This window comes from Malus domestica, chromosome 01, assembly GCF_042453785.1.
Source record: "Malus domestica chromosome 01, GDT2T_hap1".
Classification (NCBI taxonomy): Eukaryota; Viridiplantae; Streptophyta; class Magnoliopsida; order Rosales; family Rosaceae; genus Malus; species Malus domestica.
In genome coordinates, this window is record NC_091661.1 from 11,400,010 (window position 1) to 11,472,098 (window position 72,089).

The 72,089-nt window shown below is 38.3% G+C and overlaps 2 protein-coding genes, 1 long non-coding RNA gene and 1 pseudogene across 3 annotated transcripts; 3 read left to right on the forward strand and 1 right to left on the reverse strand.

The window, feature by feature from the left end:
• Nucleotides 1-1,219, forward strand: part of LOC114826577 (tubulin-folding cofactor C-like) — a 1,647-nt pseudogene extending 428 nt beyond the window's left edge.
• Nucleotides 1,220-20,192: 18,973 nt separating this feature from the next.
• On the forward strand, nt 20,193-25,008 carry LOC103408682 (uncharacterized). The gene is made up of 3 exons (XR_525012.4): nt 20,193-21,080; nt 21,196-21,266; nt 24,626-25,008. It is a non-coding gene; the product is annotated as an uncharacterized lncRNA (long non-coding RNA).
• A 6,468-nt stretch (nt 25,009-31,476) lies between these two features.
• LOC139195832 (uncharacterized) lies at nt 31,477-32,058 on the reverse strand. The gene is made up of 2 exons (XM_070821544.1): nt 31,921-32,058; nt 31,477-31,849 (listed from the first exon to the last, which is right to left on the reverse strand). Exons 1-2 carry the CDS (start codon nt 32,014-32,016, stop codon nt 31,565-31,567), a joined length of 381 nt encoding a protein of 126 aa, XP_070677645.1. The 5' UTR covers nt 32,017-32,058; the 3' UTR covers nt 31,477-31,564.
• Nucleotides 32,059-51,154: 19,096 nt separating this feature from the next.
• Nucleotides 51,155-52,730, forward strand: LOC103408672 (transcription factor MYB93-like). The gene is made up of 3 exons (XM_008347508.4): nt 51,155-51,361; nt 51,486-51,615; nt 51,824-52,730. Exons 1-3 carry the CDS (start codon nt 51,229-51,231, stop codon nt 52,584-52,586), a joined length of 1,026 nt encoding a protein of 341 aa, XP_008345730.2. The 5' UTR covers nt 51,155-51,228; the 3' UTR covers nt 52,587-52,730.
• Nucleotides 52,731-72,089: the final 19,359 nt, after the last annotated feature.

Genomic DNA, 72,089 nt, shown 5'->3' on the forward strand with positions numbered 1-72,089 from the left:
TCGACCAAATCTCCTCCTCCATCTCCGATCTCTAGAAGCTTGTCGCCGAGAACTCGTACTTCTTACCCTTCTATGAAGTTCGGTCCTTGCTCAAGACGACGTCGGATTTGAGGCAGAGTCTCAAGGTTTTGAGCCCCGAGTTGTTACCCTTCTCTTTCAGAAAGAAACCCACCATAAAAGACCCAATCACCGAACCCAAAGAGGAGGAGAAAGTGCAGGAACCTGAGAAGAAATCGGGTTTTCGCGTTCCAGACTCCCCGGGTTTCTGGAACAAGAAATGAGAGATTTTGGTGCATAATTTTAAGGGATCAGAAGTGGGAGAGTCTTCGATTTTGAACCTTGATTCCTGTGAGGTGAGGCTAATGGGCTCCGTGAGAGCACTTTTTGTTCACAGATTAAGGAATTGCAGGGTTTATACTGGCCGTGTGATAGGTTCAGTTTCGGTTGATGGTGTTGAAAGGTGTGTTTTTGTGATGGCCTCGCATCAAATTCGGATTCACAATGCAAAAACGAGTGATTTTTATCTGAGGGTGAAGAGCTGGCCAATAATTAAGGATAGTTGTGGGGTGAGGTTTGCGCCGTATTATTTGACCTATAAAGGAATTGAGAAAGAGCTTAGGGAGGCCAGTCTTGACGAAGAGACAGAGAAATGGAGCAACGTGGATGATTTCCTATGGTTGCGGGCAATTCAGTCACCCAATTGGTTTGTTTTGCCGGAGAATGAGAGCCTTGGTTTGATTGATATTTCAAAGTCCTAGGAGAGTTAGTCTGCTATCCATTTTGTTTGTCACTAGGGTGTGCTTGGAGTACAAAGGTAACATTCATTTGTTGTATTTGGTGTTAATTTATATATGGATTGCGGAAATGTTAAGTCTATTGGTTTCTCTAGCTTTCTGATTACTGATTAGTGTCCTGTTACTTAAGCCTATAGTTATATGAATTTACATTCTTAGTCAGTTTCCAGGTTATCTGCCAAGATGATTATGATGTTGCAATGTGAAATTGTGGGAACTTGGAACTAGCTCATGTTGGATGAGATTGGTTCTGGAAAGGGTAGTGGAAAAGATATGGCAATCTCATTGCTCATACCCAATAAAGAAGTCAATACACCTTTAGTTTGAGATTTTTATTTGAAATGTCTTGTTTAAATACATTATTTTGTTCTGGAGACGCGGGGCCTGGATTTATAAAATATTTTCCTTGGCTGTGAGTTTGATGATCTGCGGTGTCTGTTGTGTGGGTTGTTAACGGTTGAAATTATAGACATGTAAAAGTGAAGTCTCAAGTTATATAAACTTTTGTTTTTTTGACATAGTAAGCTGATAACTATAGGTATGTTGTAGTTTGAATCCCAAAATGACAAATAGATGTTTAGCAATGGGGAAAGAATTCAGATGATTCGTTTAACATTTTCAATTATATTACAGGCACCTTGGGATTAATTCCTGTCTCTATATTTTGTTCTCATTGAAATGGTGCTACTTATATGACAAAGATTTTTACATACTTGATGTGCATGTAGCTTGATCTACAGTTTATGTTTGGTTGTTAGCATTGACTACTTATTTGCTCCCCCTTATGAGCTTTAGTGTATATTTTGTATTCTCCCTTTATTTGAGATTAAAGTTTAATAGAGTGTAAGTAGATCTAGTGGAAAGGAAAGCATATTCTTAGATTGCTAGGGATTAAATTTAGAATTAACCCTAGCATCAAACAATATTTTCTTTTAATATGAACAATTTCAGAAGTATTCATGTTTAATAAACAACCCTTTCTTTCGTTTTGTTTTTAAAAATTTATCAATTGATTGACCACTTTCAGTTGGTTTTCATGAGTAGGAAGTGAAGTACTTGGGTTATGATTCTGTAAGGTTCTCGTTTAGGAAAATAATTCATTGTTTTCAATTGAGATTTGTATGTTTCCCCCTGTCACAACCCTTTCTCTGGGAACTTGCTTTGGCACTCTTAAGATGGTGAAAAGGACTTGATGGTAGTCCGCATCTTGTGAGTTCCTGTTTGAGTCAGTTAACTTCCTTTCTGTAAATGTCTGCTGGTTTCAGGAACATATCGCATCTGTTTGCAAATATGAAGTCTCTTGCTGTTGGATTGAGATTTAGATAGTACACTTGTTATTCTTTTGGTGCTCAAATTTCTTGCTAAATATTCCAGGATTTAAGTTTAGACTGTTCTACCTAATAAATATCATCTTTGTCTCGTGTTCGAGACAATAATTGAAGACTAGCAATCGGAGCATCATCAATATGGGAATTACATAAAAGTTCCTATTAACTTAATTATGTCATGACTAAGAATGTAGGTATTTTTCAGTTGCAATACTCCTTGGATCGAATGCTTTGTGATTATAATATCGTTTGCCTCTTCTTGTACTAGGATTAGGACTACATAAACAGTGCTCAAGTGATATGTTCTTTTTTTATTATTTTCATTTAAACATTGCCAGTCTTTCGGCATATACTTATTCAAATTGCTGTTTAGTTTCTAGTTTCTACAACTAGCTTATTATTTCGGCATTGGTGGCAGCCCATAGAACAGTCCCTGATCTATTTCGTTCTAAGATGACGAACTTAGGATCAGATCTTTCTGATAAAGTACAGACATTCCTGAGATTTTGCAGTCAACATAGAACTCATACGTCTCCATTTCATCATGTTCACAACTCTTTAGATCTAGGAGGTTAGTGTTAGTCTAATGGAATGTCGGTGTTAGTACACAAAATCTCAAGTAGGTTAAGGTAATCTACTCTATATTTCGTTTTATCGTAATAAAATCCTGTATTTGTCTTTGGTTACCATTATCTAGACCCGAATCAAGTTGAAATTCCACTTCTTTTGTTGACTTTAAACTTGTCTTGTCGACTTTGAAATCATATAATCCAAATGTTAAGTCATGTTGCTTAGTAGGTAAGGATTCTATTGATATGTGAAAGCGAGCTGCCAGCCTTGGTGTCTTAATTATGCTTCAAGCATGATTTCCAGCAAATGTTTATAATATATATATGTGTAGGCCTTTAATGGAAGGGGTGGGATTAGTTATGGTGTCCACACCACATCAAACTTCAATGATTCAAACCGTCTATTTTTCAAGTTGGACCTCATAGATCATCCTTGCAAAATATTAACCAAATCGGAAACAATTGAGATATCTAATTAAGTTCAAAGAAATTGACGAACATTTTGTTTTACAAGAAACAATAAAATTTTGTCGTGATAATTAAATAGGCAAATAATTTCGGATTAAATTGAATTTTTGCAAGGATGATTTATGAATCGAGACTTATAAAATAGAAGTTCGGCTCGTTAAAGTTCAAGGTGGAGTGGGCTCTACAACTAATCCTCATTTTTACTCAAAAATGGGGATCCCTTTGGATAAAATGCTTGTGTGTGTGTGTGTCTCTATATATATATATGTATGCTCATATATATAGGTGTAGAATTTGGGGATACACGTTTTGACACACCTTTTGTGAAGCCCACTTTGGGAGACTTTTAGGTTCGGCTGGACTTAAGCTTTGGTGGGTACCCTTTTGCTTCTCCTGGTTTGTTTGTGTACCAAGTCTCGGGATACCTTGAAAGAATTAGCATGGCTTAGGAAGTATCTCGGTTAGATCAATGACTCAAAGATAGCATGATTAGGCAATAAAAACTTGCCCAAGCAAGGCGTGGTGTGGAAGCTAGGAGTTTATCAGTTTAACTTGAGAAAAATTTGCATGGGTGCATGGTTATGGAGGGTGGATAATCTAGGTTTCTTGAAAATCTAAGGATGCTTTTATTGACTGAGGAAACTCAGAAGAAATCTAAAGGAACCTTTAACATCCTAGAAGGATGATTGCCCTAAGGATTCAAGATTGTATGCACTTGGAGAAAGACTTCCTTGCTTGGTGCGATACAATCTTGAGTCCTTCCCTTTCTCTCCCTATTTTTGCGTTTCGTTGTCTCCCTATGTTGTGTCGTTTCTTCCTTTTACAGGTGGAGGGTATCTTTCCTAGGTTTCCCCGTTTCCTCTTGTTTTGGCTACTATCTTTTCCGTAGAGCAGTTCCACCGCTACTCTTAACACGACACCCAAGCCAAAAAATGGACCGGCATCTATGAAATTTGCTCCAATCCAGCCCTTTAGGTTGGCACGCAGCCCAAGCCAGGCCATAGGCTAGCCCAGGATCAACAGAGGAAGGAGACGGCCCATCTGACGCCATGTTGATGCCAGCGTGGCGTCAGAGGCCATTTGAATTTTTTTTTGCACTAGGCGGGTGGCAAGCACACTCGACTGGGCATGCGTCGCCGACAGGAATTTAAACAAGGGGCCCCGCATGCGCAGGCGCACTCAGCCAACATATCAGGAGGTCATGTGGCCCATCCTGGGCCGTTGGATTTCCAATGGCTAATTTTCTGGACCGTTGGATTTCCAACTGTCAAAAAAATTTGAATTTGAATTTTGATCTGGACCGTCCGATCACAAATCAACGGTCCACGTCCCCCCCCCCCCAAAAAAGGCACAACAGTCAGAATTATGACCGTTGGCCACGTGGCACCTTATAGGCTGTTGGATTTAAATATCTTTCAAATCCAATGGTCCAGATTAATTAACTAAATTAAAATTTATTAACACTTCTGAAAAATTGTTAAAAAATACAAAAAAAAAAATTATTTATGTTTTCTATAAATACTTAACCCTCATCTTCCACCTTTAACCTCACCAAATAAACTTAAAAAAAATAAAAAAAACAACATTCTACAATTACATAACCTCACCATATAAACTTAAAAAAAAAACACATTAAATAAGATTACATATTGTAAACTTACCAAATAAACGTAAAAATAAAAAACACCAATTAAATTTACATAACCTCACCAAATAAATTTAAAAAAAAAAACACACAAATAAAATTACATAAACTTAAAAAAAAATACACTTTATTCTTCAACCATCCCATATTTTAATTATCTTCACCTTCTTGCAATCCCCACTGGTGCTCAATCAAGTCATTCTGGCGGGTTATGTATGGCTTTTGCACTGAAGTGTACCACTGAACGATCAATTCATTGTAATGTCCATCTCATTCCAACAGCTCGTGTTTCCGGTCATGAGCATAGTAGATACGTGTTCTTGAATTGTTCATTGGATCCGGCTCGTATTCATCGATGGCATCATAATCATACTCATCTTCCACAATCATGTTGTGGAGAATAATACACGTCATCTTGATGGATCGAAGAGCCTCGACATCAAACATTCTAGCAGCAACCTTGACAATTGCCCAATAAGCTTGCAGGATACCAAAACAGCGCTCGAAATCCTTCCTACACTCCTCTTGACATTTTGCGAAGTGTTTTTCTTTCACTTTGTGGATGTGGCACGATTTTGACAAATGTTGACCACCTTGGGTAAATGCCGTCTGCAAGGTAGTATGGTCCCTCATATTTATGACCATTAACCCAATATGTGCATCACGGCGATTTTCCTTGCAGCAGTTTGTTGAACATTGGAGATTGGGCAAACACATTTAGGTCATTCTGAGCTCTTGGAACACCAAAAAAAAGCATGTCAAATCCATGTATCAAATGAAGCCACTGATAGGAGCATATTTATGCGACTTAGTATGTTTGTTTTCGTGCATTTATGTTCTTAGTTCTTAGTTATGTTAGTAGTTTAAGCCATTTTCGTGTGTTTATAGGTTCTATGGGCCAAGGATGCAAGAAGATGCATTTTGGAGCATTTTGGAGCATTTTTGGGCCAAGATTGGATGGTGCAAACATGGAGACATGAGGATGGACGAATTTGATGATTCAAAGGGCTAGAAATCTGCATGTGTGTGTGCAAAGTGTTGGCCTACAACTTCAAACATCATAGATGCCATGTGATGGCAGAAAATGTGTTTATTGCTAGCTAAATGGATGAAGAACATGTATGTGCAAGTATAAACACCACATGGGCAGCAAGAAGGAAAGAAAACAGCAACACACACACCACATGGGCAGCAAGGAATCATAAATTAAAGCATGGAAGAGTGGGAAGTGATGAGGACAACACAAACACACACACACATGCACACTCACGGCAAGAAGAATGGAATCAGCAAAGGGGAGTGAATGGACAGTAGAAAAAGCAAAGAAATTAGACCACTATGAAGTGGATTTCTTGTTGGTCTCCCACTTATAGCTTTGGGTGGCTTTGGCATGATTATTTCTAGGTGGAAAGAGCACAAAAACAGCACGCACACATGCAAAACAAAGCTGGCAGCATCCTTCCCTTCCCTTGCCGTGAGATTCTTGTGTCCATTACCTTGCAATTCTTTTCATTTCCAACCTCTATATAAGCACCATTCAGCCTTCAAGGAAGACACACAGAAATTCATACACATTTACATTAGTTCCAAGGCTTGCAAAGAAGGAGGAGTGCTTGGAGTTGTGCTAGCTATTCCATTGGAGTTGTTGGAGCATTCTAGGTGTATTCTACTTTGTTTTTCTATGTTTAATATCAATTGTTTTTGTTTAATTGCAAGTATGAGGAACTAAACCCCCCTTGGCTAGGGGGGGATTCAAAACCATGTTTATGCTTGCTATATGATTTGATTACTTCCAATTGCGTTTCTTGAATTGTGAATTCAATTTACTTATCCGTTCGTATAAAAACTAATTTGTGTATGTTGGTTGAGAGTGCACGCTTAATTTTCATGCATGAATTTGACGCTAGAATATAAGGGAGTTTCACCTAATCGTTATGAACTTATATTCACAAGTAGTGAAGGTTGCTAGTCACAATCACGTTAAGTAAATTCTTGGCATAAGTTTCATGCAAATCATAGTAACGAGTGCCTCGTCAATGCTTATGTTTTTCATAGAACTTAATGATTCTTGCTTGTATCTCTATTATGCAATTCATGTAGGGAACTTGTAGGGAATGTTTTGGGTTGTCGTATGCAATCATCCAATCTAATAACTTGTTGAAAAACTGAGAGTTAATTAGTGCAATTCACGGTTAATTTGGGGCGTTGAGTATTCATAACTTATCGAAAAGCAATTGGAAATCATTTTGTATGCAAGTGTGACATGTGTGAAGAAGAACCTCCTAGCTAGCCTTCCATCCATAAGTTTTAAACCAAAGTCGTTTTAAAACCTGTTTTGTTTTACAAAGTTCTTATTTTATTTTAAATTCGTCAAAACCAATTCCCCCTGTAGTTTCAAGTGTCATTTTAGTTAGAAATCAATTTAGTTTGTGTTTCTAAGTGTATTGAGTCAAGTTATAACATATTTTCGTTCAATTTCTTCCTTAGTATTCAAAACTGCCCAGATTGTGTTTTTATGGCAGTTTTGAGTGTTAGGTGCTGTTTTGAGTCTGTTTATACCATATTTAGGGCCTCGTATATTTGGGCCTTGGGCCTTGTATTTGGGCCTCACACTAAAGCCCATACTTTGTAAAAGAGGAGGAGCCCCTTATTCTATAAAAGGGGACTCCTCCCCTCATTCTGGCAGAGGCTCATTCTCACCCTCAGAGGCTCTCCTTCCTTCTCCCCCACCCTCCTTTCTCCGGGGGACTTCCCCCAAACACTTGTATCCATACACATACAGAGAAACAATATCAACTACAGTGTGGACGTAGCCCAAACATTGGGGTGAACCACGATAAAATCCTTGTGTTCTTTGTGTTCTTCGTGTTCTTGAGCGTTTGTGCAGATTCACGGTTGGATTTACGTTGTTCCAAGACTACTCCGGTTTTGTGCATCAACATTTGGCGCCGTCTGTGGGAATCGATACAAAAAGTTATGTCGGTTCTTTCTTAATTTTTCACCTTCACCGTGAATCTGCAAAAATTTGCAAAAACCCAGAAACAGAAAAGATCCAGATCTCAAAATCACTCATCTCTCTCTCTCTCTCCATCACTCAGTTTTGGTCCTCTGTAAACATCAAGGGCCAGATCTCTCTCTGTGATTTATGTAGAGATCAAGATCTCTCAGTAGGCATCAAGGCCATGTCTTTCTCTTTCTTTCTCTCAGAGTGAAACTCAGTCCCTCACTGGCCAATGGAGTGAACAGCTACGCCTATTCGCCCTAATTGCGATTCAAGGCTCCGGAGCTCTGCCTCAGCATCTCGTTCGAAAAGGTCTCCTCGACCCAGCTCGCCGACGACTCGCCCGAGTCAACCCAGTTACTCGTCGTCAGCAACCCTCTGACTCAACAGTTCCGAGTTCTTTCTCAGCTCGGCTCAGTTTGGTCGCGCCACGGCTCGGTCCCCGTTGACTCCCAAACCCGAGTCATGGTCCTCACTGAGCTCTACTTCTCCAGTTCAAACCAAGAGTCCAAAACCTCACTTTTGGATTTTTTCCAGAAAACCCAACGGCTCCTTCACTCCCTCTCTCTCTCTCTCTCTTGGTCCGCAGTTGTTGCAAGCACAAAGACACAACAAAAAAAGCATTGTCTTTCTAAGATAATAAGGATTAAGGAGGAGATGAGGAAGAGATGGTGACTGGTGGTGGTAGTCAGGTGGTGAAAGTGAAGAGGGTGACAATCGAGGCATGTTTGAAGTGCGGTCTTTGTAATAAGGTGTCGGAGGAGGCTATAACCATTCCACTTTGCCTCCATACGTTTTGCATGCAGTGTATATTCCAAAAACTGTCGGATGATGAGTATGACCAATGTCCCGTTTGCGATACTCATCTCGGTAATTTGCCTGTGACAACACTCAGGCTTCCGCCCTCGTCAACTATGTTACCCACATTGACTGGTCCCTACTCGATCAACTCCCCGGCGAGCGCGGTGGCTCCATTCTTGTTGAAATTGAAACTTACGATGTTGAAGCAGATGAGAAGCTCACAGGATGCATCAAGACCAGATCTTTCTCTCCCTTTCTCTACAAGCTCACAGGAGTGAGAAGCAGCTGAGAAACCAAATCTCTCTCTCTCGGTCTCTGCTCAGCTGGTTCACCCATCACACGCCGCCACAACATGCAGATTTAGATAAACGGCCTAGATTGTCCGACGACGATGATGATCGTGCTGATGGCGAGGGCGGAGAAAGATTGCGTTATTCGATGGAAGATCTGCAGTTTGGTGCACCACCACCATATGGTGGCACTAGCATTTACATGGGTGCCCACAAGGATGACTGGATCATCACACTCGCCCAGTTTGCAGTAGACCAGCGCAATCACAAAGAACATGAAACACGGGGTCTACTCTACGGAAAGCAGGCATGTTTAGTACCTTATTCTTCAAAAGCTTCATCTTTAATCACCGGGATAATGCACAAGACTTCGGCTATTCGACGACTCGACGATCCCTTCGATTTTGGCGTCGGAGAGGTGATCTGCTCGGAGCTTCGGGACTGGAATCCTGGTTGTGTAGTTTGAAGCATGATTTGTGGCTGAGGAACCTGCATGATTTGATTTTGGGCATCATCAATTCTCCTATACATTCACGACACACACACAAAGGCGTGGAGCAGCTCCAAAAGCTTCAAGATCCGATGGGTAGTGCAATGAAGAAGAAGAAAATAATGCTGATGATGGGATTGTTTGTGCTGAGCCCAGATAGAGATCCATCAGATCCAATTATCTTCTGTGATGGGTGTAATCTGATGGTTCATGGCAATCTACTCGTAAAGTGCAAAGTTCAAACGGAGGGAGCACTGAGCAGATCGAGAAAATAAAAAGAAAAGAGAAAAGTGAGAAACAGAAACAAAAGCAAAAGATAAAAGAGAAAGGAAAGGATTATACTTTTGGTTTTGTCGACGGATGCATGTTCCTATTTTTTGAAAGCCAAAGAAAAGCAAATGGGCGATGTCAGAAAAGCTGTCCATAACAGCTGTCATTTTAAAGAAAAGAAGAAAGCAAAAGCAAAAAAGAAAGACAAAAGCAAAAGAGGTGCAAGCTGTCACCAATGAGTCATATTTGTCGGTTCAAGCAAGTCAAAATCAACAAAGGTGCGGAGATCAAGAAAAGCAGAAAAGCAATGGGGAACAAAGCAGAAAAGAGAAAGCAAAAAGAAAGTAAAAGGGGGAATAAACATCCCATCAAAATAATGTGATTTACTTTTGTTATTTCAGAATGATGTAATTTATTTTTCGAAGACATCTGTAAAAACCCGATCAGAGGGTCAAAAAAAAAAAAAACAAAAAAAAAAACAAAAAAAAAAGGGAAAAGCCCAAAACAAATAGGCTGACATGTTGTGGAGGGCAAAGGCCCATAGGCCTGAAATGGCACCAACCAGGTCATCAAAAGTACGCCCAGTACTCCACAATTATTCGGCAACTCGCCGCTATTACCACCAACCAGGTGATCAAAAGTACGCCAAGTACTCCAAATTATACATAAGCATTACTCATGTCATTCATACATAAACATTCATGAGCATCACTCATGACAACATCCATGAGCATCACTCATGACAATCATACATAAACATTCATGAGCATCACTCATGTCATTCATACATAAACATTCATGAGCATCACTCATGACAACATCCATGAGCATCACTCATGACAATCATACATAAACATTCATGAGCATCACTCATGTCAATCAACATAAACATTCATGAGCATCACTCATGTCAATCAGCTTCAAAAACATCATTTACAAGAGCTCCAGCTTCAAAGCTTCACTTGCAAAGCTTCACCTACAAAGCTTCAGTGCATGGTCTACAAAGACCGCCTCCGAACAACCGCCATTTCAGCCCATACATGGATTGAATTTGAAGTCTCCAGCCAACAGCGTCTATTGACCGAAGACTTGGGGGACTACATTATGTACCATATATTAGGCCTCAACTGGGCCTCATGAAAAATACTTGGGGGACTTAGCCCATTATTTATGTATTGAGGAGCGAGCCCTTATTCTATAAAAGGGACTCCATCACCTTCATTAGAGAGCAACGCCGCCAGTTGAGCAACCGTCTCGCCGTAAGCATCACTCCGAACCCATATTTATGTATTGAGGAGCAAACCCTTATTCTACAAATGAGACTCCCCTCACCACTATTAGAGAGCATCAACTCTAGCCCATCATCCATGTATTGAGGAGTGAGCCCTTATTCTATAAAAGGGACTCCCTCACCTTCAAACGCCACAAGTCGAGCCAAACAAGGCAACATAAGCTACAAGCAAAGCGGCCTCACAACATGTGCTACTTCTAGTTGAACATCATTTCAGATTGGGCACCGCCTCATATCGAGCATCAGTTCTAGACGACATTTAGTTACTTCGGCCCACACATGGACTGAATTTCAAGTCTCCAGCCAAAAGACTCTCTTGACTGAAGACTTGGGGGACTACTGTTTATACCATATTTAGGGCCTCGTATATTTGGGCCTTGGGCCTTGTATTTAGGCCTCACACTAAAGCCCATACTTTGTAAAAGAGGAGGAGCCCCTTATTCTATAAAAGGGGACTCCTCCCCTCATTCTAAGGGAGGAAAAAGAGCCAAGCCTAAGAAGGCTAAGAGAAGCTATCATTACATTCAGGAGAGACCTCACACCACCGAGGCTCTCCTCTCCCTTCTCTTCTTTCTCCTCCGGGGGACTTCCCCACAAACACTTGTATCCATACAATTACAGAGAAACAGAATCAACTACAGTGTGGACGTAGCCCAAACATTGGGGTGAACCACGATAACTCTTGTGTCATTTACATTTCATGCAGATTCACGGTCGGATTTACTTTGTACCAAGACCATCCGGTTTTGTGCATCAACATTTTACATTATGTACCATATATTGGGCCTCAACTGGGCCTCATGAAAAATACTTGGGGGACTCTAGCCCATTATTTATGTATTGAGGAGCGAGCCCTTATTCTATAAAAGGGACTCCCTCACCTTCAAACGCCACAAGCCAAGCCAACCAAGGCAACATAAGCTACAAGCAAAGCGGCCTCGCAACATGTGCTACTTCTAGTTGAGCATCATTTCAGATTGGGCACCGCCTCATATCGAGCATCAGTTACTTCGGCCCACACATGGACTGAATTTCAAGTCTCCAGCCAAAAGACTCTCTTGACTGAAGACTTGGGGGACTACTGTTTATACCATATTTAGGGCCTCGTATATTTGGGCCTTGGGCCTTGTATTTGGGCCTCACACTAAAGCCCATACTTTGTAAAAGAGGAGGAGCCCCTTATTCTATAAAAGGGGACTCCTCCCCTCATTCTGGCAGAGGCTCATTCTCACCCTCAGAGGCTCTCCTTCCTTCTCCCCCACCCTCCTTTCTCCGGGGGACTTCCCCCAAACACTTGTATCCATACACATACAGAGAAACAATATCAACTACAGTGTGGACGTAGCCCAAACATTGGGGTGAACCACGATAAAATCCTTGTGTTCTTTGTGTTCTTCGTGTTCTTGAGCGTTTGTGCAGATTCACGGTCGGATTTACGTTGTTCCAAGACCACTCCGGTTTTGTGCATCAACAGTTGGCGCCGTCTGTGGGAAACGACACAAAAAGTTATGTCGGTTCTCTCTTAATTTTTCACCTCCGCCATGAATATGCAAAAACCCAAAAACCAAACACATAAACAGTCACTGCAAAACCCGTACTGCTACACCACTGCAGCAAAATGTGGCACAGCCATTTGGAAGCATACACGTTTGGGTCTCGGTCTCAGCTTGAATTTTCCTCACACCCATAACAATCAAAGCAGCAGCCGCTTTCAGCTAAATATGAGATCTAAATTCTAACTCGAAGAGGTGCCGAGGTGGGCCCCGATCGTTCCTGCGGGGCATCGACGTGAACCAGCTACCACCAACGGGCGATTGCGAAGAAGAAGCGGGGGTGTCCACCCCCAGTTGCGAAAATATGGGTCGAAGAAATGCTCCCGCTCTGCTGCATCATGCTCGAAGGTCTCGGTGACTAATCGTCGGAGATTTCGTTGTCCCAGACCCGGAGCATCCCGGCGAGTCTGGCGCAGGTCAGATCTGAAGCTAATACCGCCGACCGAGCATCGGGATCTGAGGCCACCGTCGCCGGAGTCCTCCACAAGTGGACCAATTACAGCAGCGGCGGATCGCAGATAGGAAACTGACATAAATGACGTCGCCGCAAACGTCACCTTCTTCGCCAGCGATGTCAATTTTCGAGCTTCTCTCGCCGATGCCACCTTCGCCGCCGAACCCAGCTTAAACGGCCTGGTCCTCGTCGTAGAGAAACCCGGCTCCTTCATCGTCGATTGCAACGTCCCCAAACAGGACTTGAGTTTTCAGTTCATGAACTCGGTTAGGGTTGTGGGAAAGTCCTCGTTAAATTTGAATTACATTCACATGAGGAGAGACAACCGAACGTCTGAACCCGAAGTCGGGATTAGTTTGGATATTTCCCATTCAGTGCTTGATGTGGCATTGGAAAATGAGGTTGATGATGACCTTCTGCTTAGGGACATGGGTCAGAGTTTAGGATTTCGTTCAGGAGTTATTGATGGAGCGATAAGCATCTCAGCCGCAGCTTGCTCAGATCCTGATTACCCGCCGCAGCCTGCTCCTCCCAAGGTTCCGCACCCCTCACCGATCTCACATTCGATTACCCACCACAGCCTTGCTCATCATAAACACACTCATTGCGACTTGACGAAGATAAACTTTTCCTTAATAATAAGTCTATTATCATTCTCCTTGTCTGCCATCAGCCAAAAGAGAAAAGAAAAAGTGACAGCAATAAAGGAGGTGATAGCTGTGATGCCTATCAGAAACTACGAAGGCTAATTCAAATAATATATGAAGAAAGGATTGTTTTCTCGGCACCAAGTCCACCAACAATTTAAGGCTATTAAAGAAAGCACAAAGTGTAGTGTGAAGCTTTGGTGGTGGACTCGTGGACCATGCAACAAAAGAAGAAAGCAGAAAATGAAAAGAAAAAGTAAAGCAAGTCTGCAAAAGCAATCAGCAAGTAAGCTCGATTAGGGGAAACAACTTGGCACGATGACAATGCAGAAGATGCCCACCAACTTTCATCATCAACAACCGCCGAAGCAGCTGCAGCAGCAGCAGCCGCCGTCACAAAAACAGGGGCCCAACGATGAGATCAGACCATCTGGGTTGGCGACCTTCAATACGTAGAACTTCAGGTCCTCTGTCTCTCCAGCAAGGTGATCTCCGGCGACCTGCCAGATCAGTTGGTCTCCGGCCTCGAGGGCCTCCAATTTCTCAACGTCATGCGTTGGCCGAAATAGCTGCACTATGATTGGTGATTCTTTATGTCTACCAAGTTAGGAAGAGAAAAAGTCTCAAGTCAAAAGGTGGTAGTACCAAAGACCTGGAAAAGTTCCCTTTACTCAGTTTTTCTTTGTTGATGGGCACGAGGAGTGGGAATGGATGGGCACAACCTGTCCAAGAAAAGCAAGTGGTTTGGCAAACAAAATGATTACCTGCAGTGATGATTTTACTTTAGGGATTTGAAGATTATCAAAAAATTGCTCCTAAAGGATCCCATCAGACAGGGATGAGGAACATGGATGGGCAAAGAAATGGAGTGGAGAAAAAGAAAAAATAAAAGTGATGGGCACGACCTTGCTGTCCAAGAAAAGCAAGGAGAGGTAGCCCTCTAGTTTCGCCAAGAGACAGAGATGCAGGAGGTGCAAAAGAAAAAGAAAAAGAAAATGGAGGCTCTCCTCGAGAGCACATGGGGACAACGCAAAAGAAAAAGAAAAAATGAGATCTTACTAAAGCCAAAGAAGATGCTCACACTTTCATCATGCATGTTCCTATTTTCTGAGAAAGCTACGGAAAGACCTAGAAGGAAGATAAAGGTTTCCTTACATTAAAGTGATGTAATTTATTTTTCTTATCTTTCGAATACATCTGTATGAACCCCATCAGAGGGTTAAAAAAAAAAAAAAAAAAAAAAAAAAAAGAAAAGCCCAAAATAAATGGGCTGGCATGTTGTGGAGAGCGAAGGCCCATAAGCCCAAAATAGCACCAACCAAGTGATCAAAAGTACGCCTAGTACTCCAAATTATACATGAGCACTACTCATGTCATTCATACATAAACATTCATGAGCATCACTCATGACAATCATACATAAACATTCATGACCATCATTCATGTCAACATTCATGAGCATCACTCATGTTAACATTCATGAGCATCACTCATGACAACATCCATGAGCATCACTCATGTCACTCAACATAAACATTCATGAGCATCACTCATGTCAATCAGCTTCAAAAGCTTCATTTACAAAAACTCTAGCTTCAAAAGCTTCATTTACAAGAACTCTAGCTTCAAAGACTTCATTTACGGAGCTCTAGCTTCAAAGCTTCACTTGCAAAGCTTCACTTACAAAGCTTCAGTGCAGGGTATACAAATACCACATCCGAACAACCGCCACTTCGGCCCATACATGGATTCAATTTGAAGTCTTCAGCCAACAGACTCTATTGACCGAAGACTTGGGGGACTACATTATGTACCATATATTGGGCCTCAACTGGGCCTCATGAAAAATACTTGGGGGACTCTAGCCCATTATTTATGTATTGAGGAGCGAGCCCTTATTCTATAAAAGGGACTCCCTCACCTTCAAACGCCACAAGCCAAGCCAACCAAGGCAACATAAGCTACAAGCAAAGCGGCCTCGCAACATGTGCTACTTCTAGTTGAGCATCATTTCAGATTGGGCACCGCCTCATATCGAGCATCAGTTACTTCGGCCCACACATGGACTGAATTTCAAGTCTCCAGCCAAAAGACTCTCTTGACTGAAGACTTGGGGGACTACTGTTTATACCATATTTAGGGCCTCGTATATTTGGGCCTTGGGCCTTGTATTTGGGCCTCACACTAAAGCCCATACTTTGTAAAAGAGGAGGAGCCCCTTATTCTATAAAAGGGGACTCCTCCCCTCATTCTGGCAGAGGCTCATTCTCACCCTCAGAGGCTCTCCTTCCTTCTCCCCCACCCTCCTTTCTCCGGGGGACTTCCCCCAAACACTTGTATCCATACACATACAGAGAAACAATATCAACTACAGTGTGGACGTAGCCCAAACATTGGGGTGAACCACGATAAAATCCTTGTGTTCTTTGTGTTCTTCGTGTTCTTGAGCGTTTGTACAGATTCACGGTCGGATTTACGTTGTTCCAAGACCACTCCGGTTTTGTGCATCAACAGAGTCTTTTGGTTTGTTTTAGTGTTTTAAAGTATAGTTTTGCATTCTTTGAGTCTAGTTTAGTGTTTTAAATTTTGTTTTTATGTTTTTAAGTCAGTTTTCAAGTGTTTAGCAATCCCTCCTAATCCCCGGCGTAGAACGATCCCTACTTACATACTTTACTACATTTGATAAAAAGAGGGTTTAATTTTGTGTGTTTAGTTATTTTACGCATCAGCCACTGCTTCCAAAATGATACTTTTGGCTCATTTTATGTCGCCATAAGCTCATTGCCATGCACTTGGACAATTTTTCCAAGTCCAGTGCATGCAGTTGATGCTTCCAATCATGCCAAGGAAGCCTCGCATCTCACCCTTCCTCAGAAGCCTTTGCATGTCCCTTGGTGTGGGTTTCTAGAGGTACTCATTGGTGTAGAGAGCTTCAATTGCAGAGCAAAACAACATCAGGGACTCCAGAACAATTGTTTTTCCCATCCTCATGATCTCATCCACTTGATATGCAGTTGTTCCATATGCAAGCATTCGCAAGGTAGTTGTAATTCTTTGCTTAGGAAGAAGACTTAGAACATGAAAAGCATCATCTTTTTGCACAAAGTATGGATCATGGTTGCAAATAACACTCATGATTTTGCTGAACAAACTTTGTTGCATTCTAAAACGATGTCTAAAAACATGATTAGGGAATACGTTGTTGGGAATAAAATAATCTTCCAAGAGATTTTTACATGGTCTTTCCCTTTTTCTATTGAAGTTTGCGGCCCGTCTGGGTTTGGCTATTTGACCCACAGCTTCCATGACACGGCGGGAATATGAGGCCCTCTGCCTTCTATGGTCATCATCCTCCATTGCAAAAGCCTCATCTCCACCTCCACCTTCCTCGAGATTGACCAATTATTCCTGTTGAGCCAACAATCTTTTATGTTGCTCCTCAAACTATTTATACACTCTCCTTGAAGAAGACATTGTAAGAACTCAAGATTTGAAAACAATGAAGAAGGATTCGAAGCTAAAAAGAAGGATTGATTTTGGTGTGAGGATGGATGTAGGGCTGTAGGGTTTATATGGACAAAAAAAGAAAGGATGAGGTTCTACACAATGCCATCTGGCATTACGTGATTGGTTAAAAATCTTATCAAAATCTTGGCTAAATTATTGTAAACAGGAAGTGACATGTGGCGCGTCGAGATTGGTTGAAAATCTTATCAGAAATCTATCCACAAAATAGTACGTTCGGATAATGACACGTGGCGTGACAAGATTGGTTGAAAATATTATCATAATATTGGCTAAATTATTGTAAATAGATAGTGACACATGGCGCGTTGGGATTGGTTGAAAATCTTAGCAGAAATCTATTCACAAAATAATACGTTCGGATAATGACATGTGGCATGACAATATTGATTAAAAATCCTATTCGAAATTAAAACTATTTTATTTATTTATTCTTTTATAAAAAAATTAATTTTTTTTAAATGGGTTGGGTGCTAGTGCATTTTGCAGGGGTGCAGATCGTTTGTGCCAACATATTTTTTAGATTGGGTGCCAGCGCAATTTTTTTTGGGGTGGAGATGTATTTGGCTTATTACTGTTCATTGGGGTCTATCACTGTTACTGAGTGGATTAAATGGGCTGGGTGCTAGAGCATTTTTTTAGGGGTGGAACTGCTCTTAGCGCAACTACGACTTTCCTTTTAGTGTAACATTGATGAATGTCGTTGCTTCAGTGAAGATTGCATCGCTCTTTCCAAAGCACCTTTTTCCCTGGTTAGCTTTTCATATGCGCTAGTTCTGGTAATGTGCCTCTTTGTTTCCTTCATCAATGTTTTGTCTAGTTTCTTCCTAACTGGGTTAGTTGGTTTGCTAAGTAAAAGGGAAATTAAGTTTGTTCTCCCTCAAACTTACCTACGTGGAATTCAAGGATTGTGGGCCTGGATCTTTGGTGTTCCCAAGAAGCCAAGGATCGTGGGCCTAAGTCTTTGGTGCTCCTAAGCAGCTCAATGTCTTCCATAATCTTGATTTCACGTACACCCGATAAAATTCCGTAACTGTCCACACCACGATCCACTTGGTAACCTTCGACATGTGGCTTGGGCTTACGTGAGCATGTACCGTAATCAACATAATTTGTACAAGACAACAACGTCGTATCAAAGCTTGACATGGGGATTATGCATGGGCTTGACGTGATTATACAAACGCTTATACCATAATTTACTATTTTATTAGCGTGGTGTGATTGTAAATATTCTGGATTTCGCACCTTTGCATGTGTTTAAGTTTGGCTTGGGGTATTGTGCAACAATTGATCTTTGACACGTAATTGGGCTTGCATGTGCACTTTTTGGGCCTTAACAACGTTCATTTGTAGTGAAGAAAATAGACAAATGCAGTTTTACAAAGAAACATTAAATTTAACCCAACGATCATATTGTTTTGAATTTGAGTGATTTTTGGTAGACTTGATATTTGACGGAAGATCTAAAAGATAGACAGTACGGATCATTGAAATACATAACGGAGTGGCCTCATAAACACGTGTGTCCCCGATCATAACCCATATATATTAATGTAGATAGCGAAATGGATTGGATATAAAGTCGAAGGGCACAAACTCTACAAGCAAGAATAAACCTTTGCATATTTGGGCTCTAGTGTCCACTTTGAGTTCATGACCCGTTGATTCAAAGAGAACTACAATGCGTGTCAAACTTACTACTTCGCCATGACATGTTGGCTTTTGGCCGAATTCCATAGTTTACAATGTATTATTAGGTATTTAAGTTTATAAGGACTTTTTGGTAATTTACTTTTTGTTTAATTCTTTTCTTATTTGGATTCTTAGAGCATCTCAAACCTTTGGGTTAAACCTAAAATTTTTAACCTAGAGTATTCAAATTTTAACTTAGAAACAGTTTTTCTCCTCCAACCATATTTTTAGCCCTCACATTAGTAAAGAATGAATTTAGCATAAATTTTTTCTTAAAGTAACTTAAAAGAAATAAAAAAATAAAAAATTTAGACTATCCTAATTTAATTTTATGAACATTTTAACCGAAAAATATTTAAATTCCAGTAAATGAAAAATCATTAAACCAACACCATGAAACTCGTAGAACACCATGAAAGAATATGAAACACAATTTTTATTTTAATTACTTTAGCCATTGGACTAAAATTTGGATTGTTAGATCTTTTTTTTTTTTTACCGTTGGATTTAGTCATATTAGATTTTAACAGTTGGATTCAATGAATTTATAAATATAAAACTAAAAAAACACACATACATGATGGGTTAGCCCCACTAAACCAAGAAAAATCCGGGCCTAAATTTGCCCCCAGAAATGAGTTTTGGGTTAAAACTCATATTTACCCAAAGGATTGGAGTAAGTTGGGGTAAGTTTAGAACCTAAATTTTGAGTTTTACTCCAAGGGTTGGAGCTTTTAGGGCTTTTAGGAAGAGGCATCATACAAAAGACGTTTAGACGTTAGGTTTGTTTTCTATCTTATTTTACTCAAATTTTGAGGCTTTCTCATACTTGCTAGCGGATTCTAATTTTCTTGTCTTTTAATTAAGGATCTCGTTTGATGTCATTTTCTTTGTCATGCCTCATCAGTTTCATGAAAATGGGAGATGCTTCCTCCAAATTTTGGGTTTGCAAAGGAGGACACCTAAAACGTTATCTGTCAACTTAAGAAAGTTAAAAAAATTCAATTTGTGGATTAATTCTACCGTGTAACCGGTGATTTCTTTCCCTTGTTTCTCTTGCATCACATGACCGATCACCTCAATTTGTGGATTAATTCTACCGTGTAACGGGTAATTTGCAACCCTTTTTACCCATTTGGTCTCTCGGTCCTTGGCAAGTAGGCTGTAGATAGCATGACAATTATTAAAGTTGTTTGGAAGATTATGTCCATCACAATGGACATTGGCATTAACTCGATCGTTGGCCTTATATACAAGATGGGAATCTTGTTAGTTACAGCCTAATCATTGTAATTAAGAATTGATTGTATGAGAACGAATAGTAGTTTGTCCTCCATTTCTGACCAAACATTGTATTTGTTTAGAGACAAATCAAAGATTCCTTTTCCTTTGAAGGATTGATCACCGTCTTGGATATTATATAGAGACAGAAAAGTGAAATCTGGATTTGATTTAATTGTTTAATTATTCTTTTCTCAGAACTGTCAAAGTTGGGGTTGGCACCATTAACTTCCTCTTCCATTTGCCCACGCATAACAAAGACAATCTGGAATCCTACAAAGCTTTCCAGCCTATGGATGGTTTGTCTCTTAGCAGAAAGCACAACCATGTGTACATTTTAAGACCTCTAAATTAGTTTAGTTTATGCATGGAAGTATTATTACCAAGTGTTCTGAGTAAACTTGTGTACCCTCGTTATATGAATTGACGCGACAAGAAAATCAGACAATAACAAGTAACATTAGTTGTACCATAAATAAATTTGACAAAGGTTGTCAATGGCTTTACCTCTTATAATCAAACAACTTAAATTACTAAGCACCTATAAGTTTGTTTTTCTATTTTATCTTGCGCGAGTAATGTTAGTGTATATTTGTCAATTTTTTAAGCAGTGACATTTGTAATTATAGACATTGATCTATGCCATCATTGGAAGGAGATGACAAGGCAAAGCATGTGGGGATGCTCTCATGGAAGCCTACCTGTTAATGACTTCTTTTCAATCTTACCCACTCCATCCATGTGATTATCAACTTTGCATAAAAAATTTTAGAGCTTTGACTGGATTCTCTCCTATTATATATATGCATATCCAATTAATTGGTATATATATATATATATAGGATACATATATATAGGTTATATATATCATGTGACTTAAAGCTTTCCATGCAGAAAGCGTTTCAATCATTGACCAAGTTCTCTTGAACTTTAACCGATCAACCGAGATATATTCATAACCCGGTTGATGACTTGATGGTGATCTCTCTCTCTCTCTCTCTCTCTCTCTCTCTCTCTCTCTCTCTCTCTCTCTCTCTCTCTCATACTGTTATATCATGTTCTGATCGAAGGTTCTTTGATGATCATCTCCTAGCTCGATGTTCGTTTCTCTTAGGAAGTGCTGACAGGATCAAGATGTTTCTCTGGATTAATGACATGTATAAGGTAAGTATATCTCCAATAATCTTTTGAAGTCTGATCCATAGATGTATAATAAAATATAAGTTATCTTGATCCCAATGCTTCTAAACCGAAAAGCTTAGAATGTTAGGAGTTTGTTTTCATATCTATCTTTCTGGTTTTTTTCACGTTACACTTGCTTGGTGAATTTAGGGCATGTTTTGTAGGCTATGTAGGAAGAGCATAAGCGCCTCTATAAGAAGCATTTACGAAGAATGCTTCTATAACCTAGAAACACTTGTAATTATATTTGTCAAATACTGTTAGAAACGGTATTGATATTTGAAAGCTTCTCATCCCTTTCATAAAGCACGAGAAAACATGCATTTAGAACTTCAAGCAAATGCCACATACATGCAAAACATATGATGATAGTAAGTTTAGTACAAACGAAACGACAATAAATGATAGAAAATTAGTTCTATTTATTCTAACTAACCGACATAACGTATGGTGCTGCTTCTGAATTTGTTCTATTTATTTGTTCTGGCCTCTGGTTTGTGCTTCAATCATAGTAATAATGGGCCGTAAACACTAAAAACCTGACATTTCCTTGGTGGTTTCAATCTGTCTATGCATACAATTCATTGATTGACTTGGCTACTCTAACATGGAATGATATGGACCATTAAATTGACGGCAGTATAGGTCGGATTAGGGTTAAGAACTTAAGATACGTCCACGACTCTGCAGGCTGACTAGTCATCCAAGTGGAATTTACAGACATCGTCTATTAGTTGGATGCTAATACATTCGGCGCCTTAGCATTTCTAGTAGCTCAGCTAGTGACCTAGGGTTTAGTTTTCGGTCATGTTACCTCGGGGTTTATATGTTTCCTAAAGGGCTATAAATGAACTCTTTAACGAACTTTTCTGCTTTGGTTTTTTTTTTTTGAACAAACAATATTATCTACACTAAAGAGGAGGGGAGCGGGCTTAGCCTCACAATAAGCTAGCAATAATGTGGTTCAAATTCGTTTTGACGAGAACTGAACCTAACACCTCACTTACAAATAAAGAAGAATACTACTAAATCATAGTCAAGGACGGATCCACGTAGGGACCTGGGAGGTCCCAGGACCCGTCGGCAATCCTAAATCGCTGCTAGAAATTTTTCGGGGACCCCTCGTACTCGAGCATGAGGTCTGTGCAGGTTGTAGGTTGCAAGTTGCAGTGGCTGTTTTCTTCTCGGAGAAGATCACCGCGCACGGAGAAGAAAGAAAATAAGGACCCTTCCAGCCTCTCTCCTCCTTGCTTCTACCATTGTCTCATCCATCAGTGCCACCCACTTCTCCTCCAACCTTTCTCTGTCGTCTAGCGGGGCAGTACATAAGCGAAATTTCCCCAAATTATTTCAACCACCTTAGTAATTTTTCTTATGGATGAAATTTCCTACATAAGGTTAGTAAGATGGATATGATTTGTCATGTCATGGGTTGGTGAAATTTGGGGGTGGAGCTACCATGGCTTTGGGAGAATGGGGAGGGAGGCGGTTGGTGGAGGTATGGCAGCTGTGTTCTTAGTGAGAGAGAAAGTGGATGCTTGGAAACTAGTAAAAGAGAAAAATGGTGTGTTTGGTTAGAAAGATAGAGGGAGTTTGGGGAGAGTTTTATTTGACCGGTGTTTTAAATTTAGTGGTCCATATTAGATAATTAATAACTTAGGTACTCCCTAGTAACTTATGAAACCTCGTAATGGACGCTTGAATTATGATTTTATAATTTGTAATATTGTTTTGCATATGATTTTTGAATGAAATGTATTATATTTAAATTTTCAATGTTGTTTTTGTCTATAATTTTTTTACCTTTATTATTAGGACCCCTTAAGTTTAAAATCCTGGATCCGCCACTGATCATAGTACTAAGTGATTTTTCTGCTTTGGTCTTTAACTTTGCATAATAAAATTGAAATTTTACTTTAACACTTGGTCTTAAACCTTGGTTTTATTCAAAATAAGAAAGATATGGAACTCATCATTCTAGTCTTCTTGGCCCTGGGATCGTTTCACCTGTTAGGCTATCTCTAAGAAGGGGTTGGGGTTTTCGGGGTGGGGAGAAACAAAAATAACCAAAATTTAGGCCCAAAACCACTCCAAGGGGCGTATTTGGGGTGGAAAAAATGGGATTTTGGGTTTGTTGGTGGAAATTTGGGACTGGTTCCCCCCCCCCCCCCCCCAACAGGTGGATAAGGAAGCAAGTGGGCCGAGGGCCCCAGCTTGCAGCAGAAGACGGGCCATGGCATCAGCAGGAACATGGAAGAAAGATCTAGTATGGGCGAGCACATTGCAAGCACCCTTCCTATGGCCTAGATGCTCGTGTTATTCAGATATAAGGGTGGCGCGTTCTGCTACATTTATTTTTAAATTTAACGGTTCAAATTCAATTTAATCAATTTTAGTGGTAATAAACAATGTCTAACCGCCCACATTTAAATTTAACGGTCAAAATAATATAATTAATTAACCCACATAAGATCCAACACCAAAAATCTATAAATACACATCTATTTGTTCATTAATCCATAAAAAAAAAAATTCAATTTTATCAACAATTTATTTTCGGATTTGAATTTTTTTTACATCAAAATGTTCGTAAAGATAAAACAAGATCGATTATACAAAAACTAATTTCAGAATTACTAGCAAAAATAAAAAATTCATTGAAATACAAAAGTTTAGCAAATTATAAAGTGGGGGGGGGGGTGAGAATTATAAGTTTCTAACTGTTGAAGGAAAAAATTATCTAACCTCATACTTATCAGTGAATAGTTGAAAATACATGGCTGATCTGAAATATTAGCCCCTTGCATTAGAGATAGCCTTAAGCGCTGGCATTGAGCGGTGCAGAGTTGAATTATCATTATCATTCTTTGGTTTCTGGGCTCTAGTATAAAATACACCAACTTACAAATAAGAAGCTTATAAGATGGAGTTCATTTGAATTTTCCGAGCCTACTATGATTGCTCGTACGTGCACATATGACAATATGTGGAGTTGCTCAACCTCTTATAAGAGGTTGCAAAGTTTTCTTTCTTTGATGTTAGACTCTTTTATCTTTATATCCTCACACTTCCCCATAGGTGATGAATTTTCAAGCCATATATGCGGACATCACTATTTGGTGATGTGGAGCGCCTATGGTCATTGGGCTTCACATATGAGCTAACTTGCTCTGACAGCATGAAGAATGTTGGAGTTCTACCATAAAACTAATTGACGATAATAGGAGTAGCTCAACGTCTAGTAAATCCTTACAAGGTTTTAATCTTTTACTAATGTGGAACTCTTTTACCTTCACATTCTCACATCTATCTCTCCATTGTTCTTGGTGGCACATTCGTAGTGCAAGAAGCGAGCTTCATCTTGGTAACATAAAGACGCTGAGAGTAGGCTACTATACGAAGAGGGTGGCATAATAAGGCATGAGTCTCGTGGGTTGGGCATTGATCATGTATGGTATGCCAGGGGGGATAAGGCTCTATCCACCATCAAACTTGCTGCTGCTTCCGCTCTATTGTCTACCCACTTGTTATTCTCTTGCTTTTTTTTATAACCCATATCCACGTATGGATTGAGATATGAGTACGAATTCATATTCAAAATTCTTTGTAATCGATTCACAAAATTTCGTGCTTATTGTCACACATAAAGTTGTTTAGTCAATTATCTGTAGCAAATAAACAATTCATAGAGTGAATCAACTATAGTATTTTGCACCAACCTCTATTGATAACAGATGTCTCCTGCCAATAGTTAAGTTTTTGGGAGTTTTAACAAAACACTCCCGGTACTGTTCATTTTTAACGAAAAACCACATTTTTACCTTTAACTAACACTATTCACTATACCTTTAAAAAGGGCTTTTCGTTAAAAGAGAAGTTTTTTTGGACTTTTCGTTAGTTTTCCTTAAGTTTTTATGTGGTAAAGGCATATTGGCTTTTCACCGTTGCCGATGACCAAAATTTGGATAGTGCAACTTCAAAAGTAAAAATTAATTCTAGATTGATTTATTCAGATTATCTCACCTAACAACCGGATGAGGTTGGGCTTATGTTTTTCTCTTCGTGCACGAGACATGATTATATCATTGAATTGGGTTCCTATTGCCATAAAGATGTCATCAACTCTGGTACTAAAGCTCCTTGATCTAAGTATCTACGTAGATCTTTTTACCCTTCTCATCAACTAGCCTCCATCCCATCCTTGCCTCTAGGAGTTGTATTTGTTCTTTTCCATATCAATAAAGAAACACATTCCTATTTAATACGGAGCAAACCATTCCTTTGCGCTCTCCCTAATTCTTGTTTCATGATCTAAGTTGTTTAGTCTTTTAAGTCCCTCTTCGAATATCATTCGTGTCAAAAATTAACTAAATAAAAATACTTTAGTCATATATTACAGCATAGTGGTATTGCTCTTCACTTGTAAATGAGAAGTTTTAGGTTTGATTCTTGCCAAATGAAAACTCGAACCAAATTATTATGGCTTGCCCATTATGAGGTTTATGCAACTCTTCCACCCGAATGACTTAAAAATATACATTAGCCATATATAAATGGGGATCTAATCATTAAGTCCCTCTTCAAATTCATCTTAGCGATCATGTGAGTTTTTGAAAATTAAAAACAATATGTTCAACTTATATATTTCATGCAGTAAGATGAGTAAATGTTATCGGCACTATATAAAAAATTATTTTGCACTCCTTCAAGTGTATTTCACCCTTTTTACATGTTTGGAGTTTATGATTAATTTTTTGGAGTGCTAATAACAACTCTCATAAATATATGTTTAGCATTAAGCTCTTGTTAGATTTCTTTTTTCATCAAAGTGAGACTCTTTTACTTTCACATCCTCACACGCCCCTTCACTTGTGACAATTTTTTTTTTCAAACCAAACAAGTGGACAACATGAATTGGGTGATGTGAAGCACGTGTGGTCGTTGGGCTTCGCACGTGGACCAACCTGCTTTTGAGAAATTTTTTATTGTGACAGTAACACGGGTGGTACACCACATGTTTTTATATATATAAGTGGTGAGAAATTTTATTTTTGAAGTTATTAACTTTTTAACACACATATCCCACCATTTGTATAGTGACACGTGGAGTACAACCCCGTGTACCGGTCACACTGAAAATTCTCTTCCTGCTTTGATACCATGAAGAAAAGGTTAAGATCAATTGGCAATATAAAGAACAACACAATCTCTTATAAGCCCATACTAATCTCTTATAAGCCCATACTAAATTTCTCTTTCACCGATGTGAGACTCGTTTACCTTCAAATCCTCATAAATTCTCCATCCATATTCCCCATGGACACTACAAGTCTACAATCATTTGGAAAGTTAAAGGATTAAAAATTAGTGAGGAAATTTGGTTACATAAGATACTCATATAAATTTCTTATATTAGTAAGTCCCCAAATTCTATGAGTTTGTCATTTTCAGAGTTATCATCCCTAAAGAATTAACTGTCACTACCCTAGTTTTGAAAACAAAATAAACAAAAACCAGAAACAAACAACGTGCATGAGAACGGTGTAGACTGATTTTAATTCTACTCTTTGAAAAATCCCTACAAAACCTTCTTCACAAAGCAAAAAATAAGCCCATATGTATGGTGTTTGGATTAAAACTTAAATTTTTGGCCCAAGGATGGAGTCGGCCCAAAAGGAGGCCTGGAAGAATAGAAGATCAAGGCCTGGCCGAAACTTGGGAAAGCAGGAAAGGGCCTTTTCTGACTTGATACAATTCATAAGGGCCACTTGCCTATCTACCCAAGGACCAAGTGGTGTAGACTGATCAGACTGCATAGCCCATAAAGTACTTTATGGTGGCATTACATGTAATAAAACTGATGAGTCATCACCCTCAGACCGCATTCGGGCAAAGCTGTCGCTACAGGAGCCAAACCGAGTCGTCTATAAAATGAGGAAGAGAAGACAGGAACAAGGACACTCAATCAAACAAACAAAAGCACAAACTCTGCTAAAAAAGCCAGATTTGCCTTTCAAAACGAAGCTGTAGTCAGCCCAAGCCTTCATCCCCCGCTGGATAATCTTTTCTCCCAACCTCTGTAATAGCTCTGCTACCTTGTTCGAACTTGTTGTAGTATCGATTCACCTTTTGTATTCTCCTCTCCCCTCTCCCCTCTCCCCTCTCCCCCTCTAAGCTTTCAGACCTTTGACAGAACTACAAAGATAGGGACCTGCAAGACGATCAGCCTTAATTGATAAGGTTTAATCTTGCCCGACCTGCTTTGCTCTGTCTTTGTCTTCTCTTTCTTTAAAGTCTAGCAATATGTTGTATATTTCCAGTTATATGCAAGTTGTTTCTAGCAAAATCACGATGACAAAGCTTTCTCAGTACTTGGATCCGATTTGAATATATCTTCAGTGTTTAAATCAGATCCAAGTCCTAAGCCCTCAGACATATAAATCTGATTAGTTTAAAAGTCCTTGGCCTCAAGGCATAAAAAAGAACTTTATGTGGACTTAACCCATCCACGACAATCCTTAATAAACGAGAAGTCCGAAGTTACTTGGGGCGCAAGTAATCGACCTACCTCTTGGTTTTATTTCTATTATATCATGATTATCATAGAACGCTTAAGTATGGAATGGATTCTGATAGGAAGCCTCAAGGCCTACACCTAAGGCCCCACAAAGGCATTTATTTGGATTCATTCTATTATGCGGTCTAGATGGTTTGAGTATAAGAACGGACTCTAATGGGAAGCCTCAAGGCCTACACCTAAGGCCCCACAAAGGCACCTATTTGGGTTCGCTCTACCTCTCAGACTCGGATAATCAGAAATATAATAGTTATAAGACTCCGACAACCATAAAGACCAAATATAATATGCTCAAGTACTGGTTTAGTTTGACAGGAAGCCTCAAGGCCTACACCTAAGGCCCCACAAAGGCACCTGTTATACCTAACACGGTTCCTCGGGCATATGCATATTCACAACTAAAACTTGACATCCATTCGACATCTGCCATGCTGAAGATGGCAGTGGCACACCTGAGCACTAAAATGTTAACCTTGACTGTGAGCCTCAAGGCCTACACCTAAGGCCCCACAAAGGCACCTCTCAAAGTTAACGATGTCCTTCTCTTTCAGCCTTGCCCGAAGAGTCTTACCCGACGAGACTTGCCCGACAAAGCCCGACAGGAAAGCAGAAGCCCGACAGCAGCCCTCAACCGGCGCCAATCTCCCAGGGGAGCTGTGTGCTCGTCGGCTAGGAAGTCATCCCCGACGGAAATTCCTACCACGAACATAGTTTTGGCACACCCGGTGGGATCCAAACTTCCAGATCTTGCATGTCCAAAGAGAAGAACCATAAACTTGGTAAAAAGAATCCAAAGGAAGGTCCTCTCCAAATGGCAAAACAATCAGAAAATCCTTCTTCCCCGTCCGGACAGGTGGTTTCAGATAGCCCGACTGCATCTGAAAAATCACAAGGAAAGGGAAGCAATGAAGAGCTACAAGCTACAATGATCTAAGTGTTAAAAAGCATGGAAATGATCTCCCTGGAAACAAAGGGAGAAGTAAGCAGACTCTGTATGCTCATAGGGAATCTACAGAGAAGGCTTGATTTGGAGTTCTCTACTCCAAAGGGTGCTCAAGGAAGTGGAATGAGCCAGGATATCATGAGAGATGACCCAATCATTCCCTTATTCCCGCTACTAGAAGAAGCAGGAGACAGGGGAAAGAAAAAGGTAATTCCTGAAGGAAGTCAACCAGTGATGGAGCCGATTCCGGAGAAAGGTTTTCCCAGTTTCCCATTATTATCATTTAATAATAAGGGGCAGAACGAACAAGGAGAGAAGCAAATACAGGCAATGACCGGAGCCCGAAGATTGAATCAGCTATCCTCGGTCATAATGATAATTTAGCCACTCAGCAACTAAGGGAGGAATTGGCTGAGTTAAGAATAACGGTAACTCAAAATGCCCAGCCGCGGGCTCGCCCAGTATTCAGGATTACTTACCAGAAGTCGTATCCTGAATATATCGACGAACTAAATCCATTCCCTCTCAACTTCAAGATGCCCGCATTCCCTGCCTTCACATGAGAAGACAGCAGTGTGTCTTCCAGAGACCATATTTTCAAATTCTCCAATCACTGTATGGCGTATGAGGACAATCCAAACTACAAATTGAGGTTGTTTGGAAATTCATTGGCAGGATTGGCGTCTCAATGGTATTCTCTATTACCCCCCAACTCTATTGCCAACTGGGGGCAAATGGAGATGGCTTTCCATGAACAGTTCTACAGAATAGAGCCAGAATTGACCATCAATGATCTAGTGCAGGTAAAACAATACGATCATGAGTCCACGGAAGACTTCATGATGAGGTTCAGGAGGACAAAGATGAGATGCCAATTCCCTGTCAATCAAGCGTAGCTCATATCCATTGCTCAAAGGGCTTTAAAATTACCTTTGAGAAAAAGGTTTTATGATGCACAGTTTAATGAGCTGCAAGAACTCGCGATTGCTGCCACAAAGTACGAGAGGTTGTTGCAAGAGGAACAGCAAGTGAAGCACACTTCCAAAGTCCATCATTTCTACAAAAGCAAAGCTACTATTCACCATGTGGAGGTGGGAGAAACCAGGCCCGAACACGAGGATGGTCATAAGGAAGAAAATATAGATGTATGTGCTGCTGAGATGACCACACCCTTTAAACCATTGACGATAAAAGGATTAGTCCAACCTGTTAAGGATCAGAAGATCGTGATGAATGATGGTGGTTTCGTCCCCATGAAACCCCCAAAGTATCAGAGCTATTCGTTCGATTTAACCAAGGCACCGGAGATCTATGAAGAGTTGGTGCGGGCGAGAGTAATTTTGCCCGACAGTGCCAAAAAGATGCCCAAGCCCGAGGAACTCAGGGGGAAAAAGTATCGCAAGCTGCATTATACCTTCAACCATTCTATAGTTAATTGTGTCCAGTTTAGAGATTGGGTACAAGATCTTATAGTGAAGGGGAAGTTATTGCTTGACTCACCCCAAGCCAGTATGATGGTGGACACTAACCCTTTTCCGGAGGCTCCTATCAATATGATCAACCTCATTTTTAAGGAGCCGGGGGTATTGGCTGAATAGAGGTGCCATGAGGAGACCAGAGGACCAGGGGCAGATTATAAGGTTGTCAACAGGGAAGATGGAGGAGAAAAGTGTGCAGACAGAGGGGGCAAAGAGTTGCCCAAAGTCAATTCAGATATGGTAGAGCAAGAAGCAAATTACATGTTCATTTTAATACAAAAAGGAGTTACAAATCATTCTATCCTAAAAACTTTACATCTTCACATAGAGTGATTATTCTAGAATGATATGTTTGCATGATGGTAAAAATCCTATTGGGTTTGGCCAAGATAGTATGGTGGTTTACAAGTTGGGACTTGGCTTGCTCTAATTCCGAAGTTGCTTTCTCTACCCCTTCGACTTGGTGTTCAAGGGTGTCCAGAAGAGTAGCTTGTTCTTCCTTAAGGGCAACCAGTTGCTCTTCCAGCTTCTGGATTTCAGAGGAAGCCACTTTAACCCTTTCTTTAGTCTGCATGCTTTCTTTCATCAGTCGATTAACTTGGGTAGAAGAGTTTGATTCTTTTTCCATAAAGCATTTTGCCCGGTTAGCCTGTCTATCTGCTCTCTGGTATTGTTCCCTTAGAGCCCTCAGGTTCTCGAAGAAAGAGAGAAAAGAATCGTGCTGAGGCTTGGACAAACGACCGGTTTTGAAAAATTCAATTGTGACCTTTTCAAGATCACAAAGAGCCTTGAGACTAAATGACGCGGTGAATTCTTTCTTTGCCCATTCCTGAAAGATTCGCTGTTGCTCCGAGGACATGGAGGTTGCTGAAGGTTGCGTTGAGGATTTCAACCGCGTCTCAAGTCGCCCGAGTGCTTCCAAGAGTTTGGGCAACTTGGCAGGATCAGAGGATAGGAAAGAAGGAGGGCCCGGCGTGACTGTTCCCTCCGATGAGACAATGCCTATTGAGGGGGCAATCTCTGCCTGTTTAGTCTGCTCAACTCCAGAGGGGGAAGTACCAATACCTCCAGAAGATGAATGAGGATGGGAGCGCTTTGATTTACGAGCCAATGGAGGAGGGGAAGCTTCTTTTGAAGCTTGCTACAAAAACCAAAAGACTCGGTCAAGATAATCTGAATACAGGTTGAAGCAAAAAGAGGTTCTGGAGAGAAGAAATTTACCTGACTCAGCCCCGGAGTTTCACCAGAGAATGTACTAACTCTTGGTTGGGGTGAAGATTCTTCACCACCAGCAGGAGGGGAAAAAGTTGCGCCTGAACCTGTGCCTGCATCCTGGATATATCCAAAGAAAGCAGTAACTGTCAGCAAAAAGGTCACCAGAGGAAGAGGCAAGAAGAAAATATTCCAGTACCTGAGTCTGATCTTGGGGAGGAGAAGAAGGTTCATCAACTATCGGGCGAGCAAGCGCCTGCGAAATTGCTGCATCTGAAGCTACAGGGATCTCAGGAACTATGGGTTCCTTATCCGAGACCACTAGTGAAAGAGGTGGCTCATATACTGGAGATGGCTGCAGGAAACATAAAAAGGAGTTAATTGGGTGGCAATGTGCAGAATTTCAATGAGAAAATAATAACTTACCAAGGGATCATCCTCATCCACGAAGTGCAATATAACTCCTGTGGACGGATCAAATTGAGAGGAAGGGGTCGCATCCAAAGCAGTAGAAGAAGTCATAGATCTCAGAGGAGGTCCATGACTAGGCAAAGAGGCAGATGCACCAGCCTAGGAAAACAAAAACAGGAGGAAAGAAAAGTCCTTAGCCATTAGATCCATAAAATTGGAGAGTTAGCCAAAAAGTAGAAAGGTAGGAGAGAAAGTACCTCAGCAGGATTGGTCTGGGAGGGGGAAAGATTTTTCTCTCGGGCAGGTTGTGAAGAAGCCTCGGGCGAAGAGAGCATTTCATTTCTCGCAGCCTAATCAGAGTAATCAATTCAGGGTTGTATGAAAGTAAGAAAATATACAATAATATCAGCCATACCTCGAGTTCGCGAAGGGCGGTGTTTCGCAATTCTTCGGCCTTTTTAAGCATAGCAGCCCGTAGTGGTTCCTCCTTAGAAGCAAGGATTGGCCTTTTAGATGCTTGAGGTCCTGCTGATTGATAAAAGGGACAATTAGATAAAGGGGAAAGGTAGCAGTTTGATATAGAAAAAAAAAAAAAAAACTCACTTGAAGATTGTTGCTTCTTTCTGCCTGCCTCAGGAACTGGAGCAGATGGGACTCCTGATTTATGAGGAATAGTAATCCTTGCCCGCTTACTCTTTCGAGTGAGAATTGGTCTTGTGGTTGTCGGAAGAGGTGCAGGATCAGGGTCGGAATCTTTAGCCATGACCACTTTCTTTCGCTTAAGGGTTTTAGTGATTGCCTTGGGTGTTCCTTCAGCCCCTGAATCCCCAATGGATTCTAAGATGTCCGTCCCCTCCCCGGCTTCTCGTCTCTCAGCCTCCGCGGCAGCACCATGAAGAACTGCAGCATCAGCGGAGTCATTCTCTGATTCAATGGCTTCAGATTCAATATCCACTGGAGCTGCAGAATCAAACAAAAGTAAGGGAAGATGGACATCATAGGAGAAACAGAATCAGATAGAAAGAGAAGTACCTATCAGAAGTGACCGGTTTTTCTCCTGAATCATCTCCTTCCAATTTGCAAGCTCGCCCGAGCCAGGATATGATTTAAGAGAAAGCTGGTTGAAGATACGATCGTGATTCACCTTCAAATCTCCTCCATACTTTTTAGTCCATTTGTCCTCCCACCAAGAGGAAAACAGCGAGGTACATTCAAAATTAAGAACAACGGAATTTCGGGCTGCTTGACTCATTACATCCAGGCTGCGTCGGGTGGCTCGGAATGTCACTTCAGGTGGAGTTTGTAACCGGAATGAGGTGCCACAATGGACAAAGTCAAAGAATGGGACAAGTATGGCTTGCCTAAATCCTAACTGCCTGCTGCAGAAGTTAGGATGGTACACTTCCAAGCCTCGATCATATCTATTGCCCCGAACCCCCCAGGCCAAGTCTCTCGGTTGAATGCAGCTAATAAATTTTTCCCTGCAAAAGTGGGTAGCATCCTCACCAGGGGCATCTTGGAAGGCTTGGTCAGAGAACCAAGGATATCTCCTTAAGACTGACGCACCCCATTCCAAGTCTGATCGAGTCTTGCAGACTTTGAAAAAGTAAAAGCAGGCAAAGGTAGAATGGTCTACAGGGGCAGCTTCAGCCAGGATTCGGGCAGGAGCCACACCTTCTGGGAACTCCAGATTAGCAGCCCGAAATTCTGGAAAATACCATTGCAGCCAGATTTGTATCATCCAGATAGGTCCATTCAAGTTGGTCTCGAATGGCTCGTCTCGAGTCATTTCAAAAAGAAGGTGATAGAGATGAGAAAGAAGGAATGGACCTGTGGCTACATCATCAAAATTGTGAAGAATCTCTACCAAGGGGATCCATTCTACCCTCACTCCTTTAGATTTGTTGGGGAAGATGTGCTTGTTGAGCCAGTATAAAAGAAAATACATATGCTCTTGATCTTTGTCAGCCCGAGGGGAGCCTGCCCCAAAATTTGCCTTTACAAAGGGAATGAATCCTTTAAAGGAGGTCCCATAACTCTTGAAAGTGGCGGAGTTATAGCTCAGAGGAAGGAAGGGGATAGATGAACTCGAGCTCCTGGTGGTAGGAGACGGAACCCAGTCTTGAGTGACGTCCACTATCCTGCCCGATGGCCTTAAACCGAAGACCTGGGCCATGTCAAGGATGGTGGGAGACATGGGGCCCATACGGAAATCAAAAGTATTTGTGCCCGTATTCCAAAAGAGGAGGGCAGAAGTAACTAATTCAGGCTTAGAGATAACGGAAGTCTTCGAAAGCATGATCAGTTCATAAATACCGTTACTCATCCATTTCTGCTTAAAGGAAGGCTCTAATTCGTCAACCTACTGGGCCCAGGTAGGATCATTCATCAAAGGAAAGCCTCGACGATATGATGACCATTTCGAAGAGGAGATGCTCGAACTAGCCGAATAGGGATTTGGGGTAAACCAGTTCTCCCTAGGCATGTTGTTTTCCACCACTGAGGGGACCCTACAAATCCAGGCGGGGCCCAATGACTGTACTCCATGTGTCTCAAAGAATAGCTCAGAATGTAAACCTGCCCGCGGACGATGCAGCCCGTTGAGTAGACGGCGTAGAGTGGCGATTCCGTCGTCGGATTCGTAAGATGGTGAGGTTTGGCTGGATCCTGAAGCCATTTGATAAAGGTCGAGAGAGAAAACAAGGAAGATGATAAGGATGCAACCTTGTCGGGCAACATAGAAGGTTGAGAAGTTCAATCGCGAGGGTTTCGTGGGTATAATGAGGAGCTTCTTTCAATTAATATTGGCGCCTGGAATTCCAGGTTTAATATCAATTGAATGGGGCACTGTTTGGATTAAAACTTAAATTTTTGGCCCAAGGATGGAGTCGGCCCAAAAGGAGGCCTGGAAGAATAGAAGATCAAGGCCCGGCCGAAACTTGGGAAAGCAGGAAAGGGCCTTTTCTGACTTGATACAATTCATAAGGGCCACTTGCCTACCTACCCAAGGACCAAGTGGTGTAGACTGATCAAACTGCACAGCCCATAAAGTACTTTATGGTGGCATTACATGTAATAAAACTGATGAGTCATCACCCTCAGACCGCATTCGGGCAAAGCTGTCGCTACAGGAGCCAAACCGAGTCGTCTATAAAAGGAGGAAGAGAAGACAGGAACAAGGACACTCAATCAAACAAACAAAAGCACAAACTCTGCTAAAAAAGCCAGATTTGCCTTTCAAAACGAAGCTGTAGTCAGCCCAAGCCTTCATCCCCCGCGGGATAATCTTTTCTCCCAACCTCTGTAATAGCTCTGCTACCTTGTTCGAACTTGTTGTAGTATCGATTCACCTTTTGTATTCTCCTCTCCCCTCTCCCCCTCTAAGCTTTCAGACCTTTGACAGAACTACAAAGATAGGGACCTGCAAGACGATCAGCCTTAATTGATAAGGTTTAATCTTGCCCGACCTGCTTTGCTCTGTCTTTGTCTTCTCTTTCTTTAAAGTCTAGCAATATGTTGTATATTTCCAGTTATATGCAAGTTGTTTCTAGCAAAATCACGATGACAAAGCTTTCTCAGTACTTGGATCCGATTTGAATATATCTTCAGTGTTTAAATCAGATCCAAGTCCTAAGCCCTCAGGCATGTAAATCTGATTAGTTTAAAAGTCCTTGGCCTCAAGGCATAAAAAAGAACTTTATGTGGACTTAACCCATCCACGACAATCCTTAATAAACGAGAAGTCCGAAGTTACTTGGGGCGCAAGTAATCGACCTACCTCTTGGTTTTATTTCTATTATATCATGATTATCATAGAACGCTTAAGTATGGAATGGATTCTGATAGGAAGCCTCAAGGCCTACACCTAAGGCCCCACAAAGGCACTTATTTGGATTCATTCTATTATGTGGTATAGATGGTTTGAGTATAAGAACGGACTCTAATGGGAAGCCTCAAGGCCTACACCTAAGGCCCCACAAAGGCACCTATTTGGGTTCACTCTACCTCTCAGACTCGAATAATTAGAAATATAATAGTTATAAGACTCCGACAACCATAAAGACCAAATATAATATGCTCAAGTACTTGTTTAGTTTGACAGGAAGCCTCAAGGCCTACACCTAAGGCCCCACAAAGGCACTTGTTATACCTAACACGGTTCCTCGGGCATATGCATATTCACAACTAAAACTTGACATCCATTCGACATCTGCCATGCTGAAGATGGCAGTGGCACACCTGAGCACTAAAATGTTAACCTTGACTGTGAGCCTCAAGGCCTACACCTAAGGCCCCACAAAGGCACCTCTCAAAGTTAACGCTGTCCTTCTCTTTCAGCCTTGCCCGAAGAGTCTTGCCCGACGAGACTTGCCCGACAAAGCCCGACAGGAAAGCAGAAGCCCGACAGCAGCCCTCAACTGGCGCCAATCTCCCAGGGGAGCTGTGTGCTCGTCGGCCAGGAAGTCATCCCCGACGGAAATTCATGCCACGAACATATGGTAGTCGATCAATAATCATCATCACTTTACCCTTCAAAGCCCATTTCAAGTGACATATACAGTATACTGCATTATCATATATCATGATGCCCTCGGTATATCTAGCAGCACTTCTTTAATGATGGAGATCAGATGGCGGAATAGATAGAAAATGACATTGAAAGGGTACAAATTTGGCAATAAAATGAATCATTTCCTTACTTAGACCCAATTAGGGCCCACAAGCTGCTCTTTTGTAGGAAACGGCGACACTAGTCCAACTCTTGCCTTAATACAAGGGATTTTTCGATCGAATTCTATCATTTCTTTTCCAATTTAAGGCGTCATGTGGGCAAGTTTAGTGGGAATATAATGCTTTACTGGTAAGAGTGATTAACCTTTTGAATGGAGTAGAAATTATATATCATTTTATAGAGGCAAAGTTGAAGAAGATTTCTTGACTTGGACAATGTGGGATGAAATGCACTTAATGTAGTATTGCCACTTGTCACATTGTAATTGACCTTCAAGTTGGAGATAAGTCTCCCATTAATTATAAGAGTCTCCACGCTGAGGTCCTCACTTTTTGAGAGGTTATTTTGTGTGCTTTGGTAAGGCTGTTGAAGTAGAGACTTTTTAGAGGATACCTGAGACTTTCTAGTTGGCTGATACTCGATGGTTTTAGTGCTGATATAATATGGTACAAACAATCTATATTTTAACATATCATGCATATTGTTAAATTGTTAATCAAACTTGCACATTTAGATGTATTTTGCCCACTTAATAGTCATGATTAATAGTTTGATAGCATAACACTATCCTATTTGCATGAATAGGGAAAATTTATGTTATACATAGAGCATTAAGATCCGAAGACACTTTTTTGACACACTTTTTTGTGGGACCCACTTTTTAATGTACTTTAACGATTTAACTGTCTATCTTTTATGTCTTATCTCTAATATCATGTCTATAAAAATAAATTACCCAAATTCAAAACCATATGACCGTTGGATTAACTTTAGTGATTCTTTGTAGAACTGTATTCATCCATTTTCTTCTTTACAAATAGATGTCTTAATGATTTTGGATTTATCTAACTTTTTGCAAAGTTGATCTATGAATGATGTACTAAGATATAGATGATTCAGATTATTAAAATACATTAAGAAGTGCACCCTACAAAATAAAATATGTATTAAATGCGTGTGCCCATGATCCTAAACCCTGTATTCATCCACACCTCCAGTTGGATTAATTCTTCGTATTGTTATATATAGTATGGCAACATATATACCATATCAAGTACAATAATATTTTCACACATACACATACATTTTCAATTGAGGCCATTGAGTATATGGAAACCCTGGCTAGATAACTATATTTTATCAACAGTGATAATAAATAAGAAAATGCTAGAGATATCATATTTTTGTGTAGTACATTGTGATTGTAGAGCTCTAATAGAAGTTATCCTACTTGTATTATTGGTAAACCTGACAATTTCTTACACGACCTGTTAACACAACATGAAAATAATGAGTTTCAAGTCAACACGATAACTAATTGGGTTGTTATCGAGTCACCGATTAGGAACTCATTAATAACGGGTCCTTAACGAGTTTAAGAAAAAATTATTTTGATAATTTAAAGTTAAACTATTAAAAAGCTTACTTTAAAATACAAAAGCCATATTGTATATTAAATATGTATTATGGTATTGGAACTGCGAATTTAGTCCCTGTAATATTTTTTTTAGAAAAATTAGTCTCTGAATTATAAAAACCTGCCAATTACATCATTAATATTATATTCGAAGCTACTATATTCAATTTTTCCTCAATTTAAGTCATGTTACTTGCATGTGATACACATTGAAGGGTAAATTGATAATTTTTTATAAAGAAATATTATATAGAGTTAATTTTGGAGGGTAAATTAGATGTTAGATTTGCAACCTATATGAAATGTTAAGGGCTTATACGCCAAAAAATGACAGTATTACAGTCTAATGTGTGTCAAGTAACTTAAGTTAACGAAAAATTGAATAAAATAACTTTGAATATAATAGTAGGGATGAAATTAACAATTTTTATTGAATTTAGGGACTTATTTTACCAAAAAAATGATTCAGGTGAAGGAAATTTTTTTGTCCTAGCTAAGAACAAGTATGAACATTTGAATACATAGGCAAGCTATTAACACTTTAAAGTAGACATGCATTCAAAAACAATTCATAAAACCCATGACTTTCAAAGCCTAGTATATGGTGAACCAATAAACTCTTTAACAACAGTAAAGATAAGTAAAGATTTAGAGTTTCTTTACCCTTGAAGCTCATCCTTGTTTACACAAGGGATTCACCCAAGTGGAGGGCCTTCAAGTCACCTCCAAGCTCCTTGAATCCTCCTGGTGTTTTCCTCCCTTTAGTGCTCCTTTGAAGATTTGAGGAAATGAGGATAAGTTCTCCAAAACACCAAAAGTTTGATGTCTCTAAGTCTCTTCACCAAGGATGTATCTTGTGAAGATGATATGGATGACTTAGGGAAGAAGAGATTACTAGATGTCCCTTCCCTTAGTGGCCGGCCTCTTGGAAGAAAATGGAGAGAAAATGTTTCACCCAATTTCAACTAGAAAACCCCAAATGAAAATAAAGCTATAAAGTTGAATTTATACTTCATTACAAGTGAGTGGCAAACTTGTAATTAATCCAAGTTTGCCCATCCACCCTAATGGCCGGCCTCTTTGATGTTATTGGGCTATTTGCCCATTTTGTTTTAGTTGTCATACAACTTAAACATAATGGGCCTTTTGGACCAAAACGCTTTTGGGCCCCGAAACCCAAAACCAACATATAAGCCCAACACGAACCTTTCGTAAAATTAATTAACTAATTAATTAATCTTGACCATTCTTCAATTAAACCATTTAATTGCTTATCCATTTCATTTGATTTCTTCACATACATCCTTACTCGGTGTACGATCCATTAGGTTCCAATTAACGAGGCAGTGGGCGATTGTTACTCTTAACGATCGATTGTGAATTGAAACCACATTTCAATTCTCCCTTTATTGATTAGTGTTTGCTAACCATTAGGGCTTCCACAAACCATGAGTGACGCCTAGCAGAATATCATGGTTACCCAAGCTAAGTAGAATTGGTTGGAGAACCTATCCAGTTACAACTACAATGCAATACGGTCATTCTCTAATACAATACTCTTAATCACATTGTTTAAGTGATAGTTTGTTTCATGTCTACTATCCAATGTGATACTTTCCTATATGATTCCCTTGAATATGATTTGGAACAAACTTCCTAAGTCATATTCATTTGCTTTGGCCAAAGACTTTAGAATCATATCTTAGAGTATTCTCCTTCCACCATGGAAGGTTAGAGATCCCTTGTTGTGCATTCATATGTCTACATGACTAGATAGCTTGACCCCAACAATGCCGTGGACACTCCGATGGAATGCCGTTTGACATGATCAAAGATCAAGGATCTAACCATTAGACATCTATGATGCCTCAGGTCAAAGGACTACTTTGCATATTGCAACTTTAGAGTTCATACATGACATGTATGTTCGAACTCTCTTTTGATCGTAGTTCAGTGTACTCGATTACTCTTTCGAGCACCAATGTGTTTGTCTTAGTGTCCAACACCAAATGACTTGAGACTAGTCATACTCACGCTTGAGTCAACATAACACATACTAACCTCAGCGGATTGTCAATGCCCAATTGGCAATCTTATGGCTAGGAACGTTTTAGGAATGAACATAAGAGAATGGTCTCAATAATGTAACTCACTTAGATCACTTGTCTCTTAGATCAAATACATCCCTTGGATTCCCTTATTGCTTAAACACATGATACAATAAATAGTGATTAACAATAAGCTTTGCCCTTCATTAAACATATAAAAGTTTAATACATTAAGTATTCCAAAAAGCTATTACATCAAATGAGTGGCTTTGTGGGCATACTTCCAACATCAGGGACCTAATTTTCATTGAGATGATAATTCAAGGACTAAATCGGCACTATTAATTTTTTTTTAAGTTTTATTTTTATATTTATTTTTATTATGAGCGTGTTTTAATATTATTACTGGGGTAATTTTACTTGATCTGTTAATCAAAATTCAAATCAACTAGATAATATCAGTACAGGCAAAAAGATAGACTTTCAATTTTAGAGTCAATGACCTAACAAAGTTCTCTCATACAGTCACTCATAAATGTTTTATCCTCTTAAAAGTGAGATTAAAACATTATAAAACACATTAAAAATATATATAATCACTTATAATGATAAGTTTTACAACTTTCGTGAAGGGAACAACTTTGAAATTCGACACCAAAATCCATAAACTTTAGGTTTATATTTAACCATCGATTATCGATTACGTTTTTTTCTCTCACCGAGTTTCGTTTTTCAGATTTTGTTTTTTGAAGACAGATCTTTTAACAGATATAGACTATTTAGATCGTTGATATTATGTTTCGATATTTATGGTTAACTAAAATATGAGTTGATGTTTTATAGTTACTAGAGACATTATAAACTCCGAGCAATATTTTTACTAACGATAAAACTCTGAACGTAATATCAACGATTAGAACTGTTAATCTTTCTACATCCTCTAAAAGATCATGTTTTAAAAAAATATCTGAAAAAAAAAAAAAAAAATTGTGAGAAGAATGGAGGATAAATATAAACAACAATGAACGGTCAAATTTCGATATATAGTTTATGTGATTATAGTAGCGAATTTCGAAATTGAGCCCTTCACGAAAGTGGTAAAGCTTGTCATTACGAGCGTTTATATATATATATACATATAAATATACACATATATGTAATTTATATTTTTCAGACTTATACATTAATTAATATTTATGTGATACTTGAAAGACAAATGTGTCTTTATATTTTGAAGTAATATTTATGTGACAATGTGGTATGCATATAATAATTTAGTATTATGTTTTTCAATTAATTATTTATTGGTTTAAAATATATTTTCTTTAAGGGGTAACGAGTCGGGTCATATTACCCGTTAATATTAACGGGTCGAGTTCGGTTTGGTTCATATTACTCCTTCATTTTAATTGTGTTACATGACACGACCTGTTAAGATATGGGGTATGTCACGAAAACGACACGAATATGGAAACACAACACAAATGACAAGTCAATTATTGGTTAATGTTACTTATATTGAAGAAGTGGTACAATGTGGACACGAATATGTATCGTACCAGTACTTGATAATATGGAAACATATATCTCTCATGTTTATTTAGTAAATATGTATATAATATATATTCCACAATGTTAGGCATAATGGTTGAGAAAATTGGATGCCTTGGTACGTAGTATGTTAGTAAGGAGTGATCAAGAAGGCTTGAGCAATGGTTGATCGATGGTGATTATAAATTTGAATGCACGATTTGGAGTCCTAGTCTGAGACTAGCTATCAGTTAGGAAGAAACTATATTCTATGTTGAGTCTCTTATTAAAGTAATGCAAGCATCTTATAATTAAAAAGGTGATATACCCTCTCTCCGTGCTTGAGTCAAAACCAATAGAGTTATAAGGTATACGAGAACAATAATGAAGTAGGGGGTGTATTCAATTGAGATTTTGAGGGATTTTAATTCTTTTAATGAATCTAGGGGTATTCAATCAGGATTTTAAGCGATTCTCTGAAATTCAAGGTGTATTCAATTCGAATTTTAAGATAGTTTATTAAAATTCTTAGAAATCCAGGTGTATTCAATTAGGATTTTAAATAAGTTTATAACATTCCAGGTGTATTCAATTAGAAATTAATTTTAAAGAATTTGAGAAAGTTGAGGAATTAGAGGGAATTGGAGAGATTTCGTAGTGTATTTTAAGCATCCACAAATCTCACCTCTCCCCATGAGATTTCGAGAGAATTAAATCAAAATTTTATATGAAATCTCTACAATCAATTAAATTCTATAAAAACCCATGGATTTATAAGTCCATTAAAATCTTTCAAATTCTCAATTGAATACACCACCTGTAAGAAATGCTTTCGATTGACACGCAAACTTTCATTCAAACGGTAAAAGATATATGATGAAATTAGCATAGATTTCTGAGACCCCACAACTTTTTTGCTTTGTATTAGGGTTGTTGGGGTATGAATGGTTTAAAAGAGTGAAGTTGTTGTTCGATGAATGCTCAATTACCATTCACGTGTACTGGACGAAATGGAGGTTGCTCTCATATATAAACCAATCTCGGTTGCTTCTCTGCTGCAGTCTCTATTTGTTAATTCAAGCGCTCAACAAAACATATTCAAACTGTCATTGTCGCTAGTAGAGAGAGAGAGAGAGAGAGAGAGAGAGATCAAAACCCCACCTAGGTCAGGTGGCCAATGTCAGTTTGTTTTGAAAAAGATTTCATACACCATAGGAAGGAGATCAACCACAACTAATACAATTAGATGACGTTATATATTTAAATATACTGAAATCCTACTAATAATGGTAAGTGTTCGATAAAGCTGTGCCCAGCGCAAGCAGCTACGGTTTCCAGAGCCGATGGTTATCGCAGAAATAAAATCAGATTTGAGTCTATCTGAAACAGCTGAGTTGAGTCGTCTTGCAGTCAAGTTTTTTTCCTATCTTAATTCACCATTGACATGAACAAATAAAATTAATAGAACCAAATGCATGCTTGATACGTTCTTGAAACAGAAGTACGTAATTTGTAATTTCAGCAGTTTGCCTCTGTTTATTTGTTTATTATTCTAATTAAGTACGTAACTATTAGATGGACTGTCACTATTATATTGCAAGATGTGTTCAACAGATCTGTTTCATAATCTAATTTTCATTGGTTTTAAAAAAACCTATATAACTATACTATATATGGGCGAAAGGGAAAGGAAATACATATGAAAACTAACCAATTGTTTCAAGTAGCTAGGTCAATTGCTCTTCTTTTCTGGATCTTTCGAAAAATCAAACAAACAATCGTCAATGTTTCATAATAATATCTTGCATGCGACTTGAAATTACTATTAATTGCTTGTGATTTTTAAATGGGAGGTGTTTTCTGATTATGTTGTGTGGTCCTTGGAGATGGAGTAGTGATGAAGAGACAGATGAAACATAATATACGTGGCCTGAGAGAGGGCATAGAAAGTCCGAGTTTAGATGTATCGGGTAGAAACTTGAGGGAGCAAGCAATTCAGTTGTTTAGCTGACATTACAGCTATATGATCTTTTCTAATGACAATTACTCCCAGTAGTCTGTTTTAGTGACATCATTAGAGACCTATGTATACATTATTATTTATTAAATTAATTAACTAAACCAGCTGCCTCGTTTCTAATTACTTTCTTTTGATGTGAGATACATGATGGTCCACCCGACAAGGAACCTTAGTTGAACTCAAGAAGCAATCGTTTTATTATCTATGTAAAAAATTGCATTAATTCATTGCTAACGAGGTATCCTGTTCAATATATTGCTTGATCTCATAAGATTAATTAATATATAGGGTTATTAATTTTCTCTCTAAATTCAACTTTGAGAACACTTTAAGGAGTTAAACCTGTATCGACAGCAAAATGAGGTCAGAGGGGAAGAAAAACAAAGGAAATGAATGACACTCTCTCACTTCTAGCGCGTCCTATTGCTTTGACCTATGTACGTGGTCATGGTATATATGTATGCATGTACATATATGTATACTGTAAGTTAGGTTTAACATAGCTCGTTCGCTTTAGTAATAAGACAATATAATATAATATCCTTTTGCAATCGAAAAATACTTGAAGGGTATCAATTGCCATCGATTCCTAGATACATGCATATTTATAGAACTTATTGCCCGTTCTCAAGTGTAGTTTTTGATAAAATAGGATAAATGCCGGCCATATTATTATGTATATTGTACTGGGTTGGTTATGTTTTCTTCCTTTAGAAATTCTATATGCATATTATGATCAGTAGCGCTTGGATAAATTGAATCATTTAATGGACACAGGACATTCCAAATGAATTCCTCTCCGAAATTCAACTAAAAATCGTCGGCTCCTATTGAAATAACTTGTATATTGCAATTTTATTGAGGCAGAGAATCATAATCTTCTCATGCATGCATGTTTCTCCGTGTTGGGTGAAAATTAAATGAAATCTCTTTGTTTTCCTAAAAGGATAAACGGACGAAGGCATTAAGAAATGCCCGTTGACGCATTCTCGAGGTTAATTGTAAAAGAAGGATGTCTTTGGCGTTTCAAAGTGGTGGAATTTAGGGCAGTTGCCGCACCAACTTCTTGGCTAACCAACTCAATGGTCAAATGGGTCCCTATCTTTGTGTAAGTACTGAAAACAAAGATTATTTTTACAGCATATGTAGATATTGCTAATATTACTTTACATCAAGAGATCGCTTTATGATTATTCATCCTTGTCTAGGGTTAGGGAAAATATGCTTAAATGCTTCATGGTTGCGTCCTTGTTTTTTCGTTAAGTGTCTTTTTTTTTTGGTCAAACCGCTTTTATTTCCCCTTTAGATCACTAGAAATTTGGGAAGTTTCTCTAGGGTTGTCAAAGACAAAGATATTTGTGAATTATTCATTTTAAACTCCTCAGAAACCCGTGTTTTCCCCTTAAGTTCGATAAGGTTTAAACTTTTGTGTTTTTTTTTTGAAATACAAGCTGCCATCGTTTTGTGGCGGGCTGAAGCTCATATATTAGTTTTTATTTTTTTTATTTCTGTTTATTTTTTAATCAATGAAGCTCATATATTATAAGAACAATTGAAAGAAACTACGTAGTTTGAAATTCTCCCTGTAATATAAGCAAAGCTTTTTCTTTATATGTGTAATATGAAAAAAGAAATTGGTATACATATTCTTTAAACATATTTATGCTTCATCCACTGGATTACGATATCTTCTGTTGCATCAGAGCTTGGAGATCCTAAAATGAACTAGTTATCCATTTTTGGCAATTTTCTTTTCATTATCCCATCTTGGGCATATTATAGTAGCTCAAACATAGGAAAATAATTAAGCATTCTTATTATCTACTTATTGGAATTTTCTTCTTGTTACCACATACCATATATAGGACATTGGTTGGTCGTATGGGAATACCATTGTTGGACTCTAACCACTAAGTAGTTTCTCCATCTTTGTAAAATATATTAGCTAGAATACATTATGGAATGCAACATAATGATGATGTACGTATATACCATAATGTTATATTGTAAGGAATGACCTTAATTTTACCAGATATCGTATATGTCACAAGACAGATACAACATATACATTTCCAAAAAAAAAAACAAAGAAAAAAAAAAGGAACCACCACTTAGCCAGTTATCGAAAATGAAAATATTAAATTTAACTAACCATCACAAATAAAATAAAAAGTATTTAAAAAAAAAGAATAATGTTTACAAAGAAGATCCTCGACGAATCTTTAAACCATACATATTAAAATGTAACTTATATATGAATCATAATAAAAGGACAACTACTAAACCAAATACAAGCATGATCATACTGATATTCCAAGTTTTTTTTGTTTTTTAACAAACGATATTATCTACACTAAGGGGGAGGGGTCGGCTTAGTCTCACAATGGGCTGAGCAATAATGTGGTTCAAATTCTCCTTTAGTGAGAGTGGAACCTAAGACCTCTCTGTGACGACCCGTCCCAATTGTCATTATAATTTTCTCCCCAAGTATGTGAGATGACGATTATGCCCTCGGTGGCTTAGTGACGTGGATGTACATATGTAGTTTTAAATAATCTCCCTCGCTATCGTAATTAAATTGTACTCGACGTCACGAGTGCGTCGATGCGAGTTAGGGTTGAATCGGATTCCTAATGAAAATGTTATGGTGATTAAATAACGAGTTAGGGTAAAAATATATTGTTGGGTTGACTATATTTTATTCACCAATCAACTAGTTCCTGTCATGTCTAGCCCAATCAGATTTTAGGTTGAATTGTTATTTTCCTTGGCTAATTGGACCCTAAAACTCTCTCTCTCTTTCTTTTTTTCACAGCAACCCAATTAAGGCCTTACTTCTTTTCTTTCAGGCCAATCCGTGAACACACACACACATGTACACATACACACGCGTATCCCTCACCCTCTCCTTCTTTCTCGATTCTTCTTCCCGTTTGTACAATCGTGATACCACCACACTCAAACCATACTACAACATCACGGATCGAGTTGTTGGACACTACCATCATCTTCCTCACAACCTCACGAACTCATTCACACCTGTGTTTCATCAAATGGTCATGGGAAACATAAGAACCCAAAAGCTCTGACACGGTGGGTTTTTAGGACGTCGTGATCGTGGGTGATTTGCAAGATTTTAAGGCTCGAGATAGACTCTAAACAACTCCTTTAACATCTTGGAGTGAAATTGGAGTGGTTTGGACATCGGAATACACAGGTTTGTGAAGTTACCGAGTTGGCCAGAGGTATCGAAGGAAATTCCGACCATTTTCTATTGGTTTTAGGACCTCCAATAGGTATGGATGTGTTCTACTCTTCAAGATCTTCAAATCCATATAAATTTCATGGATTTTGGTTGAGAATTGAAGAAGATATTGAACTTTGAAAATTTTCCAGAAACTGGCGACCCAGATGGCGGCCGGCGGCGGACTCTGGCGAGTCACTGAAGAAGAAGGAGCATATTCTGTTAACTTTAACGGAATATTCTAACGGCATCAGGTAATTTTAACGGGATATTCTACTAATTTGACGGAATATTCCCTAATGCCGTTAGGGGTTCCGTCAGCGTGCTAGGCATGTGCCTGCTCGTGGCCGGTGCGTCGAACGTCCAAAAGTTTTTCTAAAACTATAGGGGTCTTCATGTTGTCGAGTAGATCATCTTGGTATATTCAAACACCCCATTTGAGCAATGTATGAGAAGTTATTCCTAGGGTTTGTGTATGTACTTTAAAATTAATGTAAAATTAGTTTTTTCGCATATAGGTGAAACGTACCTCGATGACAAGCGTGGACAAGCGAGATTGGGGGGCTATGATCCTACCACTTATCAGTGAGTGGGCATTTGCTTTATATATATCGTGGTTTCTAGAACATTTTAAAAATGATTTATGCTTTAGATGCCATGTCGAAAATGAGTTGCATTTTAAGTATTGCATTATTATAAATTGTGAATTATATCGTTTGATGCTGCAGAGGCTCAGGTAAGCTTCAGGTGAGTATATATTGTGATGGTATTGGTTGCATGTCATATTGTTATGCATAAATGCATTTAGAGCTCATCATTGATGCACACCGGTGTTAGTGCTCTCGCACGAGGCCAGGGCACAGTCCTTCACGTGATGTTCACCTCCCACATTGCATGCTCACCTTGGATCCAAGTTTGGTGCCAACCCTGTCGTACAGACTATAATAGGTGGTTCCGACTCGTAGGTGATCTGCGATTATTCACACAACCTTCACGTAATTGTAGCACTTGAGCATACATATTTACACCCAGCCCTATAATATAGACCAGAATAGGTGGTTCCGACTTGTGTGCTAGCATATATTGATGAGTTATAGGTCCAGTCGTACATGTCACATTAGGTGACTTCGACTGACATATTATTTTATATTGATTTCACCTGGCTTACATCTTTTAGTGCGGAAACGTTATGGCATGGCATACTTCAGTTTTTAATGGCATTGTGCATTGATATTCATATGTATATACGTAATATTATTTTTTGGAACTATACGAGTTTTACAGTGAGGGGTTATTATGTTCAGAAAAGATAAATGTGTTTTCAAACGTTTTGTTTTTGCCCACTCACCTTTCTGTTTTGCACCCCTCCAAGTCCTAGGTCGCTGTACATCTTGGTGGTTCATGAGGACTTCTCAATGGTTCTGACGATCTTCTAAATAACTGTAGGGATCTTCTCCCTGTTTGTACTTGATCACTTTCACTTTCTCGACTGCACTTTCGTTTACCTATGCTCTGATATGTGTGTATCTTATACTTGATCACTTTCACGCACTTACATATTATCTCTAGTTTAAGTAAGTTTAGTTTTGGTTTTTACTTAGTCTAGTTTTGGTATTTACTTAGTCTCATTTTCTTATTATTATCATCACTTTTGTTGCGCACTTGGCTACGTCACTCTCATGTGATGGCCAACACGTCTCGATTTTGGTCGGGGTATGTCATCTCACTTACAAGTAAAGAAGAATATCATTAGACCGTAGTATTGACTAAGCTATTTGATACTATGTTTGCTTTTATGTTGGAATATAAGACTGGCAATTTGTTGGGAATGATGCCAAATATCTTGGAATAATTGTTTGTGTGCAAGTTACTGTTGAATGCAATTCTAAGATTTTAAGTGATATTTTATAAAATATAACTTAGGGATTTAATTACATCTATAGAAAGTCTTTATTTTATTTATTGTAAAAGGAAATGATTTTTTGCATGCTAATTTCAGCGTTTAATACACATCTCTTTATTTTTAACCATTAAATTAAATAAATTAAACGAAATCAACAATTATGATTAAATAGAAGTATGTGATATATTAAAAAAACTGTGTGTTTATCATTTCTTGCTTACAAATTATATCTAGTGTTTTTTCTTTTGTGCATTCTATTATCCATCTTACTTCGTTCTCTGACCATTAATAGGCCAACATTAATTTTATCTCATAAACACACTTTCGCTTTTTTTTAATCCAGATTTAGCGATTGTCATCACTGTATCGTGTGCATGCACTGCACAACCTAGCTAGAGCTTCCAAGCCATAATTCTTGGAGAAATAAAAATGGACGGGATTAATGACACAAATATGTAAATTCGTAATATGGGCCAATGTGATCGAAGTGGGACTAGGTAGTACTAAAACCTATTTCTTAATTAGCTTTGGTTTTTTCTTCTTTTCCAGAGAGAAAGTGAGAAAGGTGCAATGGTGAAGGCAAATTGAGACGAGAATAGTGGGTATTTATATTGAGTTGATGCGTAAGCTGGCCAAATATTTCAGAAATTAGAGGACCCATTCCTTCATTTTTATACGTGACTAATATTATGAGAACCATGCAATCAATGACGAAATAAGGGCCTTCGTTGCGTGCATGGAACGTGCTCCTCCAACCACCGATGACGTGCCACCTGTTCCTGTTTGCTGACTTCTAGCCACTAATCTATTTATATATATTCACAATTTTTTTGGTTGGTTTTTTTGGCGATGATATAGAGATTAAATTTGTAAATTAAATTTTTTAAATTAAATAACATGAAAGTTTACAATTGGATTATTACTTGTTGATTAACGTACGTATTTCTTATTAGTAACACATAATTTAGTTTGTAAATTTAGTCTATAAATTTACTACCTAGTATTACTCTTCAGAATTTTCTTGCTTTGTTTTTTGGATGATTTTTTTCTTTCCTCCTTCCACACTTTATTTCAGGGCAGTTTGAAACTGCTTTTAGTTGTGTTTCAAGAGTTTCATAACCGGAAAAAAGCAATTAGACTACCGTTTAAAAGAATTTTTTTTAAAGAAATTTGTAGGCGTATTTTCATAAGAAGCACTTGAAATTTTTGATAAAATTTTGGATGAGTTTCATCTGTTGGCTAGTCAATTTATTTTATTATTGTGTAAGATTAGTTTAGTATTTTAATGAGTTTTCTTGTGGGCTTAAGTTTGCATCCCTTACCCATTAGAATTAGGGTTTTGCTTATTTGCCTATTAGGAATTAGGGTTAGCTCTTTATATACGGTCTTTTGGTATTCCGTACAAGTCAATCAAGATGTAGCCCTCAGTTTATAACTATCTTGGCAATCTCATTTATTTGGTTACCATTTGATAAAATGCTTATGAGCAGAAATACTTACTATAACTTACAAAGAAAGATTATAACTCTTCACAGATAAGGAGGCCAATAATGTTGTTAACATTGTAGTCAAATAATGAACATTTTGCCACTTTTCGGCATATGGCTAATGTCATAACAATAAAAGAGGCAATAATGACTAAATAATTTATGCAAAATATCTGATCAAATGGTAGAAAAGTGTGTATACATGAGAAACTGCTGCATTGCCTTTTCTTAATGCTGATCTATAGACTAATACATACATGCTGATCTATAGACTAATACATACATACATACATATATATATATATATATTACTTGATGGGATATGATTTATGTGCTTTTTTTTTCTTTTGGAAAGTACAGTTCAATCAAAGAAAGGGAGAGCCGCCGCACTTACACTTGATCAAAATATTGCAAGATTACTGGAGCTAATTAAAGCTATAACCTGCTCGTGTGACATTTTCCAATTTGTCGTAGCCCAAACACTATCACAGCAAAGCTTTGGTGAGTTGAGCACACTAGCTATGAAGTTAGGAATTATAAAATCCCTTGATCGGGACGAGTAAGATTTTTGAGGCAACTCAATCACACTGTTTTAGTCGCTATATATGTCTGCAGAGTGGGCCATTTATTCACTACCCAAAAAACCATGGTCCACTTATGATTAATAATCAAGACACACATTGTCAAAACCAACATAATCATATATCTAATGTTTAGAACTGGAGAATGCAAACAGCGTAGTCATAGGAATAGAGGGTGTATTTGTCATTTCCCGAAGAAAAGGGTTGTAGTTGTTTAGCTAGCAAATAGGAGAGTAGCACGTCAGTCAGCCCTCGATGTGATTGGAGGCGACAAGAACATGGTGTATATAAATAGAGGGGTGTGTGAATTATTGATGGTAGGATTGGAGGAGGCAAACCAAATCTTCTTAGGTAAAGAAAAATGGGAAGATCTCCTTGTTGTGATGAGAGTGGCCTCAAGAAAGGCCCTTGGACTCCTGAAGAAGATCAGAAACTTATGAAATACATTCAGAAAAATGGCCATGGAAGCTGGAGAGCCCTTCCAAAACTTGCAGGTACGTACTAAATCACATAAAAATATAAGCACTTCACTCTCTCTCTCTCTCTCTCTCTTTCTCTCTCTCTCTCTCAAGGAGTCAAGTGGTTGGTGTTCTTTTTTTTCTGTTAATGTATGTGCAGGGTTGAATAGATGCGGCAAGAGTTGCAGGTTAAGATGGACAAACTATCTTAGGCCGGATATAAAGAGAGGGAAGTTTTCTCAAGAAGAAGAACAAACAATTCTGAATCTCCATTCCATTCTCGGCAACAAGTAATTTCCATATTTTTTTTACAAATTTAATTAATTATTCTATATAGGAAAAATATCCTAATGTCACACTGTTAGTCAATCAAGATCACTATTAGGTAGATTATTGTTTTAGTATATATCTAGCAAGATAATTTTCAAATTTATACATATGTTTTCTTGATGTATACACCAGAAACTTACCCTTTTATTTCTTTTGGTTCTTGACAAGATGGTCAGCAATTGCAGGCCACCTACCCGGTCGGACGGACAATGAAATCAAAAATTTCTGGAATACCCATTTGAAGAAAAAGCTGATTCAGATGGGTTTTGATCCGATGACTCACCGGCCCCGGACTGATATCTTCTCTAGCTTGCCTCATCTTCTAGCTCTTGTCAATTTGAAAGAGCTTTTAGACCATGGAAGCAGTCACCAGTCCTGCTGGGATGAACAAGCTTTGAGATTACAAGCAGAAGCTTCTCAAATGGCTAGGCTTCAATATCTACAATGTCTCCTCCAACCTAATAACAATTCCTTTGGAGCTGCTACCCCAAACAACCTAAATGACTTCATTGACATGGAGACATTTAATCTTTTGAATTCACTCGGTTCATCTCAGCTGGATATTCAAGACCCTACTGCACAATACCCTGTTGGTGATTTTCAACCAGTAGTCCAAGATAATTCAGTCCCTTTCTCTCATTTGCCTGACTTGCAAACATACCCAACACCACCAAACAAGGACATGGTTAATGATCAAGCTCCAGATCAATTTACTGCTTTGAGCCAAGGTGAAAACTCTCCAAATAATCCATGGAATATTCCTTCGTCTTCAAATACTACTCTATCTCCTACTTCTGTGGCTCCTCCCATGACAGTGACAGAGACTTCAGTAAGCAACAACTTGGGTGATGCTTGCAGCACTTCAAGCTATGCAGGAGTGGCTACTTCAGCTTGGTCTGACCTTCTTTTTGAGGACCCCTTTTTTCAGTGAGATCGCTTAATTAGGTGTATGTGTGCTAAACGCTTCGAATTGCATGATCATCAGACCTTTTTTTATTTCTTCTTTTGGGTTACAATATTATCACCACTTTACTCTGTACTTTCTGATCATATATATACTCCAGTTTATGTATAATTGTAAGAGGAGTTTCATTTTAGCTAGTAGCTAATTAAATAATTAGTTAACTAAAGTAGTTACATGTTTACATGCAAGATCCCTTGAGATTCATCTAAAAATATGCATGAGTACGCAGAAATATTCGTTGGATCCTTTTCTAATTGGAGAAAGAAACTTCTTCAGCAAGAATATAATATACGATAACCGAACCATACCAACATTCCTACACATTGAAATACACTACATTGATCATTAAGACCATATATAGAATGATGTTCCTGTGCTACATAAACAAATTATTATTACTATACTATATCATCATCAACATCATTGCTCGCTACTATTTTTATCATTATTTGCATTACTATTATCATTATTATCGTCAGCTTTATTATTACCTAATACTTTGAAATCTGCGTGATACCCACTGAGCCATTGCATGCATATACATGGCACATATATATACATATAAATACATACATATATATATATATATATGTATATATGTATATATATAACTGGGGATCATGTGCAGGCATAATAAGTGAAGATGGATTAGTTTTTTTTAAATTTTTTTTTATTTATTAAGATCGATGCTATTTAGAGACAAACCATGATATACTTATTGATACAATTTTTAAAATAGCTGGATATCCTACATATAATTTGTAAGATCCATGTCTATTAGATAATGTATAAATGTATTAGTTTTTTTGTGTCCAAATAGATTATTGCATAATTAAATGTTTCAAGTTTGTCAACAATAATTTTTTATTTTTTTAACAAAAAATATTATCTATATTAGGAGGGTGGGAGAGTGGGTTAAGCCTCACAATAGGCTAGCAATAATGTGGTTCAAATTCACATTTGACAAGAATCGAACCTAAGACCTCTCACTTACAGGTAAAGAGGAATGCCACTAGACTATAGTACTAAGTGGAAACAACAAAATCATTTAAACACACAAAATGAGCACACTGTCTAATACAGGTAGACCCTAACTATATACGTGAGACTCATCTAAATAAGAGAATGCATCACCATGTATATTAGTTGTCTGTGTCTAATTAAATAGCATCACTCTGTACAATAGTACTAATCTCATATATGAGTTTGTACTGATGTGAATCTCTATTTATGTTAGTTAATTATATTAGTTAAGAAAAAAAAACCAATACGACACTAATGACCTGCTAGAAATTACTCCATAGTGGCACCATGTGATACATATCCAAGGGTATTCAATCAAGATTTTGAATGACACTCCCCGACCTAAATCAGGGCATGCTGGCCGTCACGTGAGCGTGACGTAATCATGTGCACAGTGCGAAAACAATAATGATATAGAGAAATACGAATGAATAAAAACCAAACTACTAGCAGTACTAGTTAAGATAAGGTGCTAGAACGAGATTAAAATGTGAAATACACAACCAGAGCATAAATATCCTAGATGCAGTCAAGCAGGATAAGTACTAATTATACAACACCTAAAGGTGATCCTACATTAGTGATGTTCTGTCAGAACCCCTGTCGAAATCCTCGTGATCCACCAAGCACTTCTACCTAAAACCTGGATGAGCGCAAAACAGAAAGTGTGAGTGGGCAAAAGCAAAGCTTTTCAAAATCATTTCATTTCTCAAAAGTTCTAACCCCTCGCCATAAAACCTGTATAATTTCCAATAAAATTATATATACTATAACAGAAATCATGCTCAGGATGAAAACCCATAGAAATATACCATACCAAAGTATCTCAATGCAATGCCATAAGTAGTGTAGACAAAATATATCAATGTCAGATATCGAATCAGCCGAATCCTTCTAACTCAAACTGTACGGCTGAGTCTATAGCTCATACTCAATCTCAATCATATCAAATCAAATCCATTTCTTGCACACGAGTCGTAACCATCTAAAGTGGCCTCTATGACAAGACTAGGTGTGAAATAAATATGCTCTAGTACTACAATGACGTGAAGGCTGTGAGAATAATTACGGGTCACCTACGAGTCAGAACCACCTAAAGTCGTCTGTACGACAAGCCTGTGCACCTAACTTGGATCTAGGGTGAGCATATGGTGTGGGAGGTGAATATCACGTGAAGGACTGTGCCTTAACTCTGGGCGGGAGCACTAACACCGGGGTGTAGGTTTATGAGCTCTCAATACATCACATCATATCTCACATAACTAAAGTAACTTCATATCTTTAATTCATGAACTTACTTGGCACTTACCTATGCATCCGCAGCACCAATCATAAATATATGCAACTACTAATGCATAAATAAAATAGGCAGATACTTTGCATGGCATTTCAAAACCTATAATCATTCAATTTCATTTTCTGGGAAAAACTCAAGTATATGTAGTTATATACGGAAAACCAAAAGCCCACTCATTGATATGTCGAAGGGTCGTAGCCCCTAAGCCTCGATTAATGGCGCTCGTCCTCAGGATAGGTCTCACCTATATGCGAAATAACTGAATAAATGTTATTTAAAGCACATACACAAAACTAGGAAATAACTTCTCATACAATGCTCAAATGGGGTATTTGAATATACCACCATGACCTACTCAACCTCAGGAACATCCCCATATTCTTAGAAAAATTTTCTGACCACCCACGAGCCCTCACGTGCCGGCAAAGGCACCGCCAGACGCGCGGCTCACTCGTAGGCATGTGCCTGGCACACCAAACGGATTCCCTAACGGCGTTAATGAATATTTTATCAAAAATCAGAATATGCCGTTAAAGTTACCTGACGGCGTTAGAATATTTCATCAACTTTGATGGAATATTCTCCTCCTTCTTCCTTGGCTCACCGGAGTCCGGCTTCGGTCACCGCTGCGATCGCTGGAAATTGGGAAATTTTAAAAGCTTCACATCTTCTTCATTTCTCAACCAAAATTCATAAAACTTGAACCAAAATGAAGCTTACAATGAGTAGAACAAAACCCTACCAATTTTAAGCCCTGAAATCCACGGGATCTCGCCGGAGAAACCTCGATATTCCGGTCAAACTTGAAACTTGCCAAACTCAACTTCCCGACGTCCAAAACACTTCGTTTTTCTTTTCCGAGCTTCACGAAGATGTCCTAAAGCTTCCTGGCAGCTTGAAATCTCTTAAAAATTTCCCATTCGCGATTGCATGAACATTGCTCAAATCGGAGGTTCTTGGGTTCTCGGGTTTTCGAGGGTTCCACGTCCAAATAATAGTATCAATGGGTTGCTGGGCTCACAAGGAACTTAAAATGGTCTCCATAGATTCGATCTGAGGATGGAAGTGAAGGTTCAAGGTTCGTCCGTACACTTGTACGGAAATGAAAGGAAGTTCGAGAGAGAGGATGAGAGAGAAAGGGTCAACGTGTGTGTGTGGGTGTATGTGTGGTCTGGATTTGGGTCACTAATCACAACCAAAACCACTAACTTTAAGTTCCAAAAACATAGGAACTAACTAATTTAGTTTAAAACCCAAGCTCAAGCCACAACACCACATAGCGCACTCGACGTCCAAGGGCAATTTAGTCATTTCACGCCATCGATAACAATAATTCGGGACGGGCTGTGACATTGAAGGGATGTACAAAAATATATAAAAATTCGGATGCATTCAATTAAAATTTTATGGAGTCTCTAACAGTTTAACTGTACTGATAAAATAAATAAATAAAATCATAGGAAAACTAATCAAAAGGGCTTGAAAACTTTAACTTTTAACCAAAAACCACATTAGAAGTTTATTTAATGGTTAGTACAAAGCCCATTTTTATATCAGCCTAAATAAAATAGCCCAAACAAAACAACATGGTGATTTGTCAAATTTACCCCTAACGGATTTGGTTAACCTAACTTAACTATTCTTTTAGATTATTTAGCTGAACCTATAAACTAATTGAATTTTAATTTTTGCAGAATAGTTTCCGAGAGTTCTTCAATTTTTTCCGAATCTGGTTGAGTGGTTTGAGTAATGCTTGCCGACGAATGTTGAGAGCGCATTTCGAAATCGTGATCGCCGTTGTTCTTCGTCCCTGTTAAGGGGATTTTTTGGAAATAAACCTTTGTTTCAGAACAGATTTGCAGTGGTTGCATATTTTGAGATTCTATTGAATCGTTCTCATAGGTGTTGTTCGTTGTGCTTGAATATTTTCACTGGAGTGATCGTCTTTCATATTTGATTAGATTTTCGTTTGGAGGTAATCGACATTGTTTTTGTAGTTTTGAATTCGGTTTTGAATTCAATTTTTTATTTTTTTGGAATTCAAATTCGATTTTGAATTCGTTTTTGCATGTAATATGCTTATCTTTTTATTTGACTTATATATTGTTGTTGATTTGTTTTCAGATTAGTAGATTGATTCGGCTTGTGAAATTTTCAGTTAGGAGTTTCTTATTTCGAAGAATCTCAGGTAAGTTTTGATTTGTTTTGTTTATATATTTTTTTATATTGTATGTTGTTCATCTTGATTTTGTTTTCATTTTTTAAATATTTATTATGAATTAATTCGTGTTCATCACATTTGATGTTGTTAACATTTTTCAGAAATGGTGTTCTTTTTTTATGAAACAGTGGATATTTCAGTTTACTTTTCGTTTTTGTGATTGTTGTGCTATATAAATAGTGTAATTTTTGTTCACTTTATATGTATATTGTTTAACTAATAGGTGTTCATCACATTTGATGTTTTAAACATTTTTCAGAAATACTGTTATTTTTTTACGAAACAGTGGATATTTCAGTTTACTTTTTGTTTTTGTGATTGTTGTGTTTTATAAATAGTGTAATTTTTGTTCACTTTATATGTATATTGTTTGACTAATAGATGTTCATCACATTTGATGTTGTTAACATTTTCAGAAATACTGTTCTTTTTTTTACAAGACAGTGGATATTTCAATTTACTTTTTGTTTTTGTAATTGTTGTGTTTTATAAATAGTGTTATTTTTGTTCTCCTTATATGCATATTGTTTAACTAATAGGTACTTATTTGTTTTACAAAGATTGGAATTTAGATTTGCAACAGATTAATAAACAGTTGTTGTTGCTTTTACATTTTGCTGTTGTTTATTGTTATGTGCATAAAAGATTGTGTATTGATTTGAATTGTTTTGTTTTTTTGTTTTTGTTTAATAGTTATAGAGAATGGTAAACTAGCTCGGTTTACATATGGTGGTTTATGTGTTGTTAGTTCTATTTTATCAACTTCTACCTTCAATCAGATTTGCAGTGATCTTTGTTCTAGGTTTAAGGGTTTGAGAGTTGGTTGTTTTGAGTTGCGATATGCTTTGAATGAAAATCCTAATTGCGTGTTAGATTATGATGCTGATGTTCTGAACATGTTTATGGTTCTTAATATTGTTGGGAAATCCATTGTAGAAATATTGGTTATGGATAAATGTGATGGTTCCATGGTTCAGTTACCTACAGAAAGCACATCTTCTTGCTGTACATCAGACTCTATGATTGTTGCTAGTGAAAATGATCATTTAAGGAAGTATGGCTCTCATGGTGTGCACAATTTTATGTTATGTGAATGAGATAGTTACATAGAATCTGAGGGGCAAGTCTTTAGGGGAGGTTGTATTGATTTCCGAGATAAGTTGAAGAAGTTTTCTGTTGAATGTGGTTTTGAATTGAAGTAATTGAAGAATGATACGAAACGCATTAATGTGGAGTGTTCTAGGAAGGAATCTGATGGTTGTCTTTGGCATGTGTATGCATCCAAGTGTGATGTTAATAACTTTTTTATGTTATTCGGAAATTACATAATATGCATACATGCAAGGGTATGATTTGAAAGAAGAAAAATAAAGTTGTTGGGTGACAGTTTGTTGTTTCTCCCAGCAAGGATAAGGTTCAGTCAAGTCCTCTTATTAAACCGAAGGAGATCATTTCAAACTTAAAACAGTTTTATGGATTAGATATTGATTATTCTACTGCATACTTTGGCAAATAGAGGGCAGTTTTTGAGTTAAATGGTGATGCTATTGATGCTTACAAGTTCTTGCCTTGGTATGTTGAATTTGCCCGTTCAAGCAATCCTGGATCTGTTGTTGAGCTTAAAGTTGTACCAGAGAGCAATAGATTGTTTATTGCTTATGATGCATGGATAAAAGGTCTCATGTTTTGTCGCTCGATATTATTCATTGATGGTACTTTTATCAAGAGCAAATACAAGGGAACACTTTTATCTTGTTGTGTAAAAAATGGCAACGATGGTGAGTTAATAATTTCAGCTTTTATATAGGATATTTTTTATTTGTTTTCTTACTGTGCAAAAGAAACATATCCAGAACTAGTTGAATAGCAATTTAAGAAATAGTTCAATCAGTCTCATAAATAGGTGATACGTGACTGTACCTATTTCTTTTTGTTGTGCATTGGTCTTTGATTTTATGTTCAAATAAAGGAAAAAGTTGCATAAGTAGTTCAAACAGAGTTTAATAAATAGTTCAATTACAATTCAGAAGTAGTTGACATTTGACAGTACATTTTCACTTATGTTGTGTAGAGATTTTTGAGGTTACTTATGCTATTGTTGATTCAGAAACGATAGCAAATTGGAGATGGTTCTTTGCAATATTATCTGGAATTTTGAGGCCTCAAGGGAAGGTGATCACATTTATGTCGGATAAACATGACGGTATTTTGAAGAGCATTCGAGAATTCTTTCCTGAGTGTCCACATTCATTTTGTATTGTTCATTTGAAACAAAATGTGAGTACTTTATTTCCAAAGGCTGCTGGTGAAGAACTAAAGAAGAAAATGATGAATCTGATGGCAAATTGTGCACACGCATGTACTCCATCTGACTTTGATGATTGCATGGTGGAATTCAAGGATAATGAGCAAGGGCATGTGAAGAATTTTTTGTGTGATTTTCCAAAAGAGAACTATGCTATTGCCCATTTTCCTGGTAAGAGATGGGGATCGATGAGCAATGTATTTTCAGAATCTTTTAACGCCATGGTGTCAAATAGTCGTTGTATGCCACTTTTGGATCTTCTTAAAGACATTAGAGTTCGGTTAATGGGTAGTATGGCTGAGAAGAGAATTTTGGTCAGAATATTCATACGATTTTGTGTCCAAAGAAAGAAAATGAGATGTAGTTGATGTTGAAGGAGGGCATGCATTGGAGGATTAGTTGTTCTAATGCGGATGTTTTTGAAGTTAGGACGGAGTGGAATCAATTTGTTGTTTGTCTGAATGATATGACATGTTCTTGTGTGTAATAGCAGCATAATTGTTTTCCATGTTCTCATGCTTTGCAGGTGTTGCAACAAGATAATTGTGATGTTTTTTATTACGTTGATGATTACTGGAAAGCAAGCTTTTAACAGAAAACATATCAGTTTGTCATGTATCCATTTTCAGATTTGGAAAAGCCAAATGTAGATACTATCATAAATGGTGTGAGGCCTCCAATTACAAAGATTCTGTCTAGAAGACCAAAGAAAACTAGGATCAAATTTGCTAGGGAAATCAGTGGGAGTAAGAAGATTGTCACTTGTAGCAGGTGTGGATGTTCGAGACATAACAAGGTTTCATGTAAAGTTGTTATACAAGACGGTTGATTTTTTTTCTTTTTTGTTTTGAGAGATGAAAGTTGTTGGTGATATGTACCAGATTTTCATTTTGGATATTTTTTTATTTTGTTTCAATTGGTGTTTGGGAGTATGTAATTGTTGATTTGGAATTATGTTCGAGTAATAAATATGAATTCAATGTTTTAGTATTTCCAGTTTTATGAAACAGTATGTTGAGTTTGATAAACAGTGAATACATATTGAAGTTTATGGCTTTGTGGTTTCAATATCTGTTTTGTAGGTTGTATGTTAGTATATGTGTGTTGCATTTAAAGTTTTAAAGTGAATGCAAGGCCTTTTGTAGGAGGCTAGTATATTGGTTTTCATTCTTGATCTAGTTAATATTCCATTTTAGGTAAGAGAAAATGGAAAATAAAAACCACACTATTTTATCAATGTGAACTAGAAAACCGCACTTTTTTACTAAAGCAAACTGTACTATTTATCAAAGTGAACCAGAAAACCACACTAAAGCAAACTGAACTATTTATCAAACTAAACTAGAAAACCACATTTTTTTTACCAAAAGAAACTGAACTAGAAAACCACACTTTTTTACCAAAGCAAACTGAACTATTTATCAAAACGAACTAGAAAACCATACTTTATTACCAAAGCAAACTGAACTATTTGTCAAAATAGATTAAAATTTAGATAAAGTCATGAAACATATATATATATTGTGTCAAACATGTTTGACAATGACATTTGTGAATCATAGCAAAAGTTAGCTTGAACCTTAAAAAGTACGTCCGTATAAAAATTACATATAATGCGTATTTTTTATTGTTGATTCTAATGTCCAATGTTTGTCAGTTGTTGTGAGATTTTGATATATGCTTCTTGTTCCCTTGTCCAGCTGAAATCGTGGTTTATCAAATCCATTAGGATATCTTTCCTTGCTTTTATTACTTGGTAATCTTTGATACGTCCTTGAACCTTCCGGTTGGTTGAGAGTTGGTCAATGAAGATCATCATGTATAAGCCGTAATCTAATCTGATTTACAAAGAAATTCAAGTAAATGATTATGAGTATTAAAATGAAATGAAGTGTGTGGTATAGACTATAGAGTAGTTGTTTAATAAACAAACTATTTCTATAACTATATCAAATTATTCATAGTGTTTCTGAAACTGCAGTAAGCACAAAGTGTGTGTGTGTGTGTGTGTGTGTGTGTATATATATATATATATAACTAAAATGCTTTTGATTTTTTTAACGTATGATGTTGGTTTCTGTTGTGCACAGGTTTTGTCTTCTTTGACTTGGAATTTAAATTCACTTTTGATGGAATTGATTTTCTTCATTGTGGCTTGAGTTGATTCCATAACATTTGAATTGCTTGTTGATTTTCTTGCTTTATCGAGGCAATATTGAACAAAGTGGCCTTGCAAAAATTTATAATGTAATAATAAGATGCTTGTTTTATATAAATATGACAGAGTTTTTGGTTGTACGTTTTTGCTTACCACTATTGCTGCATTTTCCCAGTAGCAACCAAAGTCCAGATCTTTATCTGTTGTGCTTTGTCGAAGAGAATTGTAATGAATCATTTTTGTATTTTTTGTGTCCAAAACTACGAAGGAGAAATGGTTGTAATGAAACAATGGGAAGAAATTTTTTGATACTTTTCCATATTGGTCCATCAATTGGTTGTAGAGGCTTTCAGTATTTTGCACATTTGTTTCAATGCTTTGTTCATTGATGTTGTGCTGTTGAAAATGAAAATCATCTAAAATCATAATTGCAAATTAATTGTTCTAATTTTTATATGTATATGTAAATATTTTTTGTAGAATATTAGTTGTTTTGTTTACTCACAAAGATTGTTGTGGAGACATAGAAGTTCATTTGTTCGTGATGTTCTCTTTTTCTCTTTTCAAGTAGCAGAAAGAATCAACAATCTGAGTTGATGTAGGTCCATTTGTCATCAAACTGTGCATGTTTTCTTTCAACACCATTATTCTGTAATAGTTGAAATTTGTAGTTTCAGCCGTCCAGCATTCATCGCTGCAGGACAGTGCAAAAATTTTAGTTATACAATAATTTTAGTGCTAGTAAAGTTATATGAGTGTGTAAAAAAACTTTAGTCAAGAGTTTTGTTTTGTATTAGTTACCTGCTGTCTGTTAACCAGAATTGAGTTATTCTTCTTCTATCATCCAGTTTTAGCATTTTGTACACTTGAAGTTGTGTCCAATTCATGTTGTTGTCTATGTGATTTGTTGTTGGAAGGTCATCTGGTTGTGAAGAAGGCTCATCTCTTAAATCTAGGTTGAATGACGGTATTTCACCCAAGACTTTCTTTCTGTTTTTTGTCATTGGCTTTGTTGCTTTTTGACTTGCAGATCATTCTTGTTGAGAGCATTGTTGCTTTTTAGAGCATCAATATCTGTTTCTTGCTCTCTTTCTGTTGCCATTATGGAAACATTTTTGTTTGGCAATGTGGCAATTCTGTCACCATGCTCATTTGTTTGCTGTATTGCCTCTTTTTGCACTATTCCTTCTTCAATTTGTTGCTTGTTTGATTTTGAAACTGGTTTGACATTTTCTTTTTTCTTTCTCTTGATTGATGTTGGTGGTTGTAGTGTTTGGCATCTTTTCTTCTGCCTCTTTGATTCACAATTGTTCTGTTCTTCAGGTTGTGTCTCCCTCTTCCTCTGCCTTTGTAGTGGTTGTTTTCTTTTGCACTTTTTTCTTTTTCACTTTGCATTGGTTCTCGAACTTCTTCTTCAGTAGTGGTGTCAATTTGTAGATGAATTGTCTCCTTCTTCGTATGTGATATGTTTTCTATTTCTCCAAGTATTTTCCTTTGTTGCGTCCTCTTTGTTGTTTTCGATATCATTTTGACATTGGCTTTAGGTGAGTTTGACATTTGTACAGTTATTCTAACTGAAACCATCTGTCAATATAGTTTTTATTACACTACAACTTGATTGTAAACAAATAAAAATCAGTATGAGTACACACTATATTTGAAACATACCAAGGTGAATTACTATTTATGGAAATACAAAACATTTTTATAATTGTATAGATCTTTATAAGATTCATATAACTAAATAAATTAGAAATAAAAATGTACAATAGGAGTTGCATTATGTGTAAGATCTAGAAAACACACTAATTCTGAATTCACACCAAAATAGGTTACACTGTTCATCAAATAGAACAAAAATAAAACTAAGTTGTTTCTTAAATTAGAACAAAAGTACACCAAAGTACTTTGTGATACTGAACTAAAAAAAGTAAATAATTTAATGATCTATATTTGTAGAGACCACACTATTTATCAAAGTGAACTAGAAAACCACACATTTTTACCAATGCAACTGATCTATTTATCAAAACGAACTAGAAAACCACACATTTTTACCAATGCAAACTGAACTATTTATCAAAACGAACTAGAAAACCACACTTTTTTATCAAAGCAAACTGAACTATTTATCAAAGTGAATTAGAAAACCACACTTTTTTTACCAATAAAAAAGTGAACTATTTATTTTTACAAATAAAAATTAGTATGAGTACACACTATATCTGAAACATACCAAGGTGAATTACTATTTATGGAAATACAAAACATTTTTATAACTGTATAAATCTTTATAAGATTCATATAACTAAATAAATTAGAAATAAAAATGCACAATAGGAGGTGCATTAGGTGTAAGATCATGAAAAATTATGATTCTATTTATAAATGAAGCAATTGTAAATTGTTTCGTAAATACTGTTTATTAACTTTAAAAAACGCAAACTATTTACTAAATGTACAAATTATTAAAAGAGAATCAAACTAGTTCGTGTAATAGCGTAATATATGTTTATACTAGTTCGTGAATGCATCCCAGATTATACTATTTCCGTACATTTCAATTCTATTTATAATGAAGCAAATTGTAAACTATTTCGTAAACACCGTTAATTAAACTTAAAAATCGTGAACTATTTTACTGAAGTGTACAAATTACAAACAGAGAGTCACCCTAGTTTGTGTATAGCATAATATATGTTTATATATTAAACGATTGGCTAGTAAATAGTCTTTTTTTGGGTGGATCTGTGGCGAATTCAAACTGAGAGTAAATAACAAAATAAATTTACGGAAATAGTATAATCTAGGTTTTGTTTAAGTTGATGCATGTTATTCTATATGCTTGATTCCAGTAGATGTTAGTTATATAAACAATGAACCGTATGATTTTGTGAAATATGTTGAGAAAAATTGTAAGATTGTTACCTTTGTTTATTTTTTGGGTATTTCTGCGACCAAGTTACTCATTGAAGTTGAAATTTGCGTGAATTCATCCGTGAAAGAACTAGAATGATGTACAAAATCGGAAAATGAGGATGGATGATTTTTGCTGGGGGCTGGGTTTCTGGTTTTTTTATAGTGCATGCAGTTTCTTCATCGTGAATGGCTTATTTGTGCATGAAAATGGGAGTTGGTGTTAGGGAGAGAATTTGAAGTTGGTGTAAGAGTGTGAAATGATGATTTTTGCTGGGGGTTAATTATGCGTGAAGGATGGGAAATTTGGGTTTTGATCTGGCACTGAAAAAAAAATTAAAAAAAAGAAAGAATAAATAGTTGTTATTTTTCATTTTTCAGATATAGTGTGTACATGTATTCCAGAAACAGTTTAAGTTATCTAGTTTTTAGTTTCGCATAAAATTATCTAAATGGCTAACTATATCCTTAAACTCCGCCGTGTAAGTTTATCTTACATTGCCGGTCCCAAGCCCGGATAAAGGAGGAGGGGGAGGGCGTCAGGTAGTCGACAGCCGGCACTCCATGATCACGTCGAATCCTTATGAAAATGAATCCAGAACGAAATCGCGCTAAAGCTAGGGCGTCACCCGTAAGTGGCGCGCTGTGTGGCCCGAGCACAGTGATAAGTGAGCAAGGGTCGCTGTATCTCCATCGGCACCCGGATGCAGTGTTAAATGAGTAAGGGGGCTATAGAAACTTCTTTTCGAACGACTCCACTCAAAGTTGTTTGGGAGCATATGCTTCTATCAACTTTACACGGGACACACAAAAGAAGTACTTTGATCCTATTAGACGGGGAAGGGTGAAGAAGCTAGGACAGAAGGGTAGAGTTCAAGAGAGCAAAATGCGTTTAGGAACGTGGAATATATGAACCTTGACGGGAAAATCTATGGAAGTAGTAGAAGTTATGGTGAGGAGAAAGATAAATATTATGTGCCTACAAGAAACTAAGTGGGTTGGTCGTAAGGCAAAGGATCTAGAAAACTCAGGGTTTAAACTATGGTATTCGGGCACAAATAGAACGAGAAACGGTGTTGGCATCATCGTGGACAAGACCTTGACACAAGATGTTGTAGATATCAAGAGGGTAGGAGATAGAATCATGGCAATCAAGATTGTAATAGGACAAGAACTTATCAATGTGATTAGTGCGTACGCACCTCAAGTAGGGTTGGATACGAGTTCGAAGGAGAAATTTTGGGAAGACCTTGGAGACTTGGTGCAAGGAATTGCTCAGACGGAGAAGTTATTTATAGGAGGAGATTTAAATGGACACGTGGGCAGGGAGACAGGCAACTATGGAGGTTTTCATGGTGGCCATGGTTTTGGGGAGAGAAACGAGGATGGGGAAGCTATCTTGGATTTTGCAATGGCATATGATCTCTTCTTAGCCAACACCTTCTTTAAGAAGAGAGAAGAACATGTGATCACCTACAAGAGTGGGTCGTAAAAAACACAAATAGATTTTCTTCTAATGAGGAAAGGGGATCGTATAACTTGTAAGGATTGCAAAGTTATACCAGGAGAGAGCGTGGCTAATCAACATCGCTTGTTGGTGATGGATGTACATATCAAAAGAGTGAGAAAAAAGAACAAGACTTGGAAGTGCCCAAGGACTAGATGGTGGAATCTAAAAGAAGAAAAACAAGCCATTTTCAAAGAGAAAGTAATCACCCAGTGTGTGTGGGATAGAGAGAGGGAAGCTAACCAAATGTGGGATTCCATGGCTAGTTGTATCCAAAAAGTAGCAAAAGAGGTATTAGGAGAGTCCAAGGGCTTTGCCCCACACTAAAAGGAATCTTGGTGGTGGAATGAGGAGGTACAAACAAAGGTGAAGGCTAAGAAGGAATGTTGTAAAGCCTTATACAAGGATAGGACCGATGAAAATGGTGAAAGGTATAGAAAAGCGAAGCAAGAGGCGAAGAAAGCTGTGAGAGAAGCTAAGTTAGCGGCTTATGACGATATGTATAAGCGACTAGATACCAAAGAAGGAGAGTTGGATATCTATAAACTAACTAGAGCAAGGGAAAAGAAGACAAGGGACCTAAACCAAGTGAGGTGCATCAAGGATGAGGATGGAAAAGTTCTTGCTACAGAGAACGCGGTTAAAGACAGATGGAAAGGTTATTTTCATAATCTTTTCAATGAAGGACATGAAAGGAGTGCTTCTTTAGGGGAGTTGAGTAACTCAGAAGAGTGTAGAAACTACTGTTTTATCGTAGAATCCGGAAGGAAGAAGTGGTTGTAGCTTTGAAGAAGATGAAGCATAGAAAAGCAGTAGGCCCAGACGATATACCAATCGAAGTGTGGAAAGTTTTGGGAGAGACAGGTATAACATGGCTCACTGACCTTTTCAATAGGATTTTGAAAACGAAGAAGATGCCAAATGAGTGGCGAATGAGCACTTTGGTGCCTATCTACAAGAATAAGGGCGATGTACAAAATTGCATGAACTATAAGGGTATTAAGCTAATGAGTCATACAATGAAGCTCTGGGAGAGAGTCATTGAGCATAGATTGAGGCAAGAAACACGGGTTTCGGACAACCAATTCGGGTTCATGCCAGGGCACTCAACCATGGAGGCAATCTATCTCTTATGAAGATTGATGGAAAGATATAGAGATGGGAAAAAGGATTTACACATGGTCTTTATAGATTTGGAAAAAGCGTATGATAGGGTCCCAAGAGACATTCTTTGGAGGATTTTAGAGAAGAAAGGAGTACGAGTAGCATATATCTAAGCTATACAGGATATGTATGAAGGAGCAAAGACTGCCGTAAGAACTCATGAAGGACAAACCGAAAGCTTTCCCATAACTGTAGGATTACATCAAGGCTCATCCTTAAGTCCTTACCTTGTTGCGTTGGTAATGGATGAGTTAACATGACATATTCAAGATGATATTCCTTGGTGTATGCTTTTCGCAGACGATATAGTGTTGATAGATGAAACTCAGGAAGGGGTAAATGCAAAGCTTAACCTTTGGAGAGAAGTGTTGGAATCTAAAGGTCTTCACCTAAGCCGATCAAAGACAGAATATATGGAGTGCAAGTTCAGTGAAAATGGAGGCCAAAACGAGTTAGGGGTGAGGATCGGAGATCAAGAAATACCAAAAAGCGACCGTTTTCGTTACCTAGGATCTATCTTGCAAAAGAACGGAGAATTAGATGGAGATCTCAACCATAGAATACAAGCTGGATGGATGAAGTGGAAGAGTGCATCCGGCGTGTTGTGTGACTGCCGTATGCCACTGAAGCTCAAGGGAAAATTTTATAGGACGACAATAAGGCTGGCGATGCTATATGGCATAGAATGTTGGGCGGTGAAGCATCAACACGTACACAAAATGGGTGTAGCGGAGATGAGGATGCTTCGTTGGATGTGTGGGCACACGAGAAATGATAAGATTAGGAATGAGGATATCCGGGGTAAAGTAGGAGTAGCCGAAATTGAAGGAAAGATGAGAGAAAATCGGTTACGGTGGTTTGGACATGTGCAAAGAAGGCCTACTGACGCTCTGATTAGAAGATGCGACTATGGGACAGAGGTTCAGGGCCGAAGGGGTAGAGGAAGACCTAGGAAAACTTTGGAAGAGACCCTAAGAAAAGACTTAGAGTACTTGGATCTAATGGAGGACATGACACATGACAGAACATAATGGCGTTCTAAGATTCATATAGCCGATCCCACTTAGTGACTTGGATTTTCCAAGTCTCAAACCGAGAAGTTTTCCTCACTCGAGAAATTAAGGGAACACTACCTCAACCTACATGCTCCACTCACAAAGCTTCAACATACAAGCTTCAACAAAAGAAAATTCAAAGAACTTAGCGAAGAAGACTTTGGTGTATTTAACACAATACGTTGAAATGAAGGAAAGCTTATTTATTGATATCCCCGATAAGTTACAAATATGTACATATACTTGAGTCAAAATAAACAAACAAGAGGGAGCCTTCACAAAGGTTGCTTAGGAGAAGTCTCAGCAGTCGGTAGAGCCCCAGAAAGAGAAGGCACCGGAGGGGGATCATTCGGAGCCTCAGTACTGGACAAAACCCTAGAAGGAGGAGGCATCAGAGGTTGATCATTTGGAGCTTCATTACGCGGTACAGCCCCAGAAGACGAAGGCAATAAATGCCTTTGGAACAAACCCACAAATCTCTGATGATCAAGTAAAACCTGACCATCAGATTCCTTCATCTGGTCAAGCTTCCTCTTCATGTTTGTAGCATAGTCATGTGCGAGCCGGTGCAACTGTTTATTCTCATGCTTGAGCCCTCTAATCTCCTGTTTGAGACTCATCACTTCAGCCGCCAATGATTCAACTTGGCGGGTTCGAGCAAATAGGCGATGGGCTATATTAGACACAGAACCTGCACACTGAACACTGAGAGCCAGAGAATCCTTAACAGCCAACTCATCAGACCGTTTGGAAAGTAGTCTGTTATCTTTGGGAGTGAGAAGGTTCCTGGCCACTACCGCAGCGGTCATATCATTCTTCATCACGGAATCCCCAACGGTAAGAGGACCAGTAGGGGAGATGAAGGATGGGCGCCATATGTTGTCTGGAGAAGACGGGGCTGCCTCTTCAACAAGGTTCAAGTCAAAACGACGGTCGGAGGGGCCAGACATTTTCAAAGGTGTTGAAGAGAGAAGAGGTCGGACAAATCAAGATCTTAGAAGTGCAAGAATGGAGCTTCTACTAGTGGATATTCAAGTGTGCTTTGGAACTTAATGTCAGCCCCTATAAAAATCTGCACTCGACGAAGCTTCAGAAATCGAAGAGGCGCCTGCTCAGAAATCGAATAGGCGTTTGCTTTCTCAAAAGCTGGGCTGCTCAGAGACCACGAGGGTCGATCTCAGAAATCAAAGAGGCGTTTGCTTTCTCAAAAGCTGGGCTGCTCAAAGACCACGAAGGCCGATCTCAGAAATCGAAGAGGCTTGCTTTCTCAAAAGCTGGGCTGCTCAGAGACCACGAGGGCCGATCTCAGAAATCGAAGAGGCACCTACTTTTCCAGCCTTGTCAGCACCTGTCACACGCACACTCAGCTTTGTGAAAATTATGGGCATTCTGTCGAAGATTTCTGGCGAAGTAGAAAGCACATGAATCGTACTGTTCAATCACCCACTTCCCACACGCAACAGTAACTCATGGGTACCACAGATAACTTTGCCAAAGTTCTCTAACAAAGTTGAGACACGTGAAGCTTGCAGCTCCCGCTACATCGCTCTGACCAAGAAGGCGCTACATCGCTCTGACCAAGAAGGGTAAAAGAATTGCAAAGAAACAACACTAACAAAGTTTAGACACATAAATTTTGAAGGTCTAGCTACCATATTATTACCCACAAGGGTAAAGGAACAGTACCACTGCTGGATAATTGGAAAGTCCCGGTGTGTCAACCTCTATACTTCGTGGCAAGGTAGACTAGCAAACATGCCCAACCTTTACTCACATTCGAGAAAACACTCCCAACAAGATTGCTTGCTCCAAAATCGAAGAGGCACCGCCCTCCGAATCTCGAGAGCCAGACTCCCAACATGATTACTTTCTCAAAAATCGAAGAGAGGGTAAAGGAACAGTACCACTGCTGGATAATTGGAAAGTCCTTGTGTGTCAACCTTTGTGCTTCGTGGCAAGGTAGACTAGCAAACATGCCCAACCTTTACTCACATTCGAGAAAACACTCCCAACAAGATTGCTTGCTCCAAAATCGAAGAGGCACCGCCCTCCGAATCTCGAGAGCCAGACTCCCAACATGATTACTTTCTCAAAAATCGAAGAGAGGGTAAAGGAACAGTACCACTGCTGGATAATTGGAAAGTCCCTGTGTGTCAACCTCTGTGCTTCGTGGCAAGGTAGACTTGCAAACATGCCCAACCTTTACTCACATTCGAGAAAACACTCCCAACAAGATTGCTTGCTCCAAAATCGAAGAGGCACCACCCTCCGAATCTCGAGAGCCAGACTCCCAACATGATTACTTTCTCAAAAATCGAAGAGACACCGCTATCCGAATCTCGAGAGCCAGACCCCCAGCAGGATTGCTTTCTCAAAAATCGAAGAGGCATCGTTCTCCGAATCTCGAGAGCCAGATCCCCGACAGGATTGCTTGTTCGAAAACCGAAGATGCACCACTTTCCCAACTTCAAGAGCTGGATCTCCTTGGATAAAGCTTGTCTGTAATCTTCACACGCAACATCAGCTTTCCAGATACCACAGACCACTTTTTCAAAGTGCTCTAACAGAGTTAAAACATGTGAAGCTGGCAGCTCCAACTACCGTGCTATGACCAAGCAGGGTAAAGGAATAGCATTATTACTTGATGTTAGGGAGACTCCTATATATGTCGACCTCCATCCCTAACGGACAGGCAGACCTGCAAAAATGCTCAACCCTTTCTCTTATCTGAGAGGGCACTCCCAACGAAGCCTTTCGAAATATCCAGCTTTCTTTCCCCCCGATAATACCTCTGTAAACAAGCTATACTAGAGCAATAATATCTCATATCATCAGGGTTAAAAGCAAGAGTATCCCATATCATGCTTTTTCCCTGTCTTTTCCTTTGGCCTTGTTCTTACCTGCAAGACAAGGAGAAAGAGAGCAATCAGTCAGCACTTGGAATCAAGCTTCCAGCCAGGAACTGACTGCCTGGAACCCCTTACCTGATTACTTACCTGGCATTGCTCTCGAGTACTCATCTTCAACATCTTATGCTTCCAGGGAAGATACTGCATCTGCCTAAGGAACAGATAGGGCAAGTGAGAAGGATACAAGGAAGCATGTGGAGACAAGCGTAACAGCACACGTGCCGATACATCCACTACTCTGTCAAAAGCAAAAGTATCCCATATCAGCAGGGTCGAACGTACTCTAGATTTGATGGACTTGTTTTGACCCTCAAATTCTTCAGTCGGCCTTATACTCTGGAGGAAACCAGAAAACCCTCCAGCCCGGTTCAAGAATAAGCCTGTGGAAAGTTACTTCTTCAAAAGCAAAAGTATCTCATATCATATATTCTCATTTTTCTTCTCTTTATCCTTCATGCTGCCTGCAAGATAGGGAGAATGTGAACAATCAGCCGGAGCTCTGATTGCTTACCTTGTCTGTCACCTCTTTCAGCAGATCCCCTAGCCCGGCGACTTGGGGGACTCCTACTACATGGTTTGTATAGCGCTTGACCAAGCCTGAAACTACAAGTAAGCTTCAAGTGAAATTGATACATTACCTTGTGCATCTCCACCAGTTACAGATACCACCCCTGGATGGAGGAAGAGTACTTCCAGAGAATATGCCACATCTACCTATGAGACAGATAAGGCAAGTCAAGACGATACCACACTCCGGTACTTAGAAGTTTCGTGGTTACGAGATCATTCTCCCACAATATTTCCTAATGTCATTTGTACTAAATCATTCACTTGTACTCACTAAAGGAGAGCTTGAACCTATGTACTTGTGTAAACCCTTCACAATTAATGAGAACTCCTCTATTTCGTTGACGT

What these genes read in the sequence shown, in the direction of transcription:
- LOC139195832 (XM_070821544.1), bottom strand. Translation starts at nt 32,016, where the DNA reads ATGACTTCTTCTACTGCTTTGGATGCGACCCCTTCCTCTCAATTTGAT. An exon ending in TGGATGAGGATGATCCCTTG is followed by an intron (nt 31,850 to 31,920) that starts GTAAGTTATTAT and finishes TGTTTCCTGCAG; the next exon opens with CCATCTCCAGTATATGAGCC.
- LOC103408672 (XM_008347508.4), top strand. Translation starts at nt 51,229, where the DNA reads ATGGGAAGATCTCCTTGTTGTGATGAGAGTGGCCTCAAGAAAGGCCCT. An exon ending in AGCCCTTCCAAAACTTGCAG is followed by an intron (nt 51,362 to 51,485) that starts GTACGTACTAAA and finishes ATGTATGTGCAG; the next exon opens with GGTTGAATAGATGCGGCAAG. An exon ending in CATTCCATTCTCGGCAACAA is followed by an intron (nt 51,616 to 51,823) that starts GTAATTTCCATA and finishes GTTCTTGACAAG; the next exon opens with ATGGTCAGCAATTGCAGGCC.